At 29.3% G+C, this 60,948-nt stretch overlaps 1 protein-coding gene across 1 annotated transcript; it reads right to left on the minus strand.

Annotated features, from left to right (window-relative positions):
• Positions 1-27,555: 27,555 nt before the first annotated feature.
• On the minus strand, positions 27,556-51,070 carry LOC129959438 (uncharacterized). The gene is made up of 4 exons (XM_056072269.1): positions 50,844-51,070; positions 42,491-42,529; positions 41,855-41,867; positions 27,556-28,528 (listed from the first exon to the last, which is right to left on the minus strand). The coding sequence occupies exons 1-4, from the start codon at positions 50,967-50,969 to the stop codon at positions 28,371-28,373; spliced, it is 336 nt and encodes a 111-aa protein (XP_055928244.1). The 5' UTR covers positions 50,970-51,070; the 3' UTR covers positions 27,556-28,370.
• Between the last annotated feature and the right edge of the window lie 9,878 nt (positions 51,071-60,948).

A 60,948-nucleotide genomic window follows, 5' to 3' on the forward strand; every position in this document is an offset into this window, starting at 1 on the left:
ATAATAGCTACAATAAGTCACTTTTGGAACGATTCAACTATAACTTTGAGTTGGATTAAAGGTCCCAAAAACAGATGGAAAGTGTTTGTCGCCAACAGCATCAAAGCTCTTACAAAGACTCTTGACATCACTGCTGCGGTAAAGACAATCCCACCGATCTACTATCCAGAGGTATTAGTGCCGAGTCCCTTCCAGTAATTCCAAGAGATGGAAAGGCCCATCCTTCCTGATGTCTCATGACCTACCGGACATGAAAGAATTTCTTTGTATCTCAGAAAAAGAATACCTTCTCAAAATGAAAAAGAACTTTGTGGAATCTAAACTGAATTCAGATACTAATATAACGCTTTCTCTTTTCAGCTTTCTTGATTTCTTGGATTTTTTTTATTTTAAATAAGTAATAAGTATGTACGCATTTTAAGTGTTTTAGTTTATATTTTCAGATTTGTTAATAACTGCAAAAGCTCAATGTGTAAAAAGGTTAGTCCACTCACTCATGGGGAGCTAAAAATAGCAGAGAGTTTCTTAATTAAGAGTATTTAATATATAGATTTTGTAAATTATATGAAATATTTGTGCAAAAATTCAAATGTCACACCTTCAAGTATATTAAAGAGTTTGTTCCCCTTTGTTTATGAAAGTGTGTTAATCAGAGTAGGTGGTAGGTTGTCAAATTCTTCTATAAATCTTGATAGTAAACATCCATTTGTGCTACCCCCCAAAAGTAAATTAACCCAATTGATAATACAACATTATCATGAAAAGTACTTGCATTCTGGGCCCCAAACCCTACTATATCAAATCAGACAAAATTACTGGACGTTAAATGGTTGAAACTTATGCAAAAAAATAGTACATGACTACGTTCGGTGTTTCAGAGTGAACCCTAAACCCTGTTCTCAGAAAATGGGAGATTTACCCAAAGAAAGAATAACTCCAGTATTTTTATTTGACTCAATAAGCATTCACCTGTGTGGTCCTTTTTCCTTAAAAATAAATATCAAATAAAGGGATCTCTAAAAAATTTTTGTGTGCATCTTTATTTGTCTTGTGTCAAAAGCAATGCATCTGGATATAGTCATCGACTTGGCATTAGAGTCACTAATAGCAACATTGAAACGTTTTATATCGAGAAAAGGGAAATGTACAAACGTATTTTCAGGTAATGCTACTAATTTTGTTAGGGCTAACAGGGGACTGCAGAATTTCTGTAAGTTAATTTAAAAAAAACTGAAATACTAGCAAGGTTTCTTTCAGACTGCAATATTGGGTGGAAATTCATCCCTCCCAGAGCGACAAATTTTGGTGGTCTGGGAGGCTGTAATGAAGAGTTTTAAATACTATTTGAAATGTACTGTGGGTAATTTTAACTTCACTTATGAGGAATTTCTGACGATGATGGTTCAAATGGCAATGCTAAATTCGCGTCCTCTAACACTACTTTTTTCAGATGTTGAAGATTTAGAAATTTTAACATCTGCTCATTTTCTTGTTGGCAGGTCTTTAACTTCAATTGCATAACCCTCTCTTGTGAACATTGAAAACAACAGATTACACCTGTGGCAGAGAAGCACTAAAGCCGTACAGGCAATTTTGAAAAAAAATGGAGCATTCATTATCTGAATAATCTACAACAACGTACAAAATGGATGTTTACCAAACAAAACGTAAAATTAAGTGATATGGTAATTTTAAAGGAGGATAATTTAGCAGTGTGTAATTGGCCTCTTGGTCGAATACTTGAAATGTATCACGGTAACGATAATATGGTTGGAGTGGTATTGGTGAAACTAAACATGGAACGTCCAATCACTAAAATTTGTGTTTTACCTTTTTCAGATGAATAATAATGTATAAATTTAATGTGTACTTGTATAATATGTATTGCACTAGTACTTTTATTATTTTTTTTTCATTTTTACACTAAATAGTATAGTATATAGTGCATAATTAATTTTTTCTGTAATTGAAGGGATATAATTTTAGAACCAAGATATTATTGTTATATACTGTTGTGAATTGTGATAAAAGTTGTTGAATATATCATTCAACCCGGGGGGGGGGTGGATGTTCTGTATTGCATGATGTATATTATTTCCACACCAAAGATGAGATCATTGCTATGACTCCCAGGTTGTCTGGCGTCTATGCCTTCATTTGTATTTTTTTTTTTTCTCTGTCCTTGATTGTTTGATGCAAGAGGCAGAAAGAGCTAAAACGTTGGCCTTGGATGCATGCAGAAATAAAGAGATTTTGTTCAAGTTCATCATCTGTTGAGAATTTTTTGTGAAAATCGATGGAACCAGCAAATAGAGTTAACTCATTGCAGCACAAAAACAATTTTTCCATCATCTAAAAGTTCAAAAATATTTTCACTGTTACCAACTTTTTTAACATATAAATTAAGTTTCTAATTTTACTAAATTTATAAAAAATACTTTAAACATATTTTACAACAAAATATTTCACATAAAATAAAAATGAAATTTAACTTTCACGATCGTGTTACAAGTGCATGGGAAAATGAGTTTTTATTAAAGTGATGCCATCACATTGACAAAAACTTATATTAAGAAATTAAGTTAGCCTCACATTGCAAATTAAATCTAGAAAAGTGTAATTTTCAGCACGTGTTTGTAAGAAATGAAATAGACATGAAACACGATATTTTCTAGAAAGATAAGTGCAATAAAAAAAAAGTGCTTCTGTGAATTTTCAAAATATATGGTTTGAATAAATATATATAATTAAATAATATAATAATAATAATAATAATTTAAATAAATAAATATAAAAAATGTGGTTTATATATATATATATATATATATATATATATATATATATATATATATATATATATTGCATCTAAAACTGAATGAGTTAAGAAAATCTGAATATTACTGTCTTATAAAAACGCACGATTTCAGACTACTCCATTGACCGTCTCAAAGGAGATACGCCAATCAGTACTTGAAGTTTCTCTAAGGCTGATTAGTCCAAAATTTCAAAATTGTTGATTGTCCTGAACTAGCGATATTCAAAACTCTGTCAGATTTCGTCGCAGAAGATAGAAACTTTTTTATTATTACTTAAAAGTTTAAGTGTCAAAAATACATCGCTGAATATGTTTCTTTTGAACCAAAGGACTTTATAAAACTTAAACTTCACAATTTTTAAAAGCACATTTAATGATTAAAACAAAATGAAATATTATTATTTATAGCATTAAAATCCTTTTGAAAGTAAAATGAAAAAGCGTATTTTATGATGAATCAAAGAACTTTTTATTGAATAATTCATTGGGATTTTGTATTTTTAATTGAAATCTAATGACTTCCGTTTCAATTTAAAATTCACATTTTAAGGGATTAGTAAAATACAATGGAAAGAACGATGTAGGCCTTCTATAAAAATATGACTTATATGAGTATCAAAAGTTTTTTGCTGAAAAAGCTTTCAAGTGACCAATTTACATAAAATATTGAAAATTTTAGGAAACATAATTTCGGGTGAGGCAGCTGGTAGCTGAAGACAGCTATTAAGAAGTAAAATAATCTATATTATCGAAAATTATTTTTCAACTAAATGTTTAACCACGACCTTCGTAAAACAAGGCCTCACAACTTATTTGTGACGTCACACGAGTAGGATGATTGGCTGCCATGAGCATAATCCCGCTTTCTTCCTTGATGTTTAGGTATATTTTAAATTCACTTAAAAATAAGTTATTATTAATATTAAGACATTTACCTTGCATAAAATTCAAAATTATTTATTTTTTCCCTATGTGAATAAAAGAAACGGCATGGTAGAAAATCTTAAGGTCCTCTATAGCTTATTGACCATTTAATAACATTCAAACTTCATTTAATAACATTTAAATCACAATGTAGATTTATTAGATATATACATTGGGGTATTATTGTTAGTTTTTCTTGTTTTAATGGAGATTTTCGTTTTTTTTTAATTAAAAATCTTTTTTTCCCCTGAAAATATTTTTTAAAGCTTAAAATTAAATTAATACTTTTTAAAGCTTTTGATGATTTTTTTATTGTAGTGACAGGTAATACATGCATTTTATAAGTTAACATAAAATTGTTTACTTCTCAAATTACTTATGAACTTTCAAATAAAATATTAATGTATTTAATATAAAATTTAAATTTTACATCAACTAATTCTGTTGATAAAAAAGAATTACTTTCACAGCTTGTTTTTTCACATGAAGAATTGCTTTCATTTAATATATTAGTAATTCATACAATTTAATAAACTAGCTTTTATTATATATCTGATTTTACATTTCAATGCATTTATAATTAATTTCAATTCAATATGTAGAAACAGTAAAAGAAAACACAAATAAAAAAAAATCACACACTATTTGAATCACAACATTTTATTTACAGAGAGACAATAACAAAATACATTTTGTTTTCCAACTTTAATATAAATTTCACACAGACAAATGAAAATAATTATAATATTAAATAAAGTTAAAATACAAACTTACAAATTATTTCTAATTTGGAAGAAATTAATAAAGAATGACTTACCTTAGGAGCTTGAGAAGTGCCTAGACAAATAAAAATTATTTTGTTTGATTTTTGAATTATACTCCATGTATTTGATTTAAAGTTTTTAAATTTTAAAATTAAATCAGAAAAAGTGTTGATTTTTTTTCTATCTCCTCTCTTTTTACTATGTCCTGGAGACTGCTATTTAAAGCTGCTTTTAAGTTTTCCCATTTTTTTATGTGTTGCCCTATCTATTGGAGTTTCTCTTCTTGCTTTTGATTCTGAGGAAAAGTATGAGGGTAAATTAGGGAAAATTGAAGGTACAGCATCAGGTACAAGCCTAGAAAAAAAGAAGGTAAAATGTGGAATTCTTTAGATAAAAAAAATTAGTAATTTATTAAAACTTAAAATCAAAAACAGAATAGATATTTTCTTAATACATAAACTAAAAGCTAACGTATGTTGGACAGTATTAAATAAAATCATATTGAGTATTAAAAAATAAAATTTAAAATCACTAGAAACATTCATTCATCCAAAATAAATACCTAGTTCAATATTATGTTGGAATATCTATAGTAATTATTTATACTACCATTCAAGTAATACAATATTCTACATGAATTAATCAATTAATTTTACACGGTATGAAAAATGGATTTAAAAACAGTAATTTTTCATTACTTTAAAAAAAAGGTTCAGATATTTTGTAAAAATTGCATTCATTTACAATTAAAGATTGTGCATAACTAATGATATTTAAAAATAATAATAAATATTAATTGTTTTATATATAATCTGATGATTTATAGATAAACAAATAAAAACTACATTTTCTAAACCTATATGAGCATGCAATTCATATTGTTTTTACAACTATATCTAACTTTTTTACATAATATTTTAGGATAAAATATAAGTTTAATCTGCTACAATCTATAGTCATGATATATATAATTAAAAATTGTTTTATTATTCATTAGATGATTTTAAACTTTTTTTATAAGAGCATAATAACAATAATTCACTTAAGTATTTTGTAAGATTTTGATGATAATTATTAAAAATTTCTAAAAAAAAAATTGCCTTTTATACTCTAGTGGTACTTGAATAAGTTCTCCTGTACTGGTATTAAATGTTTCTCTAACTGTTAAAAACTTATTTTCTTGAAAATGTTTAGCACAGACCTAAATGTTAGCAACAAATATTAGGCCTAAATCAGATTTTAAAAAATATGTATGAAGTATAATTAAAAAGATACAGAAACAAAACATTTTAAATATTAGGAACAAATAAACAAAAGACTCTGAGAAGTAACAATAAAACAAAGAAGTTTTTTATTTAGCTCAAGCAAACAATACCAAAGTAATTGGAAGCATAAGCAACTAAATGTAGATCAAACAAAAATGACAGAAGATAAATGGAAGTTATACATAGTTTTAAATGTTTCGTATTTCAAAAGAATTAATTAACTAAAAATTGTACAAAAAATCAAATTTACCTTACTATATTTAGTTGGTACGAAATCGTCCCGCTTTATTGCAGAGATCCATGCTCTTCTAGTGTTTTCATCGTTTGGAAACGAAAATACAGAAACATTTGAGCTATTTTTTGTGTAATTACTTTTACAATTGGGAACACAGCACGCATTAGGCATCTTCATTACGATAAATTAAAATTAATATTCAAAAAGATAAGAAGACTACCAAAAAAGCCAATAACACATTTCCCATTCTTCACTACGATAACGACTATCGTTTTCTACAGAACTCATCCAACCTCATGACGTCACGGACTGAAAGCGTTGGGAGTTGTGAGGCCTTGTATTACGAAGGTCGTGGTTTAACACGCTTCTTTTTTCGAGCTTCACAAAAATCGCCGTCTATAGTTATCAACACTAGTTCTAAGAAAGCAAAATCTCATTAGAAGAATCGACATCACTGGATTGATTAAATTATATGACTCAAATTCACTCGAACAACTTCTTGATCTGTATCTATTTACGAGGTTCTATTTCTCCTTTTTTTTTACTTCCTCTTATACGAAGTATACAAAGAGAAAACTCAAAAGCGCAATGATTTCAAGAAATGAAAATATGATCTTCTGACAACAACACTAATTCAAGATTAGGTTTCAAGGGGTAGATAGTCAAAATACATATTCGACTTCCTCGTATTTACGTACTTATACCAAAGATCGCAATCTAGATTCAGTAAAAATACTTGATTCACGCCCAAGATGGATTTTTCGTAATTATTGCTCTCGGATGGCATGAAGTTAAGGGGACAGTGGACTCTAATAGACACTTTTGGGAATTATTCAGTCAGGGTTATGAAATTTTTTATGCATATGTATTGAAAATATAAATACGTCAAATTTCTATAAAAAAACATATTAAAACGAAATATTTTATTTTTAAAAAATTTAAAAGATATATAATTTTTTTAAAAAATCAAAATATTCCAGGTGACAATTCTTAATTTTTTTCTTATTACCCAATGTAAATTTATTTGGAACAAGATTACTTATGATTTTGTAATTCCAATTAAATGCTAATTTTTTAGAAATTTTTGTACGCACACTTACTGAATTTTCGCAGGAATTTTATATTTTTCTGAACTAAAATTGACTTTTAACGAAACTGAAAAAACTCGAAACATAAAATGCATATCCCATTTTCTTTTAATGTTTGATCGAAATCTTTATTATCAATTGCATTTAATTTCTTCAAAAATTAAGACACCTGGAACATTTTAAAGGTATTTAAATCTAATTATAATATCATTTTGAGAAAAGTCATTATGATGTACTTTTTTCCTCTTAACACTACAAATATTTATTTTATTGAACAATGCATTTTATAACACTGCTTTAGTTGAATATAAATATATATTTTGTTGATGAAACGATAAAAATAAAATTGCACGTTTTCGTCCATTTTTACTTATTTCAAAGTCCACTTTGTACAAGTACCGGTTTTCTTTACTGTATTACGAAGCCTATAACTCTCATGTATAAAAATGCAAATCTAAGCCCTCGAAAAACTTATAGCTGTTTTTTGGCGTTAGAACCAATAGTGGCTAAGCTACGCAAGGCTTATGATTAAAAAAGCTAGTTGTATTTAAAAGATCTGAAGGAGGGTGAAATCAATAATAGGAGTAAATGAGTTTCACTGGAAGTCTCGTTGTTAGCATTTTCTTGCCTTTTTTCCCCTTGACTTTTCTATCAACAACTTCGTCTACTTGACCCAAATCGAGAACAATAGTTTTTCCGGAAAATTAAGTAAATAAAAATGTAAGCTCAGAATCCTTTTCTGGTGCATGACAAAGCAGTGTGGAATTTATAACCGATTTTACATCAGATAATCTAGAGACAATTTCTTTCTGATAAAATGCTTTTTCCTAGAGCTCTTCTTAAAATCTGCTGAACAATACTTACTATTTTTCTCAGAACCCCCTACATCACTGTTAAAACTCACAGTAGAAACAGTTGTAATTAGCTCTTCGTACATTATAAATCTGATCAACCGATATTCCTCCCTCAAGCCTCGAACAAGAATGGCTGAAAAGTGTCGCCAGCAACTTCCTCTCTAGGTAAAAAATCCATAGAATAATTAAATTTATCAGTGAAAATAGAGATTTTTTCTTGCCTCCCTAACTTTCAACATCAAATGTCATACTCACAAGTACTAAGGGGGGGGGGAGGGGAAACACCACAGTTTCTTCACGTTCATTTGCATTCATAAATAGCTTTCAAACAAAGATTTTCTTTGTTACCATTAACCAAATTACTTTTTATTAGATTTTTATAACTGCGTTCTCATCTACTATGTCATGACAACAAGTGAACACAAAATCCATGTGTTTTTTTTCATACATAATATCTTTCTGCATATTATTATTCGTATTAATTTTTCTATAATATTTCAAAGTCGAAAATCTTTGTAAACGGTTTCATTTTATTATCATTTCTTATATGCTTGTAAGTTCTGTACACAGTTATTCTTGTTTTTTCTACTGTAAATATTTTGGTATTTAATAAAATTCCCGCATCATGCCCATCAAACCGTTCAGTGACCAGAATAGCTACGGATACGGGAGTATGAGACGGTGTTCTGTTTCTGTAGATCACTGCCACCATCACCAAGAAGCGATGGGAAGATCAAAACGCCATTTCATTCTTCGCATGCTGTTAAACTTTCCACTCTCTTCTTTAATGATAAATTAGGAAAGGGATTACATTTGATGGTCACAATATACAATTGACAATTTTCCTCTTTTTCGATGAATCAGTGAAAACTTTGTAGATAGGATTTAGTTGTTAATGCTGAAAGCAGTTCAAAATATACAACTCTAAATATAACAAATGTATATATGCAAATCCAAGTTTTACACCCTCTCTTTAGATACAATGGTAGATTTTAAATCAAAACCAATGACTTCAAAATTGCAGCATCTTCGATTATATTTTCTGGAAGTGATGCAGTGGGGCATGGTTACTTTTTTTTAATGTCTTAAGTAATTAATAATACATTTCGATCATATTGATCGAAAGGTTTTCCTCGCATTTAAAGACCAATAATGTTTCTGTAGAAAATTCAAGAGCATTTGAAAATCTACTTAACCAAAGTGAATCTATCCATTTTACAAAATTTTCAGGAATCATACAGATACGCACACACGCACAAAAAAAAAAAAAAAAAAAAAAAACCTTTATCAACTTCCTAGATACTTTTTTATTTGTTTTGCATTCAAACCAAAAATTCTGCTTAAAGGTCACAGGCTATGATACCTACGGGAAATGACGGAAAATGTTTTGGGAAAAAGGGCTTATGGGATATGTTTTGTTTCAATATAAAACAATGGATGCATAAAGTTGTGAAAAAATACCAAAAACTCTGAATAAAATAATGATTTTCTAAATTCTATTCAAATCAAAATTTAAAATATTTAAAGAGAAATTTAAATTACAGTTATCATCCAGGCAGTTGCATTCTTCAGACTTCTAACTGAGTACGTTGCCTTTTGATTTAGTTTAGTTATATTAACTTCCCTTTTTAAAACAGCATTACTGCTATTTTGGACGGACCGCGTAATTTTAAACCGCGGTCAGATGACGAGGACGACACCTGAGCTGGCACCCACATCTTCAAACTTCCACATCACACCAACGGAAGTACGTTTGGCCCCGATGGATGTAACGTGCGCCAGACCCGCTTACACGACGGTTCTTCGGTGGAATCGAATCTTGAACCTGAAACCTGTCGATTCCGAGGTCGAGACCTTACCACCAGATCACCGCGACCCTATGTTGCCTATTAAAGCACCATGTATTACATTCTGAAATAATTGTAGTTCCGGAAGAATTTCCCAGTTTTCAACTAAATGGGCTGTGAGATAATATCTCACATCATCACCTTCCTTTTGGTTAACCTATTCCCCAGAAGAAGTGTAGTTGTTAAATCGCTTTCTATATTCTAGTTGTTACTAAATTTTTGAACAACTGATCAGAACTAAATTTGTACTGACTACATTATCTGATTTTGATACCGATTTCAGCCTTTTGATTCCTGTATCATTTTATAAAAATTTTCACACTCGAACGCATACTGGGGACTTTGTTGCAAAGTTTGTCAAAAAAAAAGTATCAGGACAGTTCTAATTGCTCGTAATCTATAAAAGTTAGATTAAAGAAAAATATGCCATTCTATTCGAAAGTACATCTATCTTTAAAAAATGTAAATTGCATTTATATAATTATATTTGCGTAATCTTCAAATTTTTCAATAACAATCTTCAATTTATAGTTTTTTAAATGATTTTGCATAAAGAGAGATCTGCAGATATCAAATCTTAATGAAATAATTCGAAATAACCAGAGATATGCGAGAAATATTATTTAGGAACTGTTTCAGATAAGCAAAAATAGCAAATAAGTCACTCAGTATTTTCGTTTATTCAAGTTGTCATGTAATTTGTTGATATGGTAAGTTTGCTGTAAGAAAAATCAATACTTTTTTATAGATTACAACTACGAGTGATAAAACGAAACAGTTTAGAATTCGAATTAGATGCTTTTATTTGCCTATTTTATAATAAAACATAACAGCTAAACAGTACTTTCGTGGCATATTAAAAATAATCAGAAGTTCTGGATAAGTTTAATATGTATAAACAAGCTTAAAATAAAGGTTTGTTGTAGCAACTGGAAAATAACGGACACACACTTACTTTTCCAGAAATATTCCTTTATAACTGGAACACAAATAGCATATTGCTACTGATTTGCATTTTCAAGTTTCCACAAATGATTCTTCAAATCCTTTTTAAGAAATTTTTTATACTCAATTTCTTTTTAATAAATACAATATTAAATAAAATCAATTAATGTACAAAAACAATTTTAAGCCCTTATTTCAATTTTTGAAAAAGTAATTTTGTCAAAATCTAGTGACATTGCATTATTCACACATAAGTTACTTTTGTATTTTATTCATTGTACATTAAATACTATATAAATCGTACTTTGTACAGAACTTCGCCTTTGAGCCAATTTCATTAACTAAAGACTTCACAAATCATTTTTATAATCATAATCGGATAATCCCAAAATAAGCTTTGCTTGAAATGTTAACGGAGTAGAATCAGCTACATCTCTTGTTTCCTCCATCCTCTTCTTTACAATTATTTCAAAAAAGAATATATATACCTTAATCTAAAGGAAATTTAAAAAATACGCTTGGTTTTAATCTCACTTTAGTTATTTTATATTTTTACCAGATCATGTTTTCTTAAGTTAAAGATGTCCACCAAAGAAAGAGGAAACCATGCTATTCTAAAAGCTTTTGGTTATTGCTACATGCCTTAAAAACCTTTTGATGGAATAAGATAACATTTAGAACATAGGTTCCCAAAGTGGTCCAGGTGGACCCCCAGGGGTCCATAGGAGACCACACGGGGGTCCACGTAGACGTGAAAAGAAAACAGGGGTTCACAAGTTGTAAGTGGGGGTCCACGAAAAATTTTCTGGTTTTCATAATAAAGAACAAAAATTTTGGCTTGGTTTTACCTATCAACGTAGGCAGGTAGCATCATTCACTAGGTAGGTACTCAAAAATATTCGAGACTCAGTTCAAACACAGAATTGAATAGAACAATAGATAATAGTACAAGTGTACACCACATGTCGAGACTTGCAAAGTGCCGCCCGTGCGCCCGCTCGTCCGGGATGCTTGTTTAGACCTGCAAAGGGATGAAATGCGACTTGCGCTGTGCTTGCAGTCTACATTAGTATAAATACGAATGCCAAGAACAAAACGTTACACATTTGTTTCCGGGATTTTGAACATAAAAGTGTGACTGTGACTGAATCGATGTCAGTGTTTGCAGTGCCGGAAAAAGTAATGGACGAAGAAATCCATGAAGAAGAGCTGCTATTGGCAAAAACTTTGAAGTCGGACACTAAAGGCGAATCGATATTGAATGTCCTGAGGGATTTTTATACAGAAAAATCTATTCGATTTACAAACATTATTTCGGTGGCAGCAGATGGAGCTCCTGCCATGTTCGGGCGATATCGTGGGTTTATAAGCCATCTTAAAAGAATAATACCAGGGCTAATTGCAATTCACTGTGTCATCCACCGACAACACCTTGTAGCGAAAAATTTGAGTGATAGATTTCACCAATCGCTTCAATTTGTGATTAACGCAGTTAATAAAATAAGAAGCAATGCTTTGAATACCCGTTTATTTGCACTATTGTGGGATGAAAATGATGAAGATTTCCAACGACTGCTCTTACATACTGAAGTACGATGGTTGTCGAAAGGTGCATGCTTATCGAGATTTTACTCACTTTTCGAATCAGTGATAGAGTGTCTGGAAACTAAAGCACCAGATTTAAAAGAAAATCTGATCAAATATAAAGCGGACATTGCGTACTTAACAGATTTGTTCATAAAATTCAATGACATTAACTAGCAGTTACAAGGGGACAGCCTTAATTTAATAAAAACAAAGGGTGTAATTTCGGCTTTTCTTGGTAAATTGAAATTAATGAAGCAAAATATTAGTCGGCGCGAATTCTCCCAGTTTCCGCACTTGTCACAGATAGAATGTCTTGATGAGGATATTCAGACATACGGTCAACATTTAAATACCCTGCGTGATGATTTCAAAAATAGATTTGAAGATATTCTGACGATGGAAATACCACCATGGATCATAACCCCATTTGATGAAACGGAAGAAGCGAATGTGGTATTACAAGAGGAGCTACTTGAGCTCAGCACCAACGAGGAACTGAAGGTGAAATTTAAAAAAGGCTATCAAACATTTTGGCTGCAGGCAGAAATCCCCAAAAAATATCCTGGGCAGTGGGAAATTGCGAGAAAATTTTTCATAGCGTTTTCCTCGTCATATCTTGTCGAAAGAAGTTTTAGTGCCGTTAACAAAAAAAAAAAAAAAAGGAGCAAATTGAACATCACAGAACGGGGAGATTTGAGATTACTTCTTACAAAACTGAAGCCAAATATTGATAATTTGCTGTCAATTCCTCAAGTACTACATCCGTCTCATTAAAAATATGACTATTTTTTATTGTTGATTTACATTTCAGAGTTCATTGTTGATTTTTTGTCAATTGTTGATTGTTTGTAATAATAAATGTTTATAATTTTGTATAACCACAAGTATTATTTTAATAATTAGGACACAAGAAAATGTGCTACTTTTTTTTCTTAATACCCCCAATTTAGGGTGATATTTTTTAGGAGTTTTGGGAATAGAGTAGAAATGTAGCAGCAGGGGGTCTACCAAAAATAGTAAAACTTTGAAAGTGGTCTACGAGAAAAAAAAGTTTGGGAACCTCTGATTTAGAACATTCTTGTTTAAGACCTTGCAGTTTCGATTACATCAAAATTTTAGTGAGCTTTTATTCAGTAATTTTCAATTTACGAATTTACAAATTAATAAAAACATAAAATATACTTTTATATTTTTAAAGAAGCATTACATTTGTCTTTTATAATGAGTATTTTAATGTAAAATATGATTTACTGTCAAATTTTCATATTTTGATCCAAAAACGAGATTTTTAATTAATATCAAGAATTGAAAATTGCAATTGTTTATAACTCATCAGCTATTTAGTTAAAGTTAGAAGATATTATTTTAATCTGGAGAATTAATTTGGATGTGTGTTCGAAATTGGATGTAGCCATTTGAATATATAGATTTGTGTAAATCTAAATATGAAGATGCCCCTTCCATGAAGAAGATTTCATACATTTATAGAAAACAAATTTCTATAACGACAGGAATTTAGTTTTATTTTGCGATAATTACGATTCTTAATTTAAAGGTACTTTAAAAACCATGCTTGGTTTTCCATCCCAGTTAGGCTGCGGTGGCCTAGCGATAAGGTTTCGGCTTCGGAACCTGATATTGTCAAGTTCGTGACCCGATTCCATCGAAGAATCGTCGTGTAAGCGGGTCTGGTGCACGTTAAATCCGCCCGGTTCAAACATCCTCTCGTTGGTGTAGTGTGGAGAGGGGGGTGCCAGCTCAGGTGCCGTCTTCGTCATCTGACCGCGGTTCAAAATTAAGAGGTCCATCCCAAAAGTGTGTTGCTTTAAAACGGGACCTTAATATAACTAAACCAAAAAAAAAAAAAAAAAACCATGCCAGTTTAAGGATTTTTATTTATACCATAGAATGTTTTTATAAATGTTATATCGCCTCAAAGAAAACTGTGTTGAATAAAAATCTCATTTCACTATGCTAAATGTTTTGCACTTCATTTTGTGCACATGTACATGTAAGCACAAAGATCCTTTTGTCAGATGAATCAGTTTTGAAAATGGAACTTGTAATTATGAGCCACATAAGAATACCCTTCTTAAAACAAAATCAAGCTGATTTAATAAGATAGGGGTGGGGTACTTTCCAGCCCAGACTTATTTGTTTGGGCTGAAAAAGTTAACTGCATGAAATTTCAGTATATTCACAAGAGAAAAATAACAAGGTTAATATCTTCTAACTACTTGATAACATTTTTGAAAAAGCACTTTAAAAAAAAGCACATGCATCTGTCTGAAACTCTGCAATTGTCCACAGTGAAGCAAAAATATGTGATCACATGCCTAAACCAAAATGCTTCCACAGCTAAATTTCAGTTAATTTCAATATGAAATTCTATAAGATTAAAATGATTTGCCACGTGCTTTTTACCATGCAATTCCAAACATGTTATTACCTGGTCATTCGTCCTTCTTTTAGAACGCTTCAAATGTTTCTGGGAAAGCTTAGTTTAGTTTAGTTATATTAACGTCCCATTTTTAAAGCAACACTAGGAATATTTTGGGATGGACCCCGTACTTCTGAACAACGATCAGACGACGAGGACGACACCTAAGCTGACAGCACCTTTCCAAACTTCCACACCACACCTGGAGAGGACGTTTGGCCCCGACGGATTTTAAGAGCACCAGGCCCACTTACATGATTTTGAAGTATTTCTTATACATATTCAAAAAATTAACAGCTTTTTGCAACGATTTAAATTACTGTTTTTTTTTTTCAGAATATTAAGTAATATGTGAAATAAGAAGATTCCATACATGAAAGCAGCATGCTTTCATAAAAGCACTTTTCAGCAACAGTTACCTGTATTAATAAATCTGAATAAAAGTGCTATTTTAGCTATAAAAACAATTCCTTTTTTGGTTGAATGAAAAATTTCCGATGACCACTGTTAAAATATTTAATATGTATTTCAAAGGAATCCATATATAAACTGTTTGATCTTTTTTTTTTTTTTTTTTTTTTTTTTTTTTTTTTTTTGCGAAACGATACCTTTTCTCACATTCTTTGTTATATTTTTTCATTTCTTTTTAATTTGTTAAAAAAAAGTCTGTTATCTTAGTCTGAGCTGTTATTGTTCCCTCATATTTTATTTCGATTTGTCGTATCAACTATATCAGAACAAAAAAATAAAAATAAATAAAAACATATTTTTAGCTTCTGAAGAAGGGTAATCTTCTGTAAAATGAATATGTATTAAAACTAGATCTAAAATCAAATAATAATTATGATTGGATTCAATTGTCTTACGTCCAATAATTAGTTACCCCCTCCCCCCATTCAGTAAAGTAATTTTATTTGAAATCGGATCAGGAGTATTTTTAACGATTTTCAATTGATGTAAATAACTTTCCTAATATAAAATACTATCATCTTTCCCTCGAATGCCACAGTTATAAATAACATCTAATCTTTTGAATAGAAAACAAACGATTAAAACCTTTGTTTTTCTATTCAAAAATTTAGTTCTATTTCAATATATTTAACTTTTGATTTCATTATTTTGAAAATAATGAATGTCCGTCAAATCTTAAATCGTTTCCATTTATTAGGATAAAAATTCTTCGTATTTTTATAAGAAAATTTTTAATCCTCTACTGTTTTTCGATAAAATTTCATTTAATTTATCACGAACAAACGTCTTTGTTTTATTTTCTAAAATATATTTAGCCTCTTGAGTGGTGGCTAGTAAATCTTTAAAAAAGCCTCTGCCTAGTATTTATACTTTTTCCGTATAATTTATGTTTATTTGCTTATTAATAAAAAATTAGATGTGAAAGTCTCCCGTCTTAAAATATAAGTTAAAATTCAATTTGCAAATTTTTTTTTAAGATAGTTCGTACTTTCTTTGTTTATAGAAATGAAATTACATTCTGCTCCTCCTTGATTTAAATCTATTAATTCATTATTTTGATTCCTATTTCGCATTCTAATTCTATGAATATGATTTATATTCACTTTAAAAAAATACCAAATTTATAAGATATTAAACTTTTAGTGCTATTTGTATTGGTAAATGAATAAATAACATGCAAATTATTAAACAATGTTCCGTCTACGATATCGCAATGAATAAAAATGTTATAAGTTCCATGTGAAATATTTGCAATAGATTGACCTTCTTGATCAAATAAGTTTAGCTACAAAACCCGATATTTTATGAATGATTATTTAGATTATTTTTCTATCGTAAAATATGTGAAACAAACTAAATTAATTTCTAAATAAATGGTGTATAAAAATTAATCATACATTTAAGGAAATTATAGAAATAGAAGAAATCAATGGTTTTGGTATCATCGGAATTGTTAAAGGTGGTGATTTTAATTGGTTGTAAGATACAATCCATCCACCTGTATTGCACATTTCAAAATATCTACTGTGTATCATTTAAGAAATTACATATACGTTTAAAAGGAGGTGATCCAGGTATAAATAAAGCATGTAAAGCACATTATATAAAATATAGTAAAACAAAAGATACAAAACTGTGAAGCATTGTAGATCAAGAATTTCTTTTTCAAATAAGATCTTCCATCCTCCATGATCCTCTATCCAATTAGAAAGCAGATCTAGTTTATAAATTATTATTCGTTTAATATTGTCTCGATTTACTGTCCTCTCTGTGCTATAATATGAGTAGGCATAAAAAAAAGAAATAACTCTATAAAACATTAACTCTCAGGGAATAATTGATCAAAAAATTTATTAAGATCTAATTTATTTGTAATTACAAAAATCCTTATACTCATTATGTTTATTTTGTACGATAAAATTATGTATTTCTTCAATAAGATTAATCACCCCATCATTAACTTCATCGCCTGTATATATAAGATGTAAAACATTATCAACTAACTTTAACGTATTCATCTTCAATTTAAATAGTTAATTTTTTATAAATAAGGAAAAATAACCATGTATAAAAAAGCATTTCGCATAATAAAGATGAATTCATATATAATATTAAATATTATCCTTTTTATAAAAAATATGTATTACTTATTAATAGCTAATTGTATAGATATCTAATATACTACATTGAAAATAATGCAGATTTTGAGAAATTTAATATTATTAAATACTATTTTTTTTTTTTTTTTTTTTTTTTTTTTTTTGCTGATTGCAAATTTTTTTTAATGTTGCATGCTATAAAGTAGAAGACGCTAAAACTGTTGAGTCAATAGATTTCGATGACAATTTCGAAGAAAATGAATCAGATGAATTGCCTGTTTATTATTTAAATATTTTTATCAATCAAAAAAATAAAGAAATTTCGTTTGATAGAGATGTAAATAAATCTGTAGTTTCAAAAAATTCAAAATAAAAAATTCAAATAAAAAGTGATCAGAAAACCAACATTTAGGAGAAAATATGAAGGATTTTCATCCTAAATTTTGGACGTTTATTTCTTTAATATTATTTATATATTGTTCTTCTGTACAATTATTTAGCAAATTAATTCCATTGTAATATACATCTATACGCTTTAATTGCTCCATGAAATGGTTAAATAAGTTGACTGAGTTTAGATCAGATTTCAGTTCAATCTCTAAATTTTTTCCTAAATTTTAAAGAACACGTTTCCTTAAATATTTTTACGAATATTATGGTATTTCATCCTTGCATAATAATGACATTTAGCTTTATTCTCTTTCTTAAACAGAATAAATGTACTTAAATTTTTAGGATTTATTGCCACTGGGATTTATGCCCTCTACTCGTTTAAATTTATTATTTTCTTCTTCGATTTCAATATTTTATCTCTTTATCTCTTTCGTTTCATTTTTAATATTCTTTATCTAAACAATTTATCTTTAAAATTTTTATATTCTTTATTAAATTAATTAATATAAAAATTTGCTACTATAATATAAGCTTTATCAGAAAAATCATTTCAAATCCAATTAGCAATGCTTACAATTCATTCTTTTCAAAAAATTGAAACCTAAAATTATTTCATTCTGAATTGCATCCTTATTTTCTTTAATGGTACACAAATAGTGATGAGTCTTCACTTTTTTCTTCATAAAATCAAATAACAATTTGGATTCTTCACTTCTAAGCCAATTTTTTTAAATCTGCTGCTACCTCTTTACATAGATTACTTGTGTTTATTTTATCTATAATGAGCATCTTCTTTCTATGATTTATTTTTTATCTATAACAAACTTAAAATCTCCAAATAAATTATAACACTAATTATCTTTGATCTGTTCATAGCAAAGAACTTTCAGAAAAACTTCCATTTTCTATATTTAATATTAAACCATTTTAACCAATGCTCTGCAATACTGGGTCACAACTCAATGGGTTTTTTTTTAAATAAAACTTGTAATAAACGAATGCTTTCTCAAAGGATTTTCATCCTTAAACGAAGCTGCGTGTATTCCATTATCATCTAATAGCAGTTTAATTTCAGAAGAATATGAGGAATTTATAATCAAAGATATTTATAAGGAAAAATGATAAATTGATTAAAATATTTTAAAGAAAAGTATAACTTATATTTGAACAAAAGATATATGTTTCACCATCTCATTGATTTTTACAATAATGACAAATATATACATTATAATGATTTTATTTAAAAATATGAATACTCTATTGCTAACAATATTACAATCAACAAAATTATTCTAAATTAGAAATTACAGTGGGAAAAGTTCTTACGTCATTTCAATTCATTAAAAAATAAAGCTTTTATTATAAATGATGTATTGAAACTGGAACTAATATACGTTATCTCAACTATCCAGAAAAAATACGGAGAAATCGGTTTAAAACGTTTAAATAAAATTAATAAACAAAATAAATTAACAATAAATAAATAAAAGAGAGCTATCTGAAAGTAGTCTTTGGGCAAGCTTAGATCAGCGTTAAAATTTTTAAAAATAAAACAACCTAAAGGTTGTAAAAATAATGAATTAGATTTTTAACTAAATATATATGGAAAACAGGTGAATACAATTCTGTTTTAATTGGCTTATTAAATTTGGATGTATCTAATTATTTGAATAAAAATAAGAAAATATTTAGTCAAAAACATGAAAAACGTAATAAAATTAGGAAGAAATTTAATTCTATTGGGTTACTTTTTGATAAAAATATTAATGTTTTACGACAAAAGAAGAAAATTTTAAAAACAGAAGTGAACTTAGTAAAGTTTACACCCGATTTTTAAAAATTACTATTAAAACAATTTATTAATGAGCCTAAACACAAATCTAAAGTAAAGAAAATATTTTATGTATTTGGTTTGCAATTTAAATATAAAGAAACAAATCTTAAGAATTATTTAATCCAGATTCTGAAATTGTCGAAGCTATTTGTCAAAAAATTTAAAACTTATAAAATTAATGAAATTAAAAAATTAAGACCTGAAAAATATGATAATTTATTAAAATATTTATTTAGTAAAGCAATTGGAAAAAGTAATAGGAGAGTAAATATGGTTACATGTAATCATCAGCTGGATAGGTCTTTCCATCATATAATGGTGACTAATAAAGAAGCATACGAAATCTATTTAGATGTTTTGATTTAAGTATAAAGAATTGAATAACACCGACAGTAGATTTGATTTTCATGTGATTGAGTTACCCAGCAGAGAAACTCTTAACAAAGCACCTAAAGAAGAAAATGATATAGTAAATAAAAGAAGCATTTGTCAAGATTAAAAATAATGATGATATCTGTTTACCCAGATCTACAGAAACAGCTTTAAATATTTAAAATCCTGACCTTTTATGCAAAAAATAGGTCATAACTATTAAAATAAAAATATGACACTGCATATATTAAAAAAGGAAAATTATTACAAAAAACATTAGCTGCCAAAATACATGAAATGTGTAATATTCCTTTAGAAGTTTGAAACATCAAATATGTTAAATGGCTTGAAAATTTTTTAAATTTTCAAATTAATATATTTTGTAGAGATAATGTTAGCGAACGGATATATAGTAGTAATTATATAAGTCAACATCAATATACAAGAATTGAAATCACTTAGATGTCATTACATGAATTACAGGTTTTTTAGGGAAAAAATTAGGATTATTGTCAAGCGAGTTATTTTAGAAGTTATGGACATAAATACCCAATAAAATGTGATGTTTTGAGAAAGAGAATAATTGTAAAGGTGAAGTCTTCTGTAATGACTCTTTTAAGTCGTTTAAAGGTAAGAAATTTTATAAAAATCAAAAACCTTTAGTCTGTGAAACATTATGGAAATATTTAAAAGACTTTTAAATAGAATGAAAAGGATATCTGAGGTTCATAAATGTGGTGAGAGAATGTTTGAAAAACATTGAGATCACAAATGTTATATGAAAGCAAAACAAAAGCTCCAAGAGTTAAGAGCAAAAATATCCTTTTCAAAGGGGGAAAACTTCCAAAAATGTATTCTTATAAGCAAAGTGAAGGAATTTGTTGCATAAAATCAAAATACTTGATAAAAATAATGACTGATGCAATTAATGTTAATATGCTGTTTTTTCTGAGAAATATTTCCTTTTCGATTTTGAAACTATGCTATGAAGTCAATTTGATAATAAATTATAATTTGCAAGGCAATAAAACCATTTTTAAGAATGAAAATGAGTATTGTAAATGGTTATTTCATGAAAAACATTTTTCCAACACTGTAACAGCTCATTATGAAAAAGACAGATTTCCAATTTTTTGCTAAATATTGTTTTAAAAATAAAATTAAAATGCTTCAATATATCAAGGAAATAAACTCATATATATGCATGTACCTAATTATAAAGTAAGATTTGTCGATTCTATCAATTTTACATAGATTCCTTTGTGAGATTTTCCCAAACAATTGGATTAACAGAATCGGCTCATTTTTCCTCATTTGCTTAATACTAAAAAACAATCAAAGTGATATCGGCAGATATCCTGACAAATATTATTATGGTTAAAATACTAATACAAAAGAATTTAAAAAATCTGTAATAAATATTATGAAAGAGTGAGAGAAGAAACTTTCAATTTCCCAAAAGAAATTACAAAATACTATGATCTGATGTAGATATTTTAAGAGGATGCTTGGAATCAAGGAAAATATTTATAAAAACAGCCGATATTCATCCTTAAGCTTTACTTACTTAGCTGGCTTATCTAAAAAACATAGTGCTAACATACAACATGCATTAAATGGAGGTGAGAAAAATATTAATTGGAAATAAAACCTATAAAGTTTGTAGATTTTAAGAAAATACAGTATAAAACAATTGCAAGGCTGTTATTGGCATGAATGTCCTAAATGTTATGGAAAATTTTACAGTAACTATGCATAATCAAATAAATAAGAGATCTATATGAAAAAACAAAAAAGATAAAAGAGGAAGGAAATGCATCGATTCAAATATGGGAGTGAGATTTCAACAATGATAAAAACTAAAAAATGGGTGAAAAATGGTTAGAAAAGATTTTGTAACACATTTAAATCTTAGAGATGCTATAGAGATTTATAGTGGTACAGTAGACTCCCGATTATCCGCGGAGCGGATTATCCGCGCCTGCCGCACTAAGTCTTTTTTTTGCTTCCAAGTAAAGACAAAATGCTTCCAAAGCAAGAAGCAAACACAAATGACTGATTTCTTCAAAAAGGTGTAGTTTTACAGTTATGCTTTTGTAATTACATAATACATTACAGTATTAAAAAAGTACATATGTATTAATTTTTCTGTGTATCGTTGACGCTGCTCGTAAGTACAAAGCACTTTTTTGTTGCACTTTTTAGGTTAGTTTTGAGTGATATACTAAAATATTAATTGTTAGTTAAACATTTCCTGCTGTTTATTTTACGTTTTCCTGTGCATAAAACGATTTTTCAAAGTTGGAATGACTGTTTTCTCTTTTGCTATACGCGTTTTTAGCTTTTTTCGGATTATCCACGATTTTTGTTATCCGCGGAGGCCGTGCCACCCAATTCCGCGGATAATCGGGAGTGTACTGTAGATGTGAATCTACTACTTTAAAATATGAAAGATAATGATAAAGCCAGGCATATAGATGAATGGCACTCTATCCAACCATAAATTTCATTGATTATTATTCTATAGGACATTCTGAAAAAATCAAGAATTCTAAAAAATACAAAAAGAAATGATTAATTACAAGTTAAGGCACTTCCTCCTAGAAAATTATATCTTATAATGCACTAAAAAGAAAATTTGATATTTAGTTTATGTAAATCATTTTCAAAAACGATTAAGTACACAAATCATAAAATGGAAATTGAAAAGAAGAAATGTAAAGAATGTTACGAAATAAGATGGCAATCATACATATGATGAAAAAAGCTTTATAGGAAATTGGACAACCACTGAAGTGGAATCAGCTATTCAAAAAGGATATCAAACTTGAAATAATAAGAAGTTTGGAATTTTAATATGAAATCTCACACATTTAGATTTAAAATTAGAAAGAGATGATAAATGGTCCAAAAATTTCAAAAGTGAAGAATATAGACAATGTGTGAAGGCTAAATTAGATATAACATCAGAGGAAATTCAAGAGAAATCCAGGAATGAGATTTATAGCTAAAATATATTTAAATTCCCTATACATAAGATGGAACAAAGAAAAAATATGCAACAAATGAAATATGTAATGTAATTAGAGGTTTTCCACAGGATTATATTGAAGATTTGAATATGATATTCATGAATGGTGATTTTATAGAAATGAATTATAAAATGAAAGATGAATTTGCCAAAGACAAATTTAACAGAAATATCTATACAGCTATCTGCATTTACAATCTATGTGAATAATATTATTCTGCTAGAATAAGATTATTCAGAATGATGGATAAATTAGGTGCTAAAGGACTTCTTCAGATGCAGATAGCATTGTTTATATTGATGCTGGAAATAATAAAGCAGAAATAAGTTGTATGTTAGGTGATTGGATAAATGAATTAGAAGATAAATAAATAAAAACATGGATACTTTCAGATAGTAAAGACTATGTATGTTTAATGAATGAAGGCATAGTTGGAGAAAAAAGAAGAAAAAAAAGGATTGAAAACAATCTATAAGAGTGAAACTAAGATTTTTCAGAGGAAAGAATGAAAAATAATAACAGGTGAAACAGATCATACAGATGTACAAATATCAAGGTAAATAAAACAACTGAAAGATACATTTGGTTTTGATAAAAGAATTTTGGATAATTTTGACACAGTACCATTTGGATATTATTTTGTAAGACTGAAATGAAACAAATGCAATCTTTCAGAAATCATACAATTAAACTTTGTGATCATTATCATGATATTTATGTGACAATCTTGAAAAAAATTAAACAGCTCAAATTATATGAATTAAGATTTATATATCAAAGAAGAAAAGATTGTGAAAAAGGAAATGAAGAAATTTTATTTGAATTTAGACTAATTCTTCATTGATTTTTATTCCATGAAAAATAAGCATGTCTTCTATTTACAGGAGTCATGCGTATTATTATTATATTGTTTCCTTTTTTTTTTCAAAGAACCTTAAATGTTTTAAGTCTTAAAAAATCTTTAAAAATTTCATTGTACTCAAAATCTTTTTAAAAGTTGAATCTTAGAATTATATGGCTCACTTATAGGACACTCAAATTACAATTATTTATAACAACACTATTATATAATTCATTTTAACATATTTTATACTAAAATATACAAAAAATCATGGAAGGTTTATAGGTTTTGGCTTTTAAAGAAAACAAATTTTTTAAAACCAAAACATGCAAGAAAAAAAAAAGCATAAAATTACTACCATGATTTTATATATACTTTTTTTTTATGTTTTGGTATAAAAAATGAGGCTAAAATGAATTATTTAATAGCATTTACAGGGCGCATAGTGAGAAACTGCTACAAAAAGTAGTTTAAGCAACTTAGCCAAAAAAAAATTAAGCACTTTAGTACATGTACACCTATGGGTATATTCTAAGCATATGATATTTCGTGTTTATAATAATGCATAATTTATACTGAACATTTTTCAAAAAATTAATTTTAAATGTGTATTCTTTAAATTATAATATTTATTTCTGTATTTGCATAACATCCTCTACTGTAAAACAAATTATGTTTTTGGTTTTTGACAAAAACAAAAAAAATTATAAAAATAAAAAACTATCAATACCAAAAAATTAAGTCAACTTTTATAAGATTATCAATAAAAATCTGATTTTTTTTCAATATTTCTTAAAATTAACAAACCACTAGTTTATTTAGATGGATAATTCATTTCTGAAAATATCAACATTGATATAGAAGCAAAAAATGACCACACAGTTTGTACATGATTATATATGTAACAACCAATAAAATTCGCCATAGATGGGATAGTAAATGTAAATTTCCTCCTGTACTTGCTATATTTAGAGATTTTAGTTGCAGTTTTATAAAGCTAAGAAAATCCTAAAATTGGTGTCCTCTTTTGCGACCACCGCCACAGAAAGGGTTAAAGAGAATGATGACCGAATGTATATAATACTAAAGTGGCTTCAATGCAAGTTTTTTCAACAGCTTCTACCATGTTGCATATATCTGTATCGCGTACCAAAATCATTCTGCTGTATTCTTATTTTCCGATGAGCGGACTAATTTGCGTATTCTTCTTTAACACATAAAAGATTAAATGTATACTCATCAGTTACATGTTAAATAAATTCTTGAACATCCGAAACATTCAAAATTGAAGTTCGAATGCTTTTCGAATCGCAACAAGTATGGCATAGTCCGCATTTTGTACTGCAGCTTCCAGATACTGTGTCCATCATGAGAACACTTCCAGACAAATGTCTATGTTTATGGGAGGGGGGGGGGGCGTTATAGAAACAGGTTTCTCTAGGGAAGATCCATTTCGAATAGGAGGAATCGGACAGAAGTTTGGGGGTTATTTTTTTTATCTTGGCGTCAATTTGAAGCGATAAAGCGCTTTAGCAGCAGTTGCCCGTGTCTTTATATTAGCTTAGCTTATTTTTATATTTTATTAATCTATCTTTGGCTGATATCAACTGCATTTCATTATTTAATATTTTTTTTTCTGTTCCTTAAATTGTTTTAATAGCTTTCCTTCATAGATACGATTTCAAGAATCTAAAAAATTAAGCACGTTAATGTGAGCTAGAAGAATTAAAACATTTAACGAGATTTTCTGTTGTTACTACTCATGTGCATCGATTGTCATAATAAATGGCTGATGAGTATTCTCAAACGACATTCATGGTTTTGAACAGAAATGTGAAGGACATTGGGAGTGAAGAATTTTCAACCCCGAAATGATAATAATGAATGCAGCAATTTATGGATCCTTTGCTGCAGCACTGCTCATGACTACCGATACACATTGAAAAGAAAAGCTCATTTATCACCCCATTATTTGAAATGACAGTTCGTAAGAAAAAGCTTTCTTTGAAATAATTTTCTAATTTCAAGCCGGTGAAAATGAATAAAATCGTCATCTGGAGTACTACCTTAAAACAAACCTTTACATTCTTTTTTTTGAAGAATAATGTAATGCGTTGTTGGGTTTTCCTTTAAGACCGAGACCTCTAGCACCCACTTGAATGAACATTGAAATTCAGTGCAGAAAGCTAGTGTATAATAAATATCAGTTACAAATCAAGGTTACATTCTTAAAAAATTGATAGTATGGTAATTGTTAATTTTGTTTCAAAAAATAGTATATATTTCAGAAAAAATAAGTATAAATTTCGAAAAGTCAGAAGCATATTTAACAATGAACATTTTACTTTATATTAGAATATAAATAACCTTTTAAAAAAGTTGTGAAATATTTATAATTAATTATACTATTGATTTTATATAAAATTAGATAATATCAAATTCTCTGGAGCAAATGCGAGCTTAATAACTCACATAAATTTAAAACAAATGAAATGAAGATGATTAATTTTTTGTCATGCAAGTTCTACTTTAGAAATCTAAATTCTTGTGCAATCTTTAGACATACAAATAATTATTCAGTTTTTCTATTTTATTTTATTTGCACTGTTCTTTGTATACATACGACAGAAATATCAGATATTTTCCATATTCCGAGTACTCAAATGATATTCAGATTAGCGAATTATTTTTTGAATTTGTTTTCAAAATTAAATGGAATACCACCAAATATCGCCAATATGGCGCTAAAGTACCAATGTGAAATTCTTCCCACAGTAATCCATTTTTTTTAACGACAGCTGTAAACAGACATTTGTCTGGAAGTGTTTTCCTGGTGAATATACAATAACTATTCCAGAATTTCAATGTACAGAATAGAGTAGGGTGGGGTGACCTACTAAGTGTTATTTTAGTATGTGTTGGAATCCCTGGAATTCCTTCTCTGAATTCTTCCCTTTTGTTTGCTTACTTGGTACATCAGGTAAACAAGCATTTGCAACCATGTTTCCAAATTATAGGGAAACAAAACAAATAAAATCCTGTCTTTGCACTTTTCAAGAAAAATTAAGCACTTTTTAAGGATCTTATTTCAAAATTAAACACTTTTAAGGTGCTTAAAAATAGTTTCTTTCAAATTTAAGCAATTTACATGACACTACGCACCCCGATTTATTCTTACAAATACCTGCAATTTTATTTCTTATCAGGGTAATCATATACAAATATCGTCTTTCAAAATGAAGGTTACCAGTGTTTGTGTGTGGAGGGGGAACATAACAGCATCAATACTGAAGTGAATTTAGGAATCTTCATTATTTTACTATTAAATATCTGCTCCTTTAGTCTAAGCAAAAATTATAGCAATTTTATGAACAGTTTCCCAATATGGGTACTGCATACATGAGATAAATTAATGGAATATACCTAACCAGCTGCCTAATAGTTAACTTGAGCTACACTTGATTTGAAACAAATGTGAGTATCAATTAAAATAGTGTAACAAGCACTATGAATTAAATTTTAATTCAGCATTCAAAATGATAAATACTATTAAAAACAGTATCTGGTTTAACTACCTGAAAAACCGATTGGAATCAATATGTAAAATTTAAATACATACAGGATGTACACATATACATGTTTTCAGATAAGCTATATATTTACATTTAACTTTATAAACATATTCAATGTTGTTACTTAAAACAAGCACCCCAGTATCAGAAACATCACAGTAATTCACAAGAACCACATTCAAAGAAGAGAGCTTTTATTGACAACTTGGGAACAAAATACACGATGGCTTCAATCAAAATACAGAACAAATTATAGTATCAGCAGTTTTTGTTGCATCAAATGATGAAAGAAAAATTTAGAGAACAGTATATACAATAACAAGATCAACTGAAAAGTGAAAGTAAATGGTATGTGCAAGTGAATATAAATGATTTTTTAGTTATAAAATAAAAATTGGAACCAGTATTAGATAAAAATGAACACAAATATTCCCCTATGTAAAAGAATGTAAGATACACTCTAGGTCAGTACTTTTATTTTATAGTTTTTGAAACAAATTTTTTTTCAATGTATCTGAATATACATATAAAAATGACCTGATGTTTATCAAACTATAGGGAGGTGCAAAATGATTGAATGACTTCACATATAAAACCACGCGTATTTCATTCAGCTGCTTTTGCTTGACACAGAATCTAAAAAATGACAGGTGAATGAACAGCACAAATATGACAGATGAGATGACATGGGAGATGTTAACTTCAAAAAATATTGTGCAATTTTTTACATCAACAACTAACAGCAACTTGTTGTTATTACAGCTACTTGTAGTTATAATAATAAAAGAAGCCTACAATGATTTATTACACTGGTAGGGGAGATAATGGCTAAAGGTTTTACTTTAGAGGCTATGTAATGCAACATTTTATTTTAATATTAAATAAAAATTGGCAATTGTTTAAAAATTTTTTAAATACCTTTTCAATAAAAGAAATGACAATATTGTTTGTTCGCTAATCATCCCCCTAGAAGCAATGCTCTATAACAAAAATTAAGCTTCCTCATCATCATCTTCCTCTTCATCAGCACCTTCATCTCCATCTTCCCCTTCGCCATCTTCTCCCTCATCATAATCATCAGGAATGACATCGTCATCATCATCACCATCTTCATCATACTTATCTTCAGATTCCCCATTTTCCTCTTTATCTAGAAAAAATAAGATAAGAGAGAATGAACTTCATGACTTAAAATTACATGATATATAATGGGAAATCAAAATGTAACCTAATAGCATAGGAACTTAATGAATCGACCTATTTTATCAAATCATTAAGTATATTGTTATAACTTAGTCAATACTAGAGTAATGATAAAATCTCTTAAGGCCTCTAGATAAAATATAGTCCTTACACCTTGCAACACCAGCATATACATGTTGGCTATCATTGAATTGAACCATATTTGCTTTTAATTTCAATAAATTCAAGAATTAACCGATGGAATAAAAATCTTACAAATGGTCTATGAACTAAAGCTCATATAAGTTAACTGAGATATTGAACATTCTTATATAAAATCAGACTTTTAAAAAGTACGCTTTATGGAATAAAGTTTTCAAGAACTAAAATTTAAATTAATGTCACAAACACTGAAGTTGAGAAACTGGCTTCCTTAAAAATAAAATTTATAATAGTTTATTGTCATTTTTTTAAAACCTAGCTAACAATATACAAAACATTTTACAAACTTATTTCAAATTAGTTGAAATATACACTTCATGAGCCGAGTAAATAATTAATATGCAAGAATACACTGGATTGATACTCATGCATTTTCAAAACGAAGCAACTGTAAATTTCGTAGGTAAATGGTAAAGAATATACTTTGGTAAAGTTCCAATTATCTGAGTATATATTATACCTCTTAACACAGCACAGCTTAAGAGTGGCAGTGCGATGTCATTGCCAGACTCAAGTGCATGAGATGTCATTTGCCAGACTCATATGAGAATGTAGTGTCATTGCCAGACTCATGCATGATGTCCAGCACATACCTGAAATTCATTTAAAGGATGTTCAAAATTAAGACTTCCATAAGTCAAATTTAAATTTGGTGTATGACCTGAAACCATTTTTATCTGGCATTGCACAAGTCATTTTGTATGTGCATTTCCCATCAGTCTTAAGATTCAACGATCGTGAGCTATTAGGTGAGTTTTCAAATCAGGTTCTCAAGCCACGAAGCACTTCATAGCAAAGGCAATCTCTGGCAAAAATGTATTCCAACACATAGTTTCCCAAAACACAATTTTTTTAAAAAAATAAATATATATATTTCATGAATACCTTTCAACAAACAAAGGCATATAAAAAAAAATCAAGAAAAAGTTTCTGGTATTTACAAAATTAAAATAAAAAAAAAACATTCATTTTATATGGCAAAACAGCCCCTTTCTTCAGTTCTACACAAAAAGTATCACAAAGTTTTTCTAGTAGGTACGAATATCTACTAACAATTCGGACGAAATTAATTCAGCATAAGTAAGAAAAAGAATATCGGGGAAACATGTAAATATGTATAGTAAATTACTGATCAATATGATAATTAGCTTGCAAATAATACAAGTTATATAATAACTGCATTAAAATCAAAAACGTAATTCTATTAAGCTATAGTCGTAAAAAGTATAGTATCCTCCTATCGGAACATACATAAATGATAATACCAGGTACAGATTTGGACCATAAGTGATAAAAAGCTCAGTATATGGTAGCATATTTACAGAAAAAGAATAATGGAGAATTCAACTATTACATGACATTTAAATTCACAATGAATAAAGAGGCATATTTTTATAACATTCATACCCAATAAAAAGCAATGGAATACCCAATTTTTTTATATTTCTGCATATTCATAATGTAAAATATAGCAAAAAATTGAACTTCCAAAATATATTTTATATAAATTTACATGAAAAAGGAAAAATACAAAAATAAATCAAGTTATACATAATATTATACATATGTAAATACATTTATATAGATTTCTACAAATATGTCAATTAAACAAGACTAACAGGTGAAGCTTCAATAGTAGCAAATATATATATATATATTGAACAAAGTAGATAGATACACTACAATGAATTATTTTATAATTTACTTATTAAGCAATAAAGAATTATGCAAGTTATGGACCAAAGTCATCTAATAAAGCACTTAAAAAAACAGCAATTAATAAAAATAATTCAATTCAATGTTATTAAACAATGGAAAAAATTTACTTCTCTTGCTAAAAATAATTTTTTTATAGAAATTATACTTAATGCAGAAATTTTACAGAAACATACAATATAAAAAAAGCAGAATTTTTCTGAAGTTTATAATCAGTATAAAAATACATGAAATGAATACATTGTTTAAAAAGTTATTTCAAAAATACTGCTGTATATCCTTCTTTACAGTCAAAATAAAAATTTTAAATAATGAAGCAACAGAAAATCAAAATGTTATATTACAAATAAGGATTTAAAACATGTTCACTTTATTTCAGTAAATTCAAAATTAATGATAACTAAGCAGTTACAAATGCCAATTTAATTAAACAAATATAATTCACTACTTGGCAATTTCAAATAAATGGTAAAGCTTTTAATTCACATGAAATTAAAATCACTGCATTTAGAAAATTAATCAAATTTCACAAAAAATTTATTAGAATAACAGTACACCATTAAAAGGCAACAACATATCATGCATTTTAGACTTAAATATTCTACTTAAGGATTATACAAGAACTGTATTCCTTTTGTTACATAAAGTCTTGCAGCTCAACAGACAGAACAAAGGGCCCCAACTGCCCAATTTCATACATGGGTACTTTCAGCAGCAAAGGCATTTACATTTGCATCTCGTCAAAGTGTAATTACATAGGCCAGCAAATTATCGAAGATCCAATTATTAACAAATCTATATTATCTTTCTTTAAAAAAAAAATCAATTATTTTAGTAGGGTTTCAGAATCATTCACTCAATACAACACGATACATTCAATATTCACAGTATCACAGACCATACAGTTTTTATTATATAATCAGGATAAAAGCAATTCAGTCGAAAAAACATTGATTAATGCAAAATTTCGACAGTTCGTTTAAAGTTTTGGTATATCAGTTTAGCATCTAATATATAGTTGTGACTAATGTCACTTTGCATAATCACATAAGAATTAGCTCATTTAGGCAAATCATATTTGAAAAATAAATTTATAATTATATTTATTTACATATATAATTGCATCTTAAGTAGAAAACATAAATTTTTTTTATAGATTTCATTATATTTAATAAAATTAATAACAATATAGAAAAATAACATGATCAAAGCATTCAAAAACTAAACAGTTACAACATAACAAGCATTACAACTATGCAACTAAATATACTTGTAAAAAAAATACACAAAAATAAAGAGTCACTGACCTGTTTCAACAGATACAGTTTAATGAAATTTTTAGAAATTATGACCACTGAAAATATATTTTCATTTAAATTATAGCAAAAGCTGTACTTACCTCAAGAATAAGGCAAAGTAACTAAAAGATTAACATGTCAAGAAGCAATACAAATATTGAAAATATATATAAGCACAATTTCATGAAAAATTTACATTCAGTAAAAAAAAATTTTTTTTTAAATAATAATAACAGTCATCCGAACAATCAGTCAAACAGCAACTTTTTTTTCATTGCACAGTCACAGCATCATCTGGAAACGATACAAACAAAAGAAAACAAGATACATAAACTGAACTGAAACTGAATGAGAACTGAATTCCATAGGATTGAAATTTACTTCTAATTAAGTTCACAAATATATAAATGAATTACAGCCAATAACAAATCACAATACAAATATTAAAATTGAAATGACAGATATTCAAGCACGAATAAGCATGAAGCACTTAAGTTTCCATACTTTATTAAGATTAAACAAAATCTGGAATTTAATTAATAAAAACAGATGTATAATACACTTTTTAAAGTTTTAAATAGAAATAAAAATCTTCTTAACAAATCAAATCAAAATTATTTCCAAAAGTTAGTTTTACAGTAAACTAAAAATTTTGTTGCATCATTTATAATCAAAGGTCAAGATGTACACTTACAAAATAAAATATACCTTATATTTATAACATAAACATACATGGTCTGAAATAGAATTTATACAAGGAAAAATACTATTACAATAACTTACAGATGCAGTAATTTATATACATTATGACATTTCAAAAATCCAAACATTTCATTTGTCCACACATCACAGAAGATAATCATCACATTTACTAATCAAATAATTTACAATACACTCAATGGTAAAACAATCTTATACTAGTATAATTAATGATATAACACAATTTGCACTATCTTGGAAAAAATAAACTTACCACTACTTTTTTTCCCCCCAGCTATAAGCACACAATCTTTATACAAAGAGTAACAACCAACTTTTACTACATTATTCTTACAGTACAAAAAATAAAATATTAAAGCCATCAAAATTACATATATCAACCTGCAGCAAAATTATTATAAATTGTCTTATTTAGGAAGTAGATAATGCTAATTAAAGAAGCTAAAAATATTGTTTACAGTACCTATTTTTTTTTTAGTATAAAATAATCTTGTAACTCCATAGACACTTGTAAGAAAAAATTTACCACAGTATTTTTTTTTTTATGCATAAGTCACAAATGAAAGAATTTCTTTTATGTTTGAATATTGGCAAAATACTGTTAATTTAAGAGTAGTTCCTAAAATGAAATGTTTTCCTTTAATTTTTCTGTACATGCTCATAGTAAACACCGAAGCAGCCAACAGAGAGAGAATAACTAAAATTTGCTGTTTTAGAATCAGAAAATTATAAATACAGTAATAATATTACAAATTCATATTCTCGTGAATAGAAGAGTTTCAAAAAGAAAAATCACAACAGACAATTCAAAATAAGGATTTCTCCTAAAAAACTACCCGACAGCAAACAGCTGAGAAAATAGCAAGTAACAAAATTTCACATCATCAAGGAATTCATGCAAAACTATTTGTACTGTGTACCATAGCTGCATTTAAACAAAACTGATGACAAAAACTAAAAATATGAAATGCAGAAGAAAAATATAAATGAAAACCAAGCAAAAAAATCCATGATACACATTTACATAAGTAAACAAAATTTGATGTATCCAATATACAGCAGAAAAAACTGCAAGTTCTTTTTGTAAACACTGAAAATATGAAGCTATATATTAAAACTTTTGGTTCTTGTGCAAATTCAGCAATTGCCCAATAAAACTACAAAAAAATTCTTCAGAGAAAATAGAATTTTAGAGATGTCCTCAATTTTTCTATCACAACAACCTACTAACAACCACCTTATATCTCACTACCATGCCATTTGCCCTATTCACCTGTTATGTCTGAAGGTTAAGAAACCTGAGTTCAAACACTTCCCTCAAACCAGCAATATTTTAGAAAGAAATCTCAGAGACAGGGTTTGAAAATGAAACAAATACTCAAGAAAAACTAAGCATTTTAAGTTCCAAAGACAAATGTTCCAAGATAGACTTTGATTTCAATAACAGATGAATTATAGCACAGTAATTTAATAATGATAATCTCAAAATGAAATGAAAACTAAATAGATAAAATAAACTGCATTTGGAAGTCAATTAAGACAAAGAGCACTGATCAAATAGGGGACAACTTCAAATCTAAATATTTGCAATATATTCAAAGATTAATAAAGAGCAGAAATCTTAAAAAGAAAACTGAGAAACTATCTCCCCCCCCCCAATATCTTAATATCTAAACCTGCAAAGATTCAAGCAAGCCAACCAAAATAAAATAAAGGGATCTGAGTGCCTCCACATATGCATATAAAACATTCACTTGAATCAATAACTATAGCTGAATAAACAATTATTTCTCATTGAACTAAAAGCTTTTTTTAAACAAAATTTAAAATTATCAATATGTTTCTGAAGAATAGCAACCAACATATATTTTAAAGCAAAGCAACCAATATACAGGGCGATTATAATTAAAGTTGCGATTTCAAAACTCGATAATTTTAATACTGGTCAGAATGACTTGTTATTTTAGCAGAACAATCCTGAGGTTATGGAATTTTGTTTGGCGAGAGGGGGATAGTTCCAAAATGTGTCGATAGATGGCGCTGTCTGGGTTCATGTTGTCTGGAGATATTGCGAATTACTTATACGTGACATGCGCACCGCAGACATAGCTGCCATAAAAATGCAGAGCACCAGCTCTTTGCCTGAATGCTTCATCATGATTCTGCCTATGATCGCGCTCTGCTCTTGAAGCTTTTTTTTTATAAGATCGATGACTGTGCACTTACAGCTATCATGATGTTTCTGACAGTAAAATTCATAAAATCGGGTCCAATAACCACAAATGATCTGCGAATAATGATTGCTAAATTCAAAGAGACGGGTTCATTCAACGTAAAAGGGGTAAAGGAAAGAAAAGTTTCGGCTGCGGCTGTGGAAGATGTGGCTATACCGTTACAAGAACAGACTAACAGTGATGCTGAAATCAGCAATGCATGGGGAACTGGCCGAATGCTGGATATGCCGATCAGCACGGTGGGTAGTAAAGTCCTACGGAACATTTTGCGCTGTTATCCGTACAAGATAACTCATGTGCAGCAGTACTTGCTACTTGCTGACCTGGAAAAAAGTGAATCTTTTGCACCACATTTTCTTGCCCAGATGGAAGTGGACAACGGATAGCCATGGAACATTCTGTGGTCTGACGAAGCTCACTCCTATGTGCACAGTTCTGTAAATACGCAAAATTGCAGGATATGGGTGACCGAGAAACCGTTCCAGCTACAGCCATTACTTCAGTCTGAAAAGGTCACTGTGTGATCCGGAATAACGGCAACGTTTATCGTTGGTTCGTTTTTCTTCCAGATCACACCTGCGGGTCCCGATACTGGCGACGGCATGAAGCTCTTTTGCGTAACCATGTCCATCCGTCACTTCAGCAGTGACAGTGTGGATCACACAATATTCATGCAAGACGGCGCTCCTCCATACATTGCTACTCCTGTGAAGCAGCTGCCAAGTGCTCATTTCGGAGACGATAGGATCATAAGCCACCATTTTCCAACTACGTGGCCGCCACGTTCCCCCAACTTAAACCCATGTGATTTCTGGCTTTCAGGTTACTTGAAGAATGTTGTTTACAGTGAGCAGATTGAGAATCTAGCAGACTTGAAGGCAAGCATCACACACCACATCCATTCCATCAGTACAGATACCCTCCGATCTGTTGTGGAGCATGCCATTTTGGGCTTCCAATTAGTAGCGGAACAAGACGGGGGGGGGGGGGGGGTAATCGAACAACTTATGCCTTAACCACCCATCAGTAAGTTGTTTGTTCCATGAAGTTCTTTTATTTTTATCATTATCACTGTTGTTGCTATAAACATTTTATCTTGCTATCTTGTTCTTATCGCTAAATTTTTAGTAAACCCGTAAACTCTATTGCCTCCTTTTGGCTAACAATATCCCTGTATTTTAACCAATCCATTTTTGGCCTTTTCCATGACATGACGCCATCTATCGGCACATCTTGCGACTATCCCCCCCCCCCTCGCCAAACAAAATTCCATTGCCTCAGAAATTGTTCTGCTAAAATATCGTCATTCTCACCAGTAGTTTGAAAATTATCGATTTTTGAAATCGTAACTTGAATTATAATCAGCCTGTACTTTCAGCGACCTTGTCAAAAATATTGAAGAAATGCAGGAATTTCAAAAAGGTTTCCAAGTGAGTGGATTTATCCAATGTTTCCGAATTCAGCATGCTGTTAGAACATTCTTTCTTTATCTGGGAGGCCATGAACCAAATTTAGAGGCTGCTAAAACAGACAGCAATGGCAGGCAAATGATGTTGGCTAGTTAGAAAAGATTTTACCAACAGTGGTAAAATAGAGCTTTATCCATCAATTTATCATCCGATTTTCTTCATTTCCATGCATATAACTTTTCTCAAGGTATAGAATTTTTTCAGTCTTCTACTACCCACCTGAATCAGAGAGCAAAAACATAAGTTTCATTAATGTATTTTTCCTTTATCCTTAATATAACTAGTGCAATCCTTAATATCAGGGGGGGATCAAAGTGCTACTGATCTAAATAAGGAATTCAAATACTTGTTAAGGAAATGTTTCAGTAAAAACTGAAAAAGACCTCTCCTTCAATCATTCATCATATTTTGTCTCTCGGAACAAAAAACTGTCCAAATGAACCAGCAAAATTCTTACTTTAGTTACTAAAATAAGCATGTTCATATACACATTCATAAAATAGAGGGGAACATTATAAATCAAAACAAATGTTGCAGGGGGAAAAAATGATAAGGCTAGATGACACCAAAGGTAAGATGAAACATTTACTTAATAAATGGTTCTTGTGCTACCTTGATACTAATAAATGAGTAGCATCTACTTCATTTCTAGCCCAGATATATACTATAAGTTAGCAACCAAAACATACAACTTTATGACTAATTATAAGCATAACACTACACAGACTGCATCTTAGCACAAAAATGCAAAGTGCAGGAATGAGACTAACTTAAATGAACCAATATTCAATTTTTCAGCAACCAACAGTTTATGATGGCCATTCAACAGATTAAGGGAAGAATATGAAATCTTACAAGCACTGTATTCTTCCCTCTTTCAGTACAGATGAGTCATATATGCTTGTCAAATGTATTCTGAACCCCTTTTAAAAAAAAATTTGTAGTTGTGCATTACAAGAAATTTGCATTGAGATTTCTTGAGGGGAAAGTAAATTTCTCAGAGCCCTCAAAAATGAAATCACCATCTTGACTTCATAAGGAGTTTGTTAATAACTATGATCAAAATTGGCAAGCTACTGCTTAAAAACCTTCACAAATTATTCATAAAACACTAAAGAGACCATAATACCTTTACTAACAACTAAGCCATATAGTTTCTTCCCCGAAGATATTTCATAAGTTTCTTATAGAAGATAAATTATACAACTACTAAGGTATCAATTTCTACTGGACCAATTGTAACAATGACACATAGTTTTGCAAATAAAGCACCTCCATAAAGGTCAGCAGCCATTAGAAAAGTAAGAACATTCTTTAACCTAATCAAACCAATCAAAATTATGTGTACTGTATGCATAACTATTGCCTTATAGTTTCTACAACTAAAATTGATAATGGAAAGTTGACACAGCCAAAAAATTCATTAACTCAAAAATCTCCCAATTTTCGTCCATTTCTCAGATGCTCCAACAAGAAGGTATTTCAGTTGTTGATGCACAACATTTTAAATCACTTATCAAAAATCTTCATTGCAACAACAGTCACTTTATTCAGAAATAATTTTTATACTCATAATTTTTTGTACTAACGCTTCACACAAAACATTTAGCAAACATAACCCTCCCAGTGCCTTTCAGATAAGCTTCACTATTTGATACGGAATCTGCCTCGACTGAATTATTTAAAACTTACTTTAACCATTGTTCACATATTCTTTTAATACATTTCCCTTAGAAAAATTTAAAAAAGAAATCCATTGATTTTTTATAATGTTTAAATTCTCCTCTAATAGGTTGAAAGTTAATACCACAAATTTTAAGTATACAATTTCAAATATTCAGTTAAAAAATAAAACAATTTTCTTTAAACATTTTATCAAAATCTTTTACTACACACCAATCCTGTACATAAGAAATTAATTACATTCAACATCAAATAAAATTTAAAATAACATTCTAATAGTGTCAATAAAAACTAAACTAACTTGCAATTAGTTTTAAAACATCTAAGAAGAAAACTTTGAGGCAACAAATTTTGGTAATGTAATAAGTATCAACACTTTTAATCCTATAAATATTGAAACACAGTCTCGGTAACAGAATATGTTTACTCATTTGCTGCAGGTTAATGTAATGACACGGCAGTTATAAATTCATTTTTTATGAGCAATTTTTGGCCTCTTTAAAGATTAACAGTTGAATAACATCCATAATTCTTTCTCTTGTATGCACTATATTACACCTATATAAAGCTGCAAGGAAATACATCACAGCTTCATGGTATGAATGAAAATTAGAGTACCACATTATACAAACTGAGCTTCTATTCATTTTGGTCCTACAAATCACATACCCAGCAATCATCTAGCATTCTAGCAGGTCTTTTTAGACAATTTTAATATTTTATCAAGTATAACCAGAAACAAATTTTGCCAGAGTAGAAAGCCATATACTTAAGTACCTGTAGCTTTATCTGATATCACACAAAATAGCACACGTGAAACCATTGGAATTTTAAAGAAAATTTAGAAATGCCAGACAGTGGAAAACAGGTTGCATTTGTACACCTTTAATTTAATATGCATATCATAAAATTAAATATAAGTTACATAAAATAAACCTAGTTAGTACATTTTAAATATAGTTGTTGCATTCTCAAAATTTATTTAAGTCTTACTTTCAGCTGGAAAACTAGAAAATAACATAGTAATACAGACATAATACATTACACAATAAAAGTTAAAGCTTAGTAGAAAATAGCAGAATTATAAATATTTACAAGTTAAACAGAGCAGTAAGTTGCAATATTACTAAGTGCAATTTTTAAATATTGAAGTGGAAGAACAATTTCATATTAAGCATATATTGAAAATTAAAAGTGCTACATCTAATAAAAGTTTTCATAACAAACTGAAGAATAAAAAGAACAAAACTATAAGGAAATAAAAATTTAAATTCTCAGACTGATAGTACTTAACATATATTACACATTCAAAGATTTAAAGAATTTTCATTAAGAATACAACTTCCATAAACCTGCCCCAAAATTCTGACTGGAAAACAAAATAAAATGACAGTTTTTCAGCTACCTTACATTTTGGGAAAAGGAAATTTCTTTAAAAGATTAAGCATATATTGATTGCAAAATCAGGCAATATCTGGAAGATACAATATTTTAACGGCTGTTGAAACTAGCTCTACCAAATAAGCAAGCAATAGTTTCATCTTAGGTCGATCCTAAAATACAATGATCCAGAGAATTTCCAAACCTTCAAATCACAACCAACTCATTTTAAAACCAAAATGCAGTACAGCAAGACATAAGCACATGAACCAAGTATGGCAAAGCAGTAATTTAATTAAAATGTAACAGTGGGAGGCAGGTGCACTTAAGTATATGTTCAAAAAATAAACAAGTGACGACCGATTTTTTAAAAACTGATTTTTTTTTAAAAAGCAAGACAAAATTTAGCAATGCACATTTCTCGAAAAGCAATATTTTAATAAAGTGGCATAAACAACAGGAGAATATATATCAAAGACAATTTTCCATTAATGGATACATTTAAAAAAAATAAAATCAGATGGCAATAAGGAAATTCAAAACTCCAATAAAACAGCTTGAATTCGCAATAAAAGCTGCTATTGAATGTGGAATTACAGCAGTAGCAGGATAAGATCAAGATTAAACCAATCAAAAAGTTGCATTTTTATTATAAGAAGAAACGGCACTTTTGATAGATACAGATGGTGAAAATCTGAGCCCACCTGGCTAAAAGAGCTTTAATAATTGCATGTCAAGAATTTCCATTATTTTAAACCTGACATTTTGTTGTATGAACTTATTATTTTAACTATCCAAATATCAATGGATAATTAAACATTTAACATCAAGCAAATAATTATAAAATCAATAAAGACCACAGGAAACAAGAAAATTTCAAACTATGGTCAAATAATTTTTTTTATTACAACAAAGGTCGAAATTGTCATACAATCTTCACAATAATGTAAAAATAATATAAAGGTTAAGAAGCAAAAAATAAAGAATATAATACAAAAAAAATAGAACTAGCAAGTATCATTTGGAAAAAGGTATCAAAGGGGTAGATGTCTAAGGTACAATCATCATAAATGGCAATTAATGATTGTAAATAAAGGATGAAAAATAGATTATCTACTACGATTACTATGTCCTGTAAGCTTGACTATTCAACTAAAAACAATTCAGAAACAGGCAAATTATTACATGCATATTGCCAGATATAAATAAGCAGTATATCATCAATTCTAGTAAGCAACTAATAGTCTAAAGCACAAATGCACCTATGTAAAACAGCTCAGTATGCAGCAAAGCATTCCTACAAAATGAAGATTATCTGAAAAAAAAAAAAAGTTAAGTATCAACAAGAAAATTGGGCTACAATAGATGGAAAGGTTAAGCTTCAAAGATTAGCTAAATAAATATGGATAGTTCAAATAAAGCAGAGCAACTTAAGAATGCAACTGTAAAATCTTGTGCAGAAACGTGCATTAACTTGAGTAGCATTTAGTGAAACGAGGCAATGCAAGCTCAATGGTTATTATTAAAAAGCTTGCAAATCAAATATGCCATTTTCTAAACTAACATCCAACTGCATACAATTTTAACAGGGCAAAAACTGAAAATTTCAAGCTGCTATCATTAAGCAGAGTGCAAGCAAAAAAAGCAGTGTAAACAACAACATTAAATTTTTTAAAAAACACATAGGATTAATAACTAGTATTATGCACTCATTTCTAAGAATAGGAGATGAATAGAATGTAGATTTTCCCTTCTACTTGAAATAACTGAGCAAAAAAATCTTAAACCAGCCTTCAACAAAGTAGAAATTCACTTGTGTTTGTAAAAATGTAAAGCACAATGCATGAATAGGTAATTCCAATGCAAAATGACCAATCAGCATCAGAATGTATATAAAAGCACTTCAAAGTCATGGGAAAATACTGTTGATTAAAACACAACATAATAAATAACAAATATGCAATGAACAACTAGGCACCTTCAGATAGCACTGCAAAAAAATATGGTTTAGAAAATATTTTCAGAAATTCTGAGAAGTCACAAACTTTATAAAATAAACCTACAAATAAATTAGTATTCACATTCCACAGCAAAGGATGCATGGTTTAAAAATATCCACTTTTTTTAATTGGATGGCATAACTGAAAGATATCCACCAAATATCTAAAGAATAAAACCCAGCAATAGCAACATTTGATATGAACAATAAAGTAACAGTACCCCAAAAAGTAAAAGTACATTTCAAGATGGCCCATCTAGTACATAAACAGAAAGTATCAAAGGACAAAAATGGAGAAGAGAGCCCTGCATGTTCAAAAGCTAAAAATATAGAAAAAAAATTTCCTAAATATTAAAAAGAAAAGTTATAAGGTTAGATAATGTCACTTAAACCATCACACACACAAACACTGTGTATTACAAAACCTACATATGGCATTGAAATTTTGATTATGTAGAATCTATTTTAGTCAAAACTGAAATTTTCATTAAATACTTTTAAGAGAATGCAACAACATTTTTTAAAAAGAGAATTGTCAAGCAAACAGAGATAAAACTGAATGAAATCACTTACTCTTATGGTCAATCTGAAAAGAAAAGAAAAGAAAGAAATTAGAAACTCAACAAATTACAATTTTTAAGTAACACAATTCAATTCATTTTTATATATTAAGCAAGCATTATTTTGTAACATCTGATAACATATGATAGCTAACTCATTTATTATTTGCAAATTGAACACACATAAAAGGAAATATTTTGCTTGCCACCCCTTTTTTATATAGGTACAAATATTTAAAAGCGACAGGTGGCAGGCCTGCATTTGTGTTTCAAAATAACACAAAGCACATGCACAAGTTTTATATATTTAGGTATTGCTCTCTCTATATAGCATTACAACATAATGCAATACATCGAAAGTAATACTTAACTATAAAATTCAGTAATGTGCACAGAGAGCACTATAATTTAAGAAATTGATTCTAACCATCAATGAATCATATTTAGTTAGATAAAACTGCAATTAAACTCCAATCTTTTAATTCATTTATTGTATACAAAGTCTAGCATTCAATCCAAAAATTTGTCCTAACATTTAAATTCAGGCAGTTAAAAACAATTCTAATTATTAATAGACTTAAATAATTTTAAAAATATGGATGACTTAAAAATATTGACAAAATGATTTAACAATTAAAGAAATATATACCTTTTGCATCTTCTGCTTTACTTCATCAGTGCTGTTTAACTGAAAAGAAAAAGAAGATATTAAAATCTACTTATATATAACAATGCAAGGCCCTGCTCAATTCAGAACTAAAACAAAAACTACAAATACAGAACAGTCATGTACATATATATCCTCTTCATTCAAAATTCTCCTTAAAAGTTATTCCTCAAAAGTATAAAATTCTACCAATATTCTCCATGAAAATTTTGCTTAAAATTTATTCCTCATTAGTATAAAATTTACCAACACACTACGAATCTATAAACAAATTAGATTTGTGTATTACATTCTATATGATCTTTAAAACTAAATTCAAATATATGCTTCTCTTCAATAATTAAGAAACTATAAATGAACTGAATTTCATCAAAATCAAAAATAATTAACCTTTTCAGGGAAGGTGGTCGCAAAAGAGAACACCAATTTTAAAATTTTCTATAAAAAAAAAAATTGTTGTAAAAATAGCATTTAGTCTTTATTTAGAAAAACAGATGGCAGCATGAGCAATGAGTTTTTTTTTATTGTATTAATTTTATGCTAAAAATACTCCAAATTTTTTGCCACAGAATTAGGAATTTTTTGAGTTTTTAAAGAATTAAAAATTTATAAAATCAATTTTTCCTAAAATATTCCACTAGGTTTTAAATCATAATTTTGTTTAATCTTCAAATTAATTTAAGAACAAATCAAAATGACTGATCCACAGACGTGCTCATTTGGTGACAATATTTATTATCTGTTCAAGTTACTTCAATACTTACCATTGCTGGTTTTAAACAATGCAGTTTAAAACCTAATGGGCCAGATATGGCTATACTGTGTCATATGGATAAAAAGTAAGAATTCTGAACTAATATTTTAAAATGGAAAATGCATATCATTTAATTCTTCAAAGACAATTTGCCACATTGGGAAAAACAACACAAGAGAAGAAGAGAAAAGCAAGAATATACCAAAAGATCTTGAATCTTCAGCCAAGACCCAATTGAAAGCTACATTATAATTTCTTCTTAATCCTCCTCAAAAGTAACACAAATATGATGATTCAAAATTTTGAAGGCTACACAGAAGTAATTTGAAATTCATGAAATATAATTTTACTTTCCCAACAAAATCCTTGAAAAATTGCTTAATTTCATTAACAGAGATGTTAAGAAATATATGAAAACAACATGATATAATAATCCAGCCTTTTTCTTTTAAACCTTGCAAAGACTCTCCATGACTAAGATTAACAAAGAAAATCTTGGAAGATAGTTGTATAAAGAGTCATACAGACCTGTTTTTGAAGCAGGAGTCCTAATATTGATTATAGGAATTTGCTGAATAATACAAGATCAAATATAATAGTAAAACAAAAAGCAAATTCATATTTTCAAACCATAAAGTAGATATGGGCTTCTTAAACTGCAGGTCATTGTAGATCCAGAAAAGAATCAAGTACAAAAAACAATAGATTTGAGTTAAAAAATTATCTTAAAAATTGTTTTATAGCAATTCCTGATAATTTTTTTCCTTCCATTTATCATTAATTCATCTTACAATACTGATATTAATATAAAATACTCGGGAATTAAAATGTATAGTTGTGATAATTATTCCCTTCCTTGATGAAGGTTTCTGGATGAAAAATGCTTAAAACACCTTGAAATAAAACTAAAAACAAAATCTGCAACATGAAGAAAACACATTAGTTTCCATATTTCTAAGATGATCATAATGCCTCTTAAAACTGCTTACTATTTATCTAGATAACACAGATCCCCAAAGCAAAAGATTAAATGTCTAATTAATAAATAAATAACTACACACATGCAATTGCTTTAAAGAAATATTGAAATGAAAAAAATATATAAAGTTCAATTAACCCTTTCTAAGGCCATGTAATATATGTTTTCCCATCAAACTCATCAATCTTTGCATGAAATTATGTAGGTTGGGATAAGTTCTGATAAATTTTTCAATAGGAAAGAAACATGGATGCTTCACTTCCTTATCTTTCACAAAATCATGCATCTTGATTTGTTACTTAATTACTAATTAACCAAATTAATTAATCAGATTAAATTCATCTAATAAGCTAAATCAATCACTTTTCTTAAGAACAACGTCAATCCTAAAAATATTTCAATATACCGTGACTGGAAAAATATAGCCCTTTAAAGGGTTAAGCATCACTTCGAATTCTTCTTCACTAATTTATTACTAGGCAAAAGAAACAAAGATCAAATGCACTTGAGGCTAAATTTGCAACAGATATTGAACATATTGTTATAAATGTCAATATTTAACACACAGATTACTTACTTGAGAATATACTTAACTTGTATACATAAAGCATAGATTTAGTAAATTTCTTTTCAATAAAAATTCTTAAAAATCAACGAAAAGTCAATTTTAAAATTTTAGTGATATATATTAAAAAGATTTTTAAAAAAAATTATCTTCAATTCCTTTGATTAGCTCTGATTTTTCTTTTAATGACAAAGACTTCAAAATCTGGTTAATGGGTGTAATACATCATCTGAAAATTATTTAGGAGTATGGGAATATAAATTGATTTCTTAGTTAAAGAAAAATAAATAGGCTTGGTTCAGCTAAGAAAGTAAAAAAAATCTTACAAATAAGATGCAGCATATTTAATGGTATTCGTAAAACAAATCAGTCAATTCTTAAGAGAACTTCATAACACTCATACAACAGTTATCCATCACTTTAATGAATACATGAAATCTCTCGTCACTGATACCCAGCTTTCTGGTACAAGGATATAGTCTATTAATTGTTTCTGCTTTTCTCCCTGGTATACAACATCCATTTTTCACATAAATCCTTTCAATGGTTTCAATAAAACTATTAATGCATATATGCTTCAACAACTATTTCTTGCACAGTGGCCCCAGGATAACAAATATAAATCAATCTTACATATGGATTAACATATTAAATACATTTTGAAGTTATTTTTCATAACACTTCTACAAGTCACTCTTACAACATATTGTTCAGTATAAAGAACAGACATCGCTCTTTTATCGCACAGTATTTCTTTATACTCTGCTAGGTCCCCAGTCTTGATGGAATCCAGGACAATGAATTGGCAGATCGGACTGTGAAATTAGTTTCTATATTTCTTTCTTTCTGCATTCTCCTTTGTGATGTATCAGGATATATCAAAAGACATATTAATGGAGAGTAAGTAATGGTTAGAGTCCTGTAAATTCACAATAAAATACATTCTATTCAACCAATTGTAAATATGTAGCCAATTTTACCAAGATGATGTGCAGATATAAAATTAATTTGTCTTCACATTGAATACAAATGGTACACATATATTTGATATTTGTCAAATGAGTTCCCCATTGTACAAACTGTGGTGCACTCAATTCTGTTGCCCATATTCTTATTCAGTATCTTAATTTTACTTTTGAACACTTGACTCACTTCTACTGGTCTATTTTACATTTGTATGATCTTGTGGGAGAGAAACCTCATTCAGAATTTTAAAAAATTTTAAGTGCCACTTTTTTTTTCTTCAGAAAATGTAAAATTTATTTTTATTCTTGTCATAAATTGTGATAAACTGCAGATTTTTTTTATTTCATGTAAATGATGCAACATGTCTTAAGTTGCATTCTTGAGGAAAAAAAAAAAAAAAAAAAACATAACATATCACTATTATTTAAATGTATTATTCATTACAATTTAGCATAAGTATTGCATATTAAGCAAAAAATTCAGTTTGCACTCTGCTATTTGTTACCCCTCTAAAAATTGTGTTGTCATTCTTTAATTGATATTAAAAATCATGATTTAATTTCTGATAATTAATTTTGAATTTCTAAGAATGAAATATTCACAATCTGAAAAAAAAAAAAAAAAGATAAAGTGAATAAAACAGACAAAATCTTTGGAAAATTTTAAAATAATGTATGGGGTATAAAGGAAGGAGGGAAGTAACATACTTCTCTCTAACTTTAAAATCTTTCCTTCTATTCATAAAGAAGGAAGAATGTCAAGATTTCAATCATAATAACCTACTGCATACATTAAATCTTATACAAGTAATAAATAAATGGCCATATGGCCCTCAGTTTAAAAACAGATGCTCAATGGCATTCCAGTATGTAATCAATCTAATCTGGCAACTAAGCATAAAGCAGAAAAAGTGAAACTGTTCAACATTCAAAAAGTTTACTATAGTTTCTCAGCAAGCTGATTTACCAATATAAAATCTGTATATTTAGAAATAATGCATTTGATTACTTTTTCCTTCTTTTGTAGAAAATATGTAAAGCATCTACTTAACCTATATTAATAACTCAATTAAATACCCAAATTTAAGAGATTTTTATTAATAAATTTATAATTTAACTTTCCAATTTTAATCACCAATTTAATATTTTTATAAGTTACTACATATTTGCAAAATAATTCATTTAAACATTAAAAAATCAATCAACTTTTCACATTCATGAAGCGAGAAGATATTTTTTTAGAGGGAATGTGCCAGGTATCATCAAAAACCTTTCTCATACAATTCAAGAAGCACTAAGATATTGCAACTTCCAATTGTTGTTCAATATTCATAATATTGTGCAACTCCACAGATTATGTCTGATACTAGTGGAAGTCTAATCACTTTCTGAATAATTTCTGTAATCTTATATGAGTTAACGAGGATTAGACCTTAGAACACTTAAATGTATCAGCATCTTCTGAAGACTAGGTATCCAAATATCGAATTCAGTTTTAAAAAAAATCTATGAGAGAAGCAAATGCTTTTTTTAAATTCTATGTATAGAAAAACTTTCCATCCCCTATCTAATATCCCTATATTGCATCAATTTAGCATTTCCCTTCACATGATGGTTTTTACAGATGTAACTTAAGTTTCTTCGTTTTCTCCTAATTCTCAGTATCTCAATGTCCTAAATTCTCAGTATCAGTTCATTGATTTGATTTGAGTCCCAATTGCTGGATCTACTGATGACACTGCTTGGTAAACCATCATCAATACTGTTAATCATTCAACTGACAGATATAAGAAATTCTCAGTCAGGTACTCCTCACTTTTCTGAAAAATGGAAAACAGTGTGAATTTCTCCAATTAGCTCACTATTCAATTCTGAACCAAACAACATTTTTATACAACTGTATGTGTTTTTGCCTTTGTCATATGTTACAAATATAATAACCCTGTCAGGCATAGCTTACTTTTTTTTTTTTTTTTTTTACAGACCTATACTTCAAAGGGGAAGAATTTCCCCCCTTAGCAGTCTAATTTCTTCATATATTAAGTATATCCTTCAGATCAGTTGACTTGACTGCTTATTGGAGAATAGTTAGTCCAGCTATTAGAAAATAGTATATGATCTCACAAATACGCTACACCGAAAATCATTGTACTTAAGAAAGTTTGCAATATTTTCCCACCTTCGAATTACAAGCATTTATTTTACTCATTTTAAAACTGAATCATTCAAAATTTGTTGAAAATATATTAATTGTTCTTCTGGGCCTTCCAAGTTTTCCCAGTAAAATGGGTAAAAATTTCTACAAACTCTGTAATCCAAATCATATTGCCAAAATAAGAGACTTGCTGGAAAACAACAATGAGGAAGATCCTTGGATGAATGAGGAATTGAAAGGAAAGGAAAACTCAACACGAGGCAGAAAAATATCAACTCACCGATTTTCAAGTGAATTTTTCTTCCAATGTCCAGCATTACTGATTACATAATTATCTTTCTTTCAAGTTTTCTTTTATTATTTACAAGTTTCAAGTTAATTTAATTTCAAACTTGATGCGATTTAAGTCAATTTTGTACAAAATCAAAAACCAGTACTTGTTATTTTTTTTTCTTTCACAATATTTTTTCCTTTATAAAGGTCAATGGTTCTTTTAGAGTAGTAAAATAAATATTAATGAGTTTTAATATTAATACAATTTTTTTCACCTACATTTGTCAGACAAATTGTGACTGTATTCATCACAGCAAATATTGCACCCGACAGAGGGTTAAAGGGCAACTGCAAATCATAGCTGGAAGGTCAAGATATTTCCATGTTTATACTCTATATCATCTAAGTACAATATGAAGTAACTCTCACTTTAAAGAGTTGGTAGCTGACCTTTGATCCCAAACAGACAAAAATATTTGTGGTGGAAACATAAGAAAGGAGATCATACCATGGAGAAACAACGAAGTAATAAATATGACTGGCAGACATCTTCTAATTTATATGCTTAACACATCTTAGTTACCTTCTCTGCAGAGCCAGGGATTACCTAATGACTTGTAGATCTCATTCTTTGGTGACGAGCAACTCAATCTCTATGATGCATCAGATCTTACCACTTGTAGCAGTTTCCAGAATACTTCCGTACATGAAAATATTCAGATATTTTATATAACCAGTGCAGTGTTACAAAAGCAATATTAGCTTTATTAAATATTTTTAACTGATGAATGTTAGATGTACCTTACAATATTTCAGACAATTAAAAAATGAAATACTACTGGTAGAAAATAGATAATAAAATTGACTTTTTCTTTTTGTTCTGTACAATTAATATGCATCTGTAATGATTTTAGTTGCTAAATGGAGTTACATTCAAGTTTATTTTGAAGATATTTTCAAATAAACAAATATTTTCAAATAAAAAAAAACTATACCACTTTTAGTTTAATATTAATTATACTGCATTTGAATAAATATTATAATGATGATTAACAGCTTTTAAATCAATAACTTATCAATTATAAGTAAATCCTGTGTACACCCAAAAGTATACTTTTTCTCTTCCAAAGTAGAAAATGCATAATAGTTCATGGACTAAAATATTAAAAGAATTTTAAAAATCCTGTCAAATGCTTCATATAAAAAGGAAAAAGACAATGCTAAATCCTGAGAGAACTTAAGCACAAAAGAAAATAGAAACATTAATTAAAGGAGTAAAAAATGAGGGCAGTATGTAATACTGCAAATATTTGTTAAATGATTACACCAATTAAACTAAAAAATGTCCAACAATAACAAGCTTCAGACATGATCCAAGCATGAAACAAAAAAGTTGAATTTCCTATAAGAATCCAAAGAAACATCCGGAAATAAAATCAGTATGATACTGTGAACAATAATATGAATAAATTTATATAAAAAGTACTTGAGATATTAAATAATATTGTAAAATTATTGCATAAGTGAAAAAATATTTCAAAAATGATAAAATTCGATTCTGAAAATGATGATATTCGAAAGTCAAATTTCAAAACACTAAAGCAGAACCTTTCCATTCAACAAATTCAAAGCTAAAAAAAAAATGATCTCTCACTAAAATATTCATTAAATACACATTCCAAAATTGAACTGTTCAAGGCATAGAACTCCATTAAGCAATTAATTAATTTAACTGAAAGTAATTAAATTTCATAAAAAAAATACATAGCTTTACAAATTAAACTAATCTCTAAAACTTTTGGAATCCAAAACGAATATGTTTAAAAAAACTACAAATTATGTAAAAAATATCAAATCAGTATAACTATATACTTCAAAGCTATTTTTCACAAATTTCTTCCTAAAAGAAAAGCCGTTATTCGAGAAGAAATTACAAACGTAGAATACATTGCAAAACATCGCCAATATATAACAGATAGTAGCAATATGATTTTAAGCTGATTTTTTTTTTTAAAAAAAAAGGTAAAAAATGCGTGAAACCGTAAAGTAGAAGTTACATTTAATGGATATAAAATTGTAGTTGAAAGAAATTTGGACAATCTCGAAACATTAATTACAAAAATCAATTACCCTACTATCAAAAGAATGTTGTAAGGTATTTTGTTTACTTTCCAAATTAATAATTTATTTTTAGGATCTCTCTACTAACTACACAAAGAAATAATCGAAACAGCAAACGTAAAATTAAATCAATAGCAAATAAGTCATAATTCACAAATAAATCTAATTAAAAAATAAACAAGATCATTTCAATACAAATAGGATCGTAAACTAACCTAGATCTAAATACTCTCTAGAGATCGTTTAAAGTAGTTAGTTATGATATTTTATGTTTTATTAAAAATAACGATCTCCACGCGTCTTCTGTTGGTAAATGGCTTTGAACACACTTAGAAGTGAAAATTATATTGTAAACAAATTATGGAAAATATACATTGGGTTAATTAATATAAATAGCATTTTTATGTATATATTTAATAAAATTCCGACAGTAAAATAAATGAATTAGGTTTTATGCAATTACAGAATCAAACTTCTAGAACATGGCTGCCATTGAATGGAAGACCGGCATCTTAGAACTTACCTCGGAAGCTGCTCTTTTTTGAGGAGAAGTATCAGATTTAGCATCATTTTGTCCTTTTTCTTTTTCAGGGGGACAGTCATCCTTTCGCTGAACAGAAACATCACTCTGTTTGTCGGCAGAACTCATGTTGAATAGAATTAAGTGCAAATTTACACGGAGTACGATAAGATGCTTCTTACACCTTTGTTCGATCGCAACAAAATGGCGCGTCTGCCTAGGCCGCTATACCTGTAAAGTCAAAATGAAGGTTTTTTTAAATAGATCGAAAATACGCTGAAATAATATGAATTAATACTTTAAATAAGAAATTAATTATTAATACTTCAAATTCACGATATAAAACTATTTAATAATGAGATCAAATATTTTTTTATTTCAAATTGCAACTGAGTATTGCCAGATATACTAAATATACATGAACTTATTTATATGCCAAGTTTGCCATAAAAAATATGATACACGTTTTTTTTTTTAATATTTTTTGGCACTTAGCTAATTACATTTTAGACAGCGAAAAGTAGGACAATGGTTTAAATATTTTCTAAAAAAAATGCTTTTTTCATATTTTAACCAAAGGACAAATATTTATTTGCTGCTGCGGGACTTACTGGTCACATGCAGAGAATTTCTCATTTCACAAAGATTTAGACGTAAGCTCTCTTGACACTATGCCCGATAAAGACCACTGGAAGAAAAAAGGTTCTTATCTCATTGTGCATAAACTAAATTTCTTCCATACTCAAGCTTCCACAGTAAAATACACATTTATTCTTTCTTAAAGAGGTTTCTGAAGACATTCAATACTGCAAAGAAATTCCATATATGATATCCATTAAATGTAAATAAAGCCAGATTTACTATAATATATTTAATATTTTTCCATGATTTAAACGATTTGATATTCACATATAAAATTATCTGTCTCCGGTTAGTGTGAGAATTCTGCTGCCGTCAAAGTATGCCCATTTTTTTTAAACAGATGAATGACTTATTTTGAAATCCTTTCGAAAATAAAACTGCTATTTTAAATAAATTTCTACTGATAAATTTCCCTTCATAGATTTTTAAATACATCTTGGATGATGCATAAAAATTAATACAGATGGGAATACTTTTTTTTAAATGTGTAACAGAAAATCTAAATGTTATTGTGTGTTTGGTGGGATACCATCGAAATTATTAATTTCGAATTATTCCAACGAGACGAAACGATCACGCCAGACAAGTTCTATAAACAACTCACTAGACTCGATGCAACCATTCAAGAAAAACCTCAGTTGTTAATAAACAAAAATGATAGAATTTTCCTACATGACAGTGCCAAACCACATGTTTCATAATAAATGCCGAGAAAATTGCAAGTCTTGAAATGGGAAATTCTTCACCATCCACCATATTCCCCCAGTCCTGCTTCATCTGACTATCACCTGTTTCGGTCTTTTCAGAACTATTTAAGTGGCAATAATTGAAAATCAGAGGAAGACTTTTTTTAAAAAAAAAAGCACCTCACGAACTTTTTTCAACGATGATCCAAGATCAGTCTTCAAAAATGGAAGTGGCTAATTTATAGGTCGATAGAAATCTATCGTACAATATTATGGAAAACACATTCGAACTTGTTTAGTAATCTGATATGATATCTCATTTAACTATTTGGTATAAAAACATTTGACATAGTTTATTGTAATTCAAAGTTCAGGAGGAATATAAAATGTGCTCTTTAAAGCCTTCTGTTAATAGTAAAATTCATTATAGTTCACCAATAAGCTGTTGATTAATGAGCTCATTTTTAAATGTATTTTTGAATTGTATTTCTGCTCTTCTATATTTACTAAGAATAACTTTTAAATATTTGTTCTTGTTTAATACAAAATTTTAATGCTTGGATACTGTTATATTCATCCTTCTTTATAGAAGCAAAGACAAAACGAAACCCTTATTACTTTCTTCTTTTAGACAGAATTTTTTAATGACGTAAAATGAAATAATAATAATAATGTAGCAAAGATGTTATATTATATATATATATATGTGTGTGTGTGTGTGTTATCTGTTTGATATATATGTATCATAAAATAAATGTATGTGTTTGCTTTTCTATAATTAAACTAAAACATTATTCAATCTTTAAAATATGGGAAATGAACTTATTAATTGTCAATTTATTCAGGAACTATTAAACACTGAGTGGTAAAATTATTATGACCACCCTCTCAATACAGTGTTGCACCACCTTTAGCCCGTAATACTGCTCGCATTCTTCTTGGCATAGATTCTGTGAGATGTTGATAGATAGAAGGAGGAATTTGACACCATATCCCGATTAACTGCACTTTCCAGTTCCTTCAGTTTGGATGGCACTGGATCCAGCTGTCTGATGCCCCGTTCGATCTTATTCCACAAATTCTGAATTGGTTCAGATCTGGTGATTGTGCGGGTCAACGAAGGCAGGTAAAGTCAGCGTCATGTTCTTCGAACCATCTGGCGACAATACCAGCTGTATGACAAGGAGCATTGTCTTGCTGAAAGTATCCATCCCCGGCAGGGTACACCATTAACATAACAGGATATCCTTGATCTGCGAGAACACTTAAATACCCTTGGGCATTCTGACGTTTTTCCACAGTAATCAAAGGACCCATGCAAAGCCATGAAAACATCCCCCAAACCATAATATTGCCTCCACCAACTTGAAGTGTTGTGGCAATGCAGTTGGGGTCCATGCCTTCGTGTTGTTTTCGCCATATCCGAACCCTGCCATCTGCATGGGGTAATGGAAAACGCGTTTCATCAAACCACGTGACCCTTTTCCAGTCATCTCTGTCCAATCCTTATGCGCCTTTGCAAACTGGAGAAGTCTGCTCTTGGCTTTCGAACGGGCCATCGTCTCCCATAATCTGCATGGTGTAATGTGCATCGCACAGTTTGTTCAGAGACGTTCGCAGTTACTCCTTCATTAAGATTCCTCGCTATTTGACGTACTGTTGCTCTTCTGTTGAAGTGGACAACTCTCAGGACCCGACTTAGCCTATTTGGGGCTCGGGACAAAAAGTTCTTTGGAGGCACCCTCTGCTTCACTAACTTCAGTAATGAAGAACAGTGCATCGAACTTGTCTATGCTATTTTTCGTTAATTAATTCAAAATGCTATTTAAACTTAAAACTAAAAATACTCTTAGGCTCAATTAAGCCAGTCAGAAGCCAATATTTTTGTAAACATATCGCATTTTGCTATATGTAAAAATACAGGCTTTTGATTGACCAAATTTGTCCATCGTAATTGCGAAAATTTAGCTGAATTCCGCCCTAGAAAGCCATGGATTTACGAAATATAAATTTTTTTGTGCTCATACGATAGATTGATGAAGAAGCTAATATAAAACTGACGGATTTTACACTGTACTGATATTTTGTTTTAAAAAAAAGTTCATTAAAGGAGGAAACGTACAATAGACTTTCTACTTGATTTGATGGCCCCTCTGATGTGGGGCCCGGGGCAACTGCCCCGTATGCGCCTGCCTTAATCAGACTCTGACAACTCTGGCAAGTCTCTTTTCAGCGCGAGCATTCAGTAGACTGTGACGACCACAAGGTTGACGTTGAGACCCGGTTTTCTGCTTGATAGTCCACTCTCTGCACACATTAATAACTGCTGCTCTCAAACACTTCACAAGAACAGCCGTTTTGCTGATACTGGTTCTGATGCTTCGCGCGCCTACAATCATCCCGCATTCAAACTCAGTTAAGTCACGTTTTTTACCCATATCTAAACGCGTAACACAATGCAACTGATGGTTCACTTGCCTTTCATTCCTTTTTTTGTAGCTATCTCATCCTCTAGCGGCAATACTGTGACGCAATAGTTCATTTTGCATAAAACTGTCAGGTGGTTATAATAATTTGGCCACTCAGTGTATATGTGTGTTACGATATCTCTTAATTTGTTTTAAATTTTAATTAATTTCCTATTTTTTTAAATCTTAAATTAGCTTATTCTACCTTATTCTAAAATTTTCTCTAATTTTCTGATCCAAATCTCATTTTTTTTTTTTATTTAATTACGTATTTCTAATACCCGCTCTAAAAATAAGATCGTTGCAGCTCTTACGCTAAGAGCGAAGGGACAAAAACCCCTAAAAACCTTTGACATAACTTAAAAGATGCCTAAGATTTCCTTTTCTAAATCGACGCGTGTTAAAGAAATTCCTAAAATAATCTCTTAGTCAAATCATTAAAGGAAAAACTTCTCACACTTTACTTTTTTGTCGCGATGTAAAAAGACGTTTCGCTTCTCAATATATACAAATTATGTCCTTCCGTGCAAAAATAAATTGGTCTTCTTTTCGGCCACACATCTGCAAAATTATTGTGCATTATATATATATAACGATATTAGAAGATAAGAACAGGTGTAAAATTTAAAAATGAAATAAGTTTATTTTAAATTACGTTTTTTTTAAATCAACAATAGTGAGTTTCGAGGAGGGAACCTCAAAATAATTTTACGCGTGAGGTCTCATACCGTCAGAATTTGCCCCTGCAAGTATGATCAGTAAGAGTGGCAAACAGATCGGCAACAGTTTATCATTGAGAATTTATCATTTAACATTGAAAAAAGAAAAAAACAAAGAAAAAAGTCAATCAGTGTAGGTAATATAAACGAAAACATTAATTAGAAATGAAAAAAATGACATAATTGTAACAAAAACAATTACGAAAGTGATATAACTGCAAAGAAATCGAAATTATTAGTGATAAACTTGATAATAATGCTAGTTAAGAGTTAAATAATGCAAATGAATAGATTGCTTTCTGTACATGAGAAAAGAGAGATAATGAGAAATAAAGGATTATATGGGACCCACGTGAGCGACATTTTTATTTACTGCAGGCAATACACTCAGAGGAAAAAAATTATTTCTACATACCTCGGTATTCGAGCACTGTACTGATACGCCTTACGTAGGAGGAAAGCTTTTCCAGAATTCTTTGTAAGGCGCGTAAATATTTCTTCCTTCATCTTTCATCTCATCTCTCTTTTCGTAAAATCAAAGCTAACTACCGCATGTGCAAAAGCATGGAAGATATTCATATCTGAAAGTGGACAGTATACTTATTATTCAATGTAAGCAGATATGCTTTTCAGTTAAAATTTTTGTAGTTATTTTTTAAAATAATTTCCGATACAAAATAGGTTTCTTCTTGTCCCAAGCGTTTTTCAAAATGTAGAGCACCTTTTGCTAAAGATAGATTGCAATGAAGAGAACATTCCAGAAAAATTTGACCCCAAAAATAAAAACCAGATTAGAATACAGGCCAGCTCAAGTCATGTCTCAGCTCTGCCCAGCTAATTCTAGATATAATTCAAACTTAAATATTTTAAAACCGAATTAGTAAAGAGTCGAATTTCATAATAAAAAAAAGACTTTTTTTTTTTTTCAAAATTGAAATAAGGATAAAGGATTTCAAATCAAAATAAGAATCAAGATAGTGCAAGATTAGTATGCAAATTAAAACCATAAGTGATGGGGATTAAAAAAGAAATAAACGATTCTTGAAAAGAAAGTCGGTATTTAAAAAAAATGCCATTAAACGTCTGCTGAGATTAAAAGAGTACCCGAAATAATTATTGAAGGATTATCCTCTCTTACTTATCCTATGAGGATTTAAAATTTCCAAAAAAGTGCTCTAAAAAATAATAGAGCTTTAGCAATTTATGAATTCAAGATCATCCACATTTTCATGATAAGGAAAATAAAATCTAAAAGATGGAAGAAATTTTCAATTTTATAACTATATTGTAAATTACTTTCATTTTATTAAAATAACTGTGAATAAAAGACTAAATGCTTTAAGAGTGAATTATGAAGCTTAACTACGAGATAGCAAAATTCGAAATAAAACTGAATATCCTACCTTCATGTGACTGTTTTTGCCATTATGTGACAAGGTAATCGTCCAGGGACGCCATTACTCTTGGTAGCTTGTCGATTACTCAACTGCCATTTGTTCTTTGTTCTTCTGCGAATCAAGCACTTCTATGTGGAACGGAAAGTGAAATTTGTTTAGTAAATAACAAGCAAATAAATTTTTAATGAAATTATTATTTCATAAAAGAGTGTTAGATCACCCTTCAATTTTAATTGAGTGTATTCTTATACTAGGAAAAAGAGTAAGTACATTTTATAAACACATATTTATTCGGAAGACCACCTCCCAGACACTAGAATGCAACATGAACGTAAGCAATAGAACAGCATACTGGCAGTCATAATTAATAACCAAAACAGTGACAACGTTTTGTAATTAAAAATTAAATTAAAAGTGAGCATGTATTAAACTCTTCCCCCGAATACATACCTGGAAAAATTACATTTTCAAGTCAAAAGTTCACACTATCAATTATTTGTCTCGGTTTCTAAAAAGGAATTTTTTGGAAATGTATAGCAAGAATAACAGCAGCTAGTCTGTTACTTTCACAATAATAGGCATCCAAATGTCATTTTTGAAATTTTCACAAAGAAATTTTAACTAATATCAATATTTTGAATTAAATAATGAAACCCAGAGTTTTTAATAAGTTGAATGGCACTTTGATTAACATCTTGCAGGGGAGTGACAAATTTCATCAAACTGTCTACACAGCCAGACTTCTTCTTCTGATATTTGACTAGCTTCAAAATATTTAGTCCCAGTAGTGGACAAGTATATATATTTTTAGCATCTGGACTCTCATGCGCTATCAACTCTATCATGCCAAATGGTGATTTTCTAGTTGAAATATTAATATATTCAAAATCACTTAATGCATACAATAATTTACATGATGAACTTGGACGGTATCAATTTTCTCATTATGAAATTAATCTCAAATAACTTTCTTCATAAGATTCCATTTGAGTTTTTAATGACTTGTCCAGGGCTACAGAAAGTACATCAGCTGAATCAGCAATATCAGAATTAATCACTACATTTTAATATATTAAACTGCTTACAGCTTTCTTTTCCTCATTTACCTTCTCTTATTGTTCCCTATTTGTTAGGAATATCTCGAAAATCCTCGACTCGGGATTAGCATTTAATAGATTAAAAGAGACTAGAACTATTTCGCAGTATTTTCATGATGAATAAAAATTTAATTATTATCTTATTGTTGAATTGACATTCCCTTAAAGTGATTAACTGGCTCAACTCTAACAGTCAAGTTTTCTTTCAAATTCTTCAAAAATTTCCGTTTGATTCTATTTTTAGCAGTTACAATTCCGACATCAACATATAACATTAAGAACTTAAACTTGCTTTTTGCTTGCAATCAAAGATTTATTTATTAACTTAAGATTATCAATTTATTCAAATTCCAAGTTTGAAGAAAACTCTTAAATCCAGCATCTGTGTTTGCTTCAGAAGATAACAAATTTTTTCTCAAATTTCAAACTCTCCGTGTATCATCAATCATATTCTTGAGGCTGCTTCACTTATATTTCTTTACCGTGATTTCTGCACAAGAAACCATTTCATACTTATGCACACAGCGCTTTATACTGCCCTGTGTGTTTTTAATATTTCACTTGCAACAGCATATAGGGTAGTTTTTATTTTACCCAACGAGCAACCACATCGAATGCTTTATGGTAATCAGTTCGTAATTTTTGAGAAAATTTTCTTCTTTCTTTAACACTCAATCTATCTTGAAAACTGTGTATTTCATCTTCAGAATTTTTTTTTAATAAATTCATCTTCTTGAAATAATTTTTTTACCATCAGATGGATTCACTTACTGTTATTCTTTTCCCTAGATTTCAATTATTCCTACATTGCATCTCTAGATTCCTTTTGATTACATGAACCAGTTGTTTCTTGAAATGTAAACAGTTTATTTTTCCCAGTAAGTATAAGGTTAATCAAATTTTGATGAGTAATGCAATTATGATCTATTTCGCAGATTAGTATTTCACCTGAAACGAACTGCATAATTTATGATATATTGAATGGTTGCCTTTTTGCATCTTCCTCTATATATCTCTGCAATTCTCTTAGTATCTTCGTTAGCTTCCTGTCTTGTTGATCGAATCAACACAAATTATATTAGTGTTTTCTTAGAAGTGATTTCATTTTTGAAAAAAAATCTCATGGAAGTGATATTATTTTCATGTACCCAAATATGACAAATCTGTATCATCTCAGTGTTCAACACTATATAATTTTAAATAACCTTCAAAACAAATTTATTCTTTCTCTTAAAAATTCTTAAGTGAACAATATAAGGCTTCTTCTTAACCGATTTCATTCGGAGGATTTCCGTCTTTTAGAATAGGCTATATGCTACTGGGGTGTTCAATTTAAAACAAATGTAACAGTGTTAACAATTGTTCCAAGTATTCTCAGAAGTCTAAAACTGAGCATTCATCTCGCAGCTTCATTTTAAATTCTATTGTTCATTCCAGCACACTGTTTCGTTCTAAGTCTCTGAAATATCTGTGAAACTGAATTTATACGTTTATGAATTCCTTATATTTGTGTTACTAAATTAAAATCAAATGGTAATTTATGCAATTTAGCAAACAATGCGAGTGAAATGATGATGAAAAAACTGGTGTGATATAAAGAAACAAAGAATAAAAATCTATCTCTTTATAGATCAATGCCACGCAAAACACCAAGATGTTTAAAAAATGTTGGAATTACTCCCTGAAAAGCTAAAAAATAAAAATGCTTTTTTGACTTTTAGAACTTACTGTGATTCAGAACTTTATAGGAATTGCTTAAATATTTAGGATGGGAGAACACAATGAAAATCAGTGTGTCAGAGGCGATAAAATTTGACCAATCTTGAAGTGAGACCAGAATTATTAAAGGCCTGTTTCCAAAATACATAATTTTCGATGTAATTTGAGTTTGGTTGATATTACTGTTTCATCGATATTTACACTACATAGAAGGTTGTTGTTTCTTATCCTCCTTGGATTGAACATCAATTCAAACCAAGTTCAAGAGATCGGGGAGAGAGGGGTACAGTAGATTCTGAGGGTAAAGACCACTGAGCACCCGAGGACAGAAGTTTGACTTTAGATCATAAGAAGATGACACTCACACACTCTCTTGCCCAACCCCTTTTTACAATGGGACTCTTTCACACACCTCACAGAGAGAACACAGGGGAAAGAACAACCATGCCCAAACCAGGACTCGAACCCGAGACGCCCAGATCACGGAGAAGACGCGCTACTCCTAGGCCAGGACGCCGGCTCAGGGAAGGTACCATCTGTTAATGATAACGAGGTTTTAATTACAATTTAAATTTAAACCTCTGAAGATTTCATTGAAGATGCTTTGTCTGAGGAAGATAAATGATGTAGAAATCACCCTACGATCTTTTAAAAATGTATTTAAAAAGTTTCAAAATATTGAAAGATTTCTTTGTATATCTTCATGTGTGTGTGTTAATGTCTCAGAGGCGATAAAATTTGATCGATCTTGAAGTGAGACCAGAATTACTAAAGATCTGTTTCTAAAATACATAATTTTCAGATGCTAGAAATAAATTTTTAAAGATATAAATTCATTTCATGATGACTTAAGCTTTTAGGGCTCGATGATTCCATTAGCAATATTGGAATATCTGCTTTTAATGATCAATAGATGCCATCACTTGTGTTCATATTTCACATGTTCCTAGATAGATATATGATCCGGATACAACTGAATAAGAAATGAATAATTTTGATTATTCTGAATGAAAGAAATAAATATGGATCAAATAAATAATTTTAAACATGAAGTACTTCTAAATAGTTTTTTAATGTTCACTTTTAATATCAAAGGATAATTATAATTGTTATTAATACAATTATTATTATGTGGGCTGAAAAGGGCTAGTTAGAATTCAAAATCAAAGTAATCGTAATGAAAATTAGCAAAATTAAATTGTGAGCATTTCCTTTCAAACTTCCTTAAGAAAAGAAAGTACAGAAAGGATTATTTGAATGAAAGTATCAGAATATATTATAGGTCATTAAAAGAGTCATGTATGATAATAAATTGATGCAAAACATCGGAAAATACATTTTAATGAGGATTAGATTTCAATCTTATGTGTTTCGGGACAA

Source organism: Argiope bruennichi, chromosome X1, assembly GCF_947563725.1.
Source record: "Argiope bruennichi chromosome X1, qqArgBrue1.1, whole genome shotgun sequence".
Lineage (NCBI taxonomy): Eukaryota > Metazoa > Arthropoda > Arachnida > Araneae > Araneidae > Argiope > Argiope bruennichi.

Excerpts from the sequence above, each read along its gene's own strand:
- LOC129959438 (XM_056072269.1), bottom strand. The coding sequence starts at position 50,969 with ATGAGTTCTGCCGACAAACAGAGTGATGTTTCTGTTCAGCGAAAGGAT. Across the intron at positions 42,530-50,843 it reads AAAAAAGAGCAGCTTCCGAG|TTAAACAGCACTGATGAAGT; the intron begins GTAAGTTCTAAG and ends TTTTCTTTTCAG.